Source organism: Chenopodium album, chromosome 21 (genome assembly GCF_948465745.1).
Source record: "Chenopodium album chromosome 21, dcCheAlbu1.1, whole genome shotgun sequence".
NCBI classification, from domain to species: domain Eukaryota; kingdom Viridiplantae; phylum Streptophyta; class Magnoliopsida; order Caryophyllales; family Amaranthaceae; genus Chenopodium; species Chenopodium album.
In genome coordinates, this window is record NC_137854.1 from 5,807,501 (window position 1) to 5,861,993 (window position 54,493).

Consider the following 54,493-nt stretch of genomic DNA (forward strand, 5'->3'; position numbering starts at 1 on the left):
ACCATGGTCCTTAATACCCTCGGGAGTCCAATTGGGTCGGTGGAACCGCCTTATATGCCCTTAAACTGTCATTTTACCCGTTCACAACTTGTAGTGATTTCGTAAATTCAAGCCTACCACAGACGTTGATGACAACATATAATGATCATATATGGTTTTAAACGACATTATATGACCTTGAGATGTATCACTTAGGATGTCAAGTCCTTTCGCCACCGACCCTTAAAATCTCAAAATTTTCCTCAAATTAAAAAGCATAGATTATTGGAGTAATAATGTTTTGATTCCAGATTGAACAGCACCATTCACGTGGATATATATATATATATAGAGAAATTCATGTAATAATCCTTAGTTGTAGTTATTTTTGCAATCGAGTGACAATAGTTGTAGCAACTAGCAAGTGTATGTAAATCATATCGTATAATAAACTACTCAATGTAATTAATTTGTTTGATTCCTTAATTTTCAATCAAATTATAACTACAAAACATGTATCTATTGTTACTACATACCATGCCCATTCCTAAACGTTAAATTCAATTGACTTTTGCCCTATTTTCGTTGTATATCTATCTTTGACCATAATTTCTTTCGTTTATTTAAGTGCAACACTTTAATTAACCTTTTGTATAGTTCATTTAGTGCTTTTGACTTTAATGTCATTCACTTACGTAGTGTACTTTTGGATTAGTTATACAATGTACATTTTTATAATATCAATAGTTTATAATTAATCAACACTAATTGACAACTAAAGATTTTAATAGTCTAGATTGCTTATTATCAAACATACATGTCCAGTCAGAATATTGCAAATAAGAAAATGGAGGGAGTAATATATTTACATTGAAAAGAATCAAACAAGATTATTCTAATTATTCTTACAAAAAAAGATTATTCTAATTATGAAAAATCTTAATTAATTTCTTTTATATGAATCAGAAACTACAGTCGATTTAATTTTAATCTCTTATTACCTTCTCGGTAATGGTATCAGCAAACGGTGCACCACTAGGAATCATAGGTAAGACATGTTCTTGGTGTGCAACACCAACATCAAGCAAATATGGTCCTGGAGTTTTCAGCATTCTTTCGATTGCTTGGCGTAGCTCGCTCTTCTTGCTCACCCTCTCACCCGGAATATCACACGCCTCAGCAAATTTAACCATGTTAGGGAACACATCAACCTTGTTACTCGGGTTCCCTAAAAACGTATGTGTTCGATTCCCTTTGCAATATACATCTTCTTGTTGAACCACCATGCCTAAGTGTTGATTGTTAAGGATCATAATTTTAACCGGTAAATTTTCAGCACGTATTGTGGCTAACTCTTGGATGTTCATTAAGAAACTTCCATCCCCATCGACGTCTATGACTAGGCTCCCCGTTTTTGCAACCGCGACTCCCATTGCTGCTGGAAGGCCGTACCCCATGCTGCCTATCCCTCCTGAGGTTATCCATTGGCGAGGGGACTTAAATTTGTAATATTGCGCGACAAACATTTGGTGTTGTCCGACTCCTGTGGTTATAATCGCGCTACCTTTGGTTAATTCGTCTAAGACCTCGATAACATATCGAGATTGTATCGTGTCATCGTCGACAACATTATTGTTTGTGGGATGGTTAATTAGTTTTAGTTTGTGTAGCTCATTCCTCCACTTTAAGAAATGGTCCTTTTTCGCGGATTATTGTCTTTGTGCCAAGATATAGTTGATTAGTTGTAATGCTACCTTAATGTCGTTGTGCATCGAGACATGGGGGTGCTTGTTCTTTCCTAGCTCACAGCATCGATGTCAATGTGGACAATCTTGGCTCGGTTCGCAAATGCCTCGATTTTTCCTGTCACTCGGTCATCGAACCTTACCCCAAAAGCCAATAACAAATCTGATTTATCAATTGCATAATTAGCATATGTTGTACCATGCATTCCTAGCATTCCTAGTGACATTTCACGTTTGTTGTTATCATTATCATACGACGAAAAAACTCCTAAACCCATCAATGTACTTGCAACGGGTATACCGGTTAATTCAACAAACCTCCTTAGCTCCTCGCTCGCATTTACACAACCCCCTCCTATGTACAACACCGGCTTCTTAGCCTCAAAAATCATTTCCTCCATAAACATTTTATGGACCGCCTCGATTTTTGGCGGTTTTGGTAAGCGAGAAATGTACCCTTGGGGAATAGAATAGTCTAACCATCGAGGGACTATCATCTCTTGTTGAACATCCTTAGGAATGTCGATCAACACGGGTCCAGGGCGGCCCGTGTTTGCAATAATAATGGCTTCATTGACAATCCGAGGCATGTCATTCGAGTCAAAGTACAAGGTAAACATGTTTGGTAATATTTTTTGCAATATGCGTTATTGGAACCTCTTGGAAAGCGTTAGTGCCAATCAATTTACGGGGCACTTGACCCGTGATAGCAACAATGGGGACACTGTCCGCCATTGCATCAGCTAGTCCAGTCACGAGATTAGTTGCTCCGGGGCCAGACGTGGCTATGCACACGCCTGGCATATTCGAGGCGCGTGCATAGCCTATACTAGCTAAGATTTCTCCCTGCTCGTGGCGAGGGAGGATTGTATGGATAGACTTGGATTTAATCAAAGCTTGATGGATTTGTATTGACGCCCCACCTGGGTAGGCAAACACATCGGTCACCCCCTCCCGCTCGAGGGCTTCAATTAGCACGTCGGCCGCCTTACGAGGGTCATTAGGGTCAAATGGAGGAGGAATGGGGTTTTGTGGAGATATGCTAATGAAGAAATTAGAGGTTGTAGTGGCCTTAAATGGATTTGGTTTGGGGTTATTCAAAGAACATGTAGTATAATTATAGTTGTAAAGATAATTATTAATGGTTAATGAGGAATTAGTAGTTAAGAGTGGTTTTGAGAGGAGGAGATTAGAAGCAGCAACTGTCATTTTTAGTGTTGTTTTTTTTTGTGTGGAAGTTCAAGCTTTTATTTATTTTTTTTATTTATTTATTTTTTTTTTTTTTGAGATTTGCCAGTTGATATTATTATATATAGTTGATCATTAAGCATTAATTTAACTTGCTCCTTTTGTTAGAACAATATTGTTAAATTCAAACAAATAAACGTGAATAAAATGCACCCATCGTGCTAATTCCTTATAATAATTTAAACTCATTACTATTAATTTCTTCATTAGGCACACTCAACTCTCATTATGAAAAACACTCAAATTCATTGTATCAAACGTGCAATTCATGCTAACAACCTTAACATGCAATAATGAGTTAATGACCTTATGACCTCCCGAGCTCATATGTGCATGTATAACCCCCTTTTTTTTTTTTTTTTTTGGGTGGGGGGGGGGGGGGGGGGGGGTGCTGCTGCTGCTTAAGTACTCGATTAGTGCTTATTATAGAACGCAAATGTAATAATGTAAAATGCTACAAGATTAATTTCAATTCATATATTTGATACTTAATTTATACTTTAAAAGATTACTAAAAATATAATTAATATTAATAGTATTTGTATCGTTAAAGTCAAAATATTGTGGTTAATTTGACAATAAAGACACCGCAAGCGAGCATAACAACTTTGTGTGTTTCATGAGTATGTTGTAAAAATCTTCAACTACATATTATTATCAATTAGAATTTTGTTGTTTAGAAGTTTCTTTTTTTTTTTTTTTTTTTTTTTTTGAGTTTTTGATATCTTGGAGGTGTAGTTCACTTATGCGTAGTACGTCATATAATCCATATATATACTCATAACGGTATACTAATTAAAGTGCACTTTCTTGATATTGGATCATATAGCTACGACATAGCCTCAAGTATAATATAGGTGACTAGCTTAGAGGTGCATCCCCGCCCCACCTTATAACAATTATGTATAATCTTGGGTTTTTTTTTTTTTTTTTTTTTTTTTTTTTTTTTTTTGAGGCAGTATAATCATGGTTAATTAGGCTGTATTAAACATAAGGTGAAAATCAAGTGTACGAAATAAAATTCAGACAAGTTTAGATGAAGACAATACATACACCCTAGGTGAGCCGTGCAAGTTAGCAATAATATAATTTCATTATTAATTTTGAGAGAGACTATGTGATCATATCTGTGTCGATTTTCCAACAACATTAAAATTATACGAAGTAGTATGAAATGAAGTACAATAAAATACAAATACTACGTAAGAGTTATGACACTAATTTCTTCATCATTACGTACACTCTTCCCACATTATCCAAAATTGTTAGACTCATTATTCCCAACAAGTAAATTCGATCATGTTAACAACCTTAACAATAAATTGTCCGTTAACAACGTAACAATGATAAACTAATTTAAGTCCCTAATGCCTAAATTTTATTCAGCGTGTTTTCTGTGTCGCGGGCTATACCGTGTGGCCAGCTTGACACACACCAAAATACTGACCAGGATAACCCTTGACCGATCGAGTAGCCTTTAAATGATTGAGTAACCCTAACCCCTGACTGAGTATGTAACCTCATCCACATATAAAACTTAGTAAATTTTATTTTATTGTTAATCAAATTTACAACTAAAAAGATTATTTCTAATCTTTGAATTCATGTAGTTTGATTGTTTAGCTTCATTCCCACAAAATGGTGCAATATTAGCCCACAAATAAACGGGCCTTCCTCAAACTACAGTCCCTTAATAAGGGCCACAAAGATAAGGTAACGCTTTCTCTCTCATCATCTGTTCATCTTCTTTGATGAAATTCACTCCAAATTATCTTCAATTTTAGACCTTCAAACACCTCAACAATGGCGGTCACTACTGCAATGAGCTTCAATCTAATTGCTTCTTTCAGAGGAATTTCATTGACTTCAAGCTCTTCATCTTCCTTCCTTAAAGGCGAATTCGGAGCTTCTTCTCTTTCTTTTCCTAAAAAATCTCCTCTCTCAGTTTCGCCATTTCCATTGACGATTGAATCTGCTCACAAAAAAGGAGCTGGAAGTACTAAGAATGGTCGAGATTCTAAAGGCCAGAGGCTTGGTGTTAAGATTTATGGCGACCAGGTTGCTAAACCTGGCGCCATTATTATTCGTCAGCGAGGAACTAAGGTGAATTGTTTTGACCTAATTTCATTGAATTAATTTATAATTGAGGAAGAAATTTGTTGAATTATCATTGATATTGCTCAATTTTGATTCTGCGATTTGTTTTTGTGTAAATTTTGATGCAATATATAGCTAATCAATTTATCTGAGTTCAATTATATTGCAATTTTCATATTTAAACTGAATTGTTAACCTGTTCCTGCTGTTGAATGTTGATAGTACGTAGTAATTGATTTATTGATTTTGGCAATTGAATTGTAATGGAAATTAAAAATAATTAGGTTGTTACTTTGTAGTAACAATAATGGTATAGCTGTGAGATGGAGTTATGATTGTTGTTCTTCTTGCTTACTATAATGCTTAGTATGAAAATTTCTGGAAATAGGATAGCTGTTGATGAGATTGTGAATTTAGTTATTGTATTGTTTGATCTAATTCAAGTTGGTGTTAAAAAGAGAATTTTTAAGTAATTTTCCATCAAATGCATAATATGTGGTTGAATGAGCAAATATTGGATACTGCAGAACTTAGCTGATTTCACTGTAGTTGATTGAGTGGTTTATGATCTTGCCATAGCTTCTATGATGCTAAATTCACAAATCGTCCTGCAGTATAATTTTGTCGTCGTTTCTGCTTCATATTTCTATGAATTGTTGTCTTGAGGAAGATGAGTACTAGTTTATTGTATTTCCATAGGTTCTTATAGTACATATAAATGTATAATGTACTCCATAAAGGCATAACTTATAGCATTTCTGAGTATTGTAATCACTGAGCACAAGGCAGATCTTATGCATAGGAATTTGGAAGGTGGTTCTGCAAGAATTTATGAGAGTGTACTGAGTACACCTCTGAGTTTACAAATTGAGAGAATGAGGGTTTGGTGAATTTCAAGTCATTAGGAGGTTTGGTGCATCTTTTGCTGGTTTGAACTAAGAATGACTATAATTTGGAGTTCATTAGTGATTCGTAATTGTCGGGTAAAGTCTGTTAAGAACCGATGTGTAGGATTTAACTGATTTGCCCATAAAAAAAATTCTGTGTAGGTGGTGTCCTGTCATGAGGTGAAGAAAACTTTCTTATTGTTACTTTGGAGGTTCTTAGTTTGGGAAGCATTGTGAAACTGCATTCACGGTGCTATGTTTATTGCAATGTATCCTAACTGCACATTGTACACCCAGCTAGCATTTTTGAACTCTTTAGCACATCAATTAAACAACAGAAAGATGAATCCTTATGAACAGTTAGCCAGTAACTAATAACTATCATAAAAGAAATACTGTCATTGAGCGCGACTGTAACCCTTTTTATGCTGAATATATAGACTTTTGAATACATATGCCACAATATTGATTTATTTGTTCATTCTAGTTCCATCCGGGGAAGAATGTTGGACTCGGCAAGGACCATACAATCTTTGCTCTAATCGATGGATTAGTGAAGTTTGAGAAGTTTGGTCCTGACAAGAAAAAGGTGAGTTTTTAGCAATTTTCAGTTGATCTGTAACATTCACAGTTCACACAATTGACATCAAGGTTGTGCCAGGTGAGTGTTTACCCACGAGAAGTACAGCCTGAAAACCCCAACAGTTACAGAGCAAGGAAAAGAGAGGCTTTCAGGCTTCAGCGTGAGAAGAAGAAGGCAAGAAGGGAAGGATATTCTATTGAACCACAGCTAATTCTGGCATCTGCTGCTGCTGAAACTGCTGATGAAAATCCAGTTTGCTGATGACCTACTTAGTCGGTTCAAAACTTGGTTTTGCATCCCATTTCCTTCTTTTTGTCATGGTTTTTCAATTAGTTGTTTTAACTAAGTTTGTCACCATATCGAAAGTTTACCCTCCAATGTCTATTGTAGATCATTTTCACAAATGCGGATTTGTTCTACTTTGATTTAAAGCTGTTAGAATGTAGTATTTGCCAATTCTAAATCGAAAGGCAGCTGACAATTAAGAATTTTTTGGAACGTTGGATCTAAATTACTGAAATGTATAGCACTTTTATTGTATCACATTTCTATGATTTCAGTTTTAAGTTTATTATGCTAGTCCTTGAAGAACTCACCTTTCAATGTATGATACATTGATATGGCTCTAATCTCTGTTTCTCCAAATAATTTCAAAGACGAGCATATGTTCTTCAGTTTACCATGCAAATGCGGAGGTGGCAATTTACAACCACGATTTTAATTTAATTTTGAGAATTTAGGATCCCACTAAAAAATTCAGCCGAGTTAATAACATGTCCTTCGTAATTCATAACTTAAGTAAATCACAGGAAACTGGGCATTCCAGGGACACAAAAGTCAGATACTAACAACATAAGAAGTAGGTCATAAAAATTGAACTTGCATTGATGAACTGAATAGCCTGCCAAAAGTACATAATATATCCTGACTGTAAAACGAGTTCTACTTAATGAAATTGTTTAGTCTACATTAACATATACGTCAAAAGAAATCTTGAAGCATTTGATGTCCATTCTCTCTTCATTTGTTGCTCTCTAACAGACAAAATTGCAGCAAGATGACCTGCACAAGAGAAAGGGGTTAATTTACACACACATTATCAACAAAGTATTACGATAACAGTACGGTGCATAGTAAAAATGTTTGGTGCACAAGAGAAAGTACTAGCACACGTAGTCTACAAGACTCTTCATACCAGGTCATAGAATTTACCCAGATGTAACCAGGTCACACCAATGAAAATCTTGAAAGAGGCTTTAGTAAGCTGAGTTGGTATCTTAGGGGAAAGTCGCATCATTCTCCTATGTAATAGGACAGTAAAACTACCAGGGCTCAAAGATCGTTTTCTTATTGGATTTATGAAAAGCAGTACACAAGCATTGCATGGAGTGGGATCATCTGGTGAAGTTGAGTAATATTCTAACATCTTTCAAACACTAACCTCAGCTATTCATAATATAAATTGCTTTCATGAAAAACTGTTAAATGAACCAGGGTCCCTGGAATGCGAATAAAAGAAGATAAAAGAAGCAAAATTGTGAAAGCTCTTTCCTATATATTTCACTTCATTGTAATCAGGCTCAACCTACAAGAGTATGACCTTTACTACATGCAAAAGTTTCAATTTTTATGTCCAAAATGGTAAAACAGTGTATGTTTAAAATCTGGTTTTGCCAAAATCACCAATAGAATAGATAGAAGAGAGTGTATGTTTAACTACCCTAAGATGAATTCATTTCTTAATGTTATATCTCAGAGTCAATGGCCTCCCAATGTCTGTATAAATGAAAAGAAAATAGGGGAGAAAATCATGACCAAATTCAAATAATGTATCAACGAAAACATTTTTATAATGTATCAACAAAAACATTCATATAGAGCATAATGTATCAACAAAAACCTTCATAAAAGATAATATAGCACAAAACAAACAACATTACAGCTTTCTAAAGGATCCATCTCTAAGTTAAACATCAACAAAATCCATTCCGACCCAAATTAGAAGCTAGTCTGCGAGTATTAAAGCAATAACATCCAAGATACCTTGGAAGTTCTAATTCAACTCACAAGCTAAGACACCAATCTTTTAATAGGCAGATGGCATTATTCAACACAATCTCTTTGATGGGGTAGATGCCATAGTTCACCCCACTTTCTTGAATGAGTAGATGAAATAGTGCACCCTAATGGTTTACTTTGCTACCGCTGCATGTTTAGCTAAAGCTTTTTAAAATACAATTCAGCTTTTGAAACCATATTATTCCAACTTCCAAATATCAATCAATAACTTAACCCCAAATCTTATATTCTTGGAAGCTTTTCGGTCAGTAATTTTTTCCTAGAACAGCCTTAATCCGTCTCAAAACCCACGTTAACACGATCAAACAATTCCATAATATACAATAAGTCAATGATTTAACACAAACATCATTATTCGTTACTACTAAATTCCAATTTTCCCAAATCTAATTTAGTTTCTCACAATTAACAACTAGAACACATAATTGAGCCCAAATCCTCTTGCAAAATCCATGCAAATTACAAGATTATATAGAAATCGATCAAATTCAACCACATTTAACAAGAAAATAAAATAAAATTCAATCTAATTTTGACAAAAAAAAAGTAAAATTACCCATCAATCTAAGTAGATCCAACAATAATGTTGTTGATCGGAATAAAGATGAGCTTGACGAAGAATCCCACGAAACCCATTACAACGAATCCAACAGCAGTACGGAAAGCCACCTTCGTAAACTCTACAATTCTCAAAATCAAAAATCAAAAATCAAAATCACAATCACAATCGAAAGATCCAAACCGAAAAACCCTAAAAATCGAAGAAATAGAAAATAAAATAAAATAAAATTACCTTTTTGATCGGGTTTGTGGCAACGCTTAACAAGACGAACGCTGTCCTTAGCGAAATCCCTCAAAGGATCGAAAACTTGATCTAGGGCATCCATTGATGAAGATGAAATTGAAGAGAGAGAAAATTAAAACTCAAAAAAGAGGGTTTTTTTTCGAGAATTGTAGATCTGAAATTAAGCTTCTTGCTTTATAAGGTATTTGTAGTGAAATTATAATGCTCGTAATTCTAAGTCGAGTAGGAAAAGAAGACGTGTGTGAGCCAATTAGTTTGCTCCACGTACACTATAAACTTTCCTTAAATAAACTTTTCCTAATTTCATTTTATATTTAGAAGTTCTATTTTGTTACTTTCATTGATTTTATCCTTACAAAAATGATAAAAGCTGAATTTATGTAGAAAATATAAAATCTTTTAAAAAGAATACAAAATACAATAAGGATAATTAAACATGCAAAAATTGAATTTACCCGATTATGCGATGTCAAACGTGAGCTATACTCCTTCCGTTATTTTTATATGCATCACTTTGACAATTGCATTATTCATATACTATGGTTGACTTAATTTTTTCACCTCTAAATAATAAATAAATATTATTATATTATATATCATTAGATTCGTCATAATGTCTACTTTCATAATATAATTTCGTTACAATTTTTACTAATACACATTAAAGATATTTATGGTCAAAGTAACGTCTCGGCACAGCCGTCCCAATAAATATGGAGGCCTTGTGCAATTTAGAAAAATATAGGCCCTTTAATTTATTTATATTCTATACTAAAGATACACAATATACAAAATTAGACCCATGTCGTGTAGTTACCTTGGTAATCTTAAATAATAACAATTAGTTATTTGATAAGGAGTATGGGAAAAAAGCCAAGAACACAAATTTTTTTTAGTTAATTAAATGTATTTATGACTTTTTATTATGAAAACAAAATTAAAAGAAAAAAAAGGTATATGAATCATCATAGGATTTGAACACTAGACCAAGAAACATATAGTATAGAATTATAGATGTATTGCCACTATGCCAAATTCTATGCAGTTTAATATATTTGCAAAAAAATAGTCAAATTCAAGAGTTTGGGGCCCATCAGATTGTTATCATTATATGTCGTCATAAACGTCCGTGGTAGCCTTGAAGTTACGAAATCACTGCAAGTTGTGAACGGGTAAAATGACCGTTTGAGGACAAATTGGATGGTTCCACCGACCCAATTGGACACCCAGAGGGTATTAGGGACCATGGTAAACATCTCGGCAATTTTTATTCCCAGGCGAAAAAAAGCCAAAAAATTACAAAATTGAAGGCTATATAATCCACACTTTTTATGGAAATTTTGAGGTTTTAGGGCCCGATGGCGAAAAGCCTTGAAATTATAAAGGACACATCTCGGGTTCATATAATGCCGTTTGAAACCATATATGATCATTATATGATGTCATAAACATCCGTGGTAGGCTTGAGTTTACGAAATCAGTGCAAGTTGCGAACGGGCAAAATGACCGTTTCAAGACATATTAGATGGTTCCACCGACCCAATTGGACTCCCGGAGGATATTGGGGACCATGGTAAACATCTCGGCAATTTTATTTTCGGGGGAATAAAAGGTCAAAATTTTAAAAATTGAAGGCTAATCTACGCTTTTTGAGGAAATTTTAAGGTTTCGAGGCCCGGTGACGAAAAGTGTTGAGACCGTAGGGGATATATCTCGGTGTAATATAATGTCATTTGAAACCATATATGATCATTATATATTGTCATAAACGTCGGTGGTAGGCTTGAGTTTATGAAATCACCACAAGTTGTGAATGGGTACAATAGCCATTTCATGGCATATTGGAAGGTTCCACCAACCCAATTGGATTCCCGGAGGATATTAAGGACCATGGTAAACATCTCGGCAATTTTTATTTCCGGGCGAAAAAAGGTCAAAAAATTATAAAATTGAAGGCTATAATAATCCACGTTTTTTATGAAATTTTGAGGTTTCTAGGCCCGGTGGAAAAAAGCCTTGAGACAGTAAGGGATACATCTCAGGGTCATATAATGTCGTTTGAAAGCATATATGATTATAATATGTTGTCATAAACGTCTGCATACGTGGTAGGCTTGAGTTTACGAAATCACTACAAGTTGTAAACGGGTAAGATGGTCGTTTCAGGGCTTATTGGACCGTTCCACCAACCCAATTGGACTCCTGGAGGGTATTACGGACCACGGTAAAAATCTCGGCAATTTTTATTTCCGGACGAAAAAGGTCAAAAAATTACAAAATGAAGGCTATAATAATCCACGCTTTTTAAGGAAATTTTGAGGTTTTAGTTCCCGGTGGCGAAAAGTGTTGAGACCCTAGGGGAATTATCTCGGGGTCAAATAATGCCATTTCAAACCATGTATGATTATTATATGTTGTTGATGTGTGTCATAAATGGCACACATTTGACGAGCATTTAGGTCTTTTCTATTCTCTTTTCATAGCTTTCATGCTTAATAAGTGCTTAGTTTTATGCTTTGTTGCTTAGTTTTACCTTTCTTCTCTTATTTTGTAGCTTTTGTGCTTTTCGTTGGTTTTCTAGCCTTTTCTTCTTTATTTGCTCTATTTTCGTGGTTGTAGGTATTGGACGAGGTTCGGGTCTTGATTTTGGTGATCCACTATGGTGGAAGAAGCTTTTGGATCAAGTTCATGGAGTTTGGGAAGCTCAAGATGCAAAGAAGTGGAAGTTCCAAGTCTTGGCTCTTCTCTTGTGCTCCCTTCAAAGGAAGTGTGTGCCCTCAATATTAAGCCTTAGCTACTGCCTACCTTGTCCTCCATCACCATCATAAATCATGTGTGCACCCCTTGAGCTTGAAAAGTTGAAGATTCGAAGAAACCCAGTTGAGTGCGGCCGCACGCGCAGAAGGTGCGGGCGCACACGAAGGATGTGCGGCCGCACACCATGGTGGTGCGGGCGCACATCATGGTGGTGCGGGCGCACATCCTCTGTTGTGCGGCCGCACCGACGTGGGTCTTTTCCGATCGGATTTCGACGATTTTTTCTCTCTTCTTATACCTATTTGAACCCAATTTTTGTAAGAAGTTTCATAATAGAATTAGATCATATTCTTAGCTTAGTGGAGAGCTTCTCTCTCTAGATTTAGGGGTTAGTTTTAGGAGTAGATTTTAGAAAGAGAAAGTGAAGAATTTCAATGGTGATTGAGAGATTGAAGATCCAATGGTGACAATTGTATTGGAGATCTACTCTATTATCAATGAGCATTTCTAAACTCTATCTCATTTATTGTTTTGTTTAGTATTCATGTTTAGATTGTTGATTTTGATTGGATTTTAATGATTTGATGATTGATGTTTGATTAGAGTAATTGTTCCTCTTTGATTGATTGATTCTTGATTGTTGATTTCTTTAGTTGTTGATTGAATTGATAATGTTGCTAGAGTAGTTGTTTGGTTAGGGATTTGGTGAAGCTTATATTATGTAATGGATTGATGTAGATTGGGGATTTTGATGGAGTTGATGATGTGATTAAATTGGTTAATTGATTATGTGCATGTGTGTGTTTGATTTAGGCTTGATCACCCTAGTTATTCACACTAGATTGCATTGTAAGTTCACAATGATACGGACCATTGATTTGTGGCTTGCATTTACACGATTGAGGTGTCTTGTGATGTTTCCTAGCTAGAGTTTATCGTAGTTGACGCTAGTTAGACCTCTAGGAGAATAGCTTGATATGCTCTTTTGGTTGCATAATTAATCTTCCCTCACATTGCTTGACTTAGTCAACTTCCTAAACCAATTTGCTTTGTTCATTGCTAATATAAGTGTATCCTAATCCCTAGCATTTTATTTGTTTGATTTCTTTGTCTTAGTAGTTGTTAGTGTCCTCTTTTACCCTTCGTCTTCGACCTACCTTAGGCACATAATTGAAAGCACTTAGATATTACCGTTCCTTTGGGTTCGACCCTTGACTTACCTCTATACTTGTATTAAGGTTTGTTGAGTGTTTATAAATTTTGTTTGGCTTAGGAGGATTAGTTCAACGACCTAATTTTCCCACGTTAGTTGTCATAAACATACGTAGTAGGCTTGAGTTTACGAAATCTCTATAAGTTGTTAACGGGTAAAATGACCGTTTAAGGGCATAATGGATGGTTCTACCCAATTATACTCCCAGAGGGTATTAGTGACCATATTAAACATCTCGGAAATTTTTATTTTCGGGCAAAAAAGGTCAAAAAATTACAATAATGAAGGCTATAATCCTCGCTTTTTGAGGAAATTTTGAGGTTTTGGGGCCCGATGGCGAAAAGTCTTGAGACCTTAAGGGATGCATCTCGACGCAATATAATGTCGTTTGAAACCACATATGATCATTTTATGTTGTCATAAACGTGCGTGGTAGGCTTAAGCTTATGAAATCGCTGCAAGTAGTGAACGGGTAAAATGACCGTTTAAGGGCATATTGGATGGTTCCACCGACCCAATTGGAATCCAGGAGGGTATTAGGGACCATGATAAACATCTCGGCAATTTTTATTTCTGGGCGAAAAAAGGTCTAAAAATTACAAAATTTAAGGCTATCATCCATGATTTTAAAAGAACTTTTAAGGTTTCAGGGCCCGGTGATCTGACGAACATCCTTGAGACGCTAATGGATACATCTCGGTGTCATATAATGCCGTTTGAAACCATATACAATTATTATATGTTGTCATAAAGGTCTGTGGTAGTCTTGACTTTACGAAATCACTACAAGTTGTGAACGAGTAAAATGACCGTTTAAGGGCTTATTAGATGGTTCCACCGACGCAATTGGACTCCCGGAGGTTATTAGGGATCATGGTAAAAATCTCAGCAAATTTTATTTCCGGGCGAAAAAGTCAAAGAATTACAAAATTAAAGGCTAAAAATCAATGCTTTTTGAGGAAATTTAGAGGTTTAAGGGCCCGGTGGCGAAAATCCTTAAGAGCCTTAGGGATACATCTCGAGGTCATATAATACCGTTTGAAACCATATACGATCATTATATGTTGTCATAAACGTCCATGGTGGGCTTGCGTTTACAAAATCAATGCAAGTTGCGAACGGTAAAATGGTTGTTTAAGGGCATATTGGATAGATCCACCGACCCTATTGGGCTCTTGGAGGGTGTTAGGGACCATGGTAAATATCTCGGCAATTTTTATTTCCGGGCGAAAAAAGATCAAAAAATTTCAAAATTGAAGGCTATGATCCACGTTTTTTTAGGAAATTTTTTGAGGTTTTGGGGCCCGGTGGGGAAAAGTGTTGAGACATTAGGGAATATATCTCGGTGTCGTATAATGCCGTTTGAAACCATATATGATGTCATAAACGTCCGTGGTATGCTAGAGTTTATGAAATAGTTACAAGTTGCGAAAGGGTAAAATGGCCGTTTAAGGGCATATTGGACGGTTTCACCGACCTAATTTGACTTCCGGAGGATATTAGGGACAATGGTAAACATTTCGACAATTTTTATTTCTGGGTGAAAAGAAGTTAAAAAATTACAAAATTGAAAGCTATAATCCATGTTTTTTGAGGAAATTTTGGGATTTAGGGGCCTGGTGGAGAAAACCCCTGAGACCCTAGGGGATACATCTCAGGGTCATATAATGCCGTTTCAAACCATATATGATCATTATATGATGTCATAAACGTCCGTGGTAGGCTTGAGTTTACGAAATCGGTGTAAGATGCGATAGGTAAAATGACGTTTCAGGACATATTGGATGGTTCCACCGACCCAATTGGACTCCCGGAGGGTATTGTGGACCATGGTAAACATCTCGGTAATTTTTATTTCGAAGGAAAAAAAGGTCAAAATTACAAAATTGAAAGTTAATCCACGGTTTTTGAGGATATTTTGAGGTTTAAGGGCCCGGTGGTGAAAAGTGTTGAGACCGTAGGGGATTTATCTCGGTGTCATATAATATAATGCCGTTTGAAACCGTATATGATCATTACATGTTTTCATAAACGTCCGTGGTAGGCTTGATTTTATGAAATCGCTGCAAGTAGTGAACGGATAAAATGATCGTTTAAGGGCATATTGAATGGTTCCACCGACCCAATTGGACTCCAAGAGGGTATTAGGGACCATGGTAAAAATCTCGGAAAATTTTATTTCTGGGCGAAGAAAGGTCTAAAAATTACAAAATTTAACACTATAATCTACGCTTTTTAAGGAAATTTTGAGGTTTTAGTGGCCGATGACGAATGGCCATGAGACACTAATGAATACATCTCGGTGTCATATAATGCCGTTTGAAACCATATATAATCATTATATGTTTTCATAAACGTCCGTGGTAGTCTTGAGTTTACGAAATCACTGCAAGTTGCGAATGGGTAAAATAACCGTTTAAGGGCATGTTGGATGGTTCCACCGACGGAATTGGACTCCCGTAGGATATTAGGGACCATGGTAAAAGTCTCAGCAAATTTTATTTCCAGGCGAAAAAAGGTCAATAAATTACAAAATTGAAGGCTATAATCAACGCTTTTTGAGGAAATTTAGAGGTTTAGGGGCCCGGTGGTGAAAAGTCTAGAGACCCTAAGGAATACATCTCGGGGTCATATAATGTTGTTTGAAACCATATATGATCATTATATGTTGTCAAAAACGTTCGTGGTAGGCTTGCATTTACAAAATCGGTTCAAGTTGCGAACGGGTAAAATGGTCGTTTAAGGGCATATTGGATGGTTCCACCGATCCAATTGGACTCTTGGAGGGTGTTAGGGAACATGGTAAATATTTCGGCAATTTTATTTCTGGGCAAAAAAAGATCAAAAAATTACAATATTGAAGGCTATAATCCACGCTTTTTTAGGAAATTTTGAGGTTTTGGGGCTCAGTGGCGAAAAGTGTTGAGACCCTAGGGAATACATCTCGGTGTCATATATTGTCGTTTGAAACCATATATGAGCATAATATGATGTCATAAACGTTCGTGGTAGGCTTGAGTTTACGGAATCACTACAATTTGCGAACGGGTAAAATGACCGTTTAAGGGCATATTGGACTGTTCCACCAACCTAATTTGACTCTCGAAGGATATTAGGAACTATTGTAAACATTTCGACAATTTATATTTTTGGGCGAAAAAAGGTTAAAAAATTACAAAATTGAAGGCTATAATCCACGTTTTTTGATGAAATTTTGAGGTTTCGGGGTCCAGTGGCGAAAAGTATTAAGACCCTAGGGGATATATATAGGGGTCATATAATGTCATTTGAAACCATATATGATAATTATATGTTGTCATAAATGTACGCAGTAGGCTTGAGTTTACGAAATCGCTACAAGTTGTGAACGGGTAAAATAACCATCTAAGGCCGTATTGGATGATTCCACTGACCGAATTTCACTCTCGGAGGGTATTAGGAACCATTGTAAACATATCGGCAATTTTTATTTCTGGGCGGAAAAAGGTTAAAAAAATTACAAAAAGAAAGCTATAATCCACGCTTTTTGAGGAATTTTCGAGCTTTTGGGCCGGTGGTAAAAGTGTTAAGACCATAGGGCATATATCTTGATGCAATGTCATATAATGCCGTTTGAAACCTTATATGATCATTTTTTGTTGTCATAAACGTACGTGTTAGGTTTGAGCTTACGAAATCACTGCAAGTTGTGCACGGGTAAAATAACGGTTTAAGGGCATATTGGATGGTTCCACCGACCCAATTGGACTCCCGGAGGTTATTAGGGACCATGGTAAATATCTCGGAAATTTTTATTTCCGAGCGAAAAAAAGTCAAAAAATTACAAAATTGAAGACTTTGGGGCCCGATGGCGAAATGTGTTGAGATCCTAGGGTAGGGATGTTAGTGGGGCGGGTCAAGTAGGATCCCCGCCCCAGTGGGGCGGGGATGGGTCTCGGTTTGGCGGGTGGTGGGGCGGGGATGGGGATAAAAACCATACCCGCCATGGGTGATGGGGCGGGGGTGGATTTTAAGTTGTACCCGCCCCATCCCCGCCCCGCCCCACTTGCCCCACTTCATACCCACCCCATCCCCACTTCATACCCACATCTATATATCTTTTAAAGTAAAATTACATACTTTTATACTATTTATAAATAATTACGTGAAATACAATATTAATTATAATACTTTGTATGACACTTATATTATAACACAAAAATGTGTGTAGAATGTTTTATTTTATAATTCGTATTAATTATGTAAGATTGTTTATTTGAGATACGGAGATTAGGTGGATCTTGGGTGGGGATTAGGCGGGTCTTTGGTGGGGATAAGGTGGGGATGGATATCCAAGTGGGGGTGGGGCGGGGATGGTTTTGGAGTTGTACCCGGTGGGGCGGGGATGGGGATGAAAATTGGACCCGCCGCGGGGATGGGGATGAAAATATTAGGTGGGGATGGGGATGGGAAGGCCAACATCCGCCCCGCCCCGCCCCGCCCCATTGACATCCCTATCCTAGGGGATATATCTCGAGGTTGTATAATGCCGTTTGAAACCATGTATAATCATTATATGTTGTCATAAATGTCTGTGGTAGTCTTGAATTTACGAAATGATTGCAAGTTGTGAATGGGTAAAATGACCGTTTAAGGGCATATTGGATGGTTCCACCGACCCAATTGGACTCCCGGAGGATATTAAGGACCATGGTAAAAATCTTGGCAATTTTTATTTCTGGGCGAAAAAAGGTCAAAAATTACAAAATTGAAGGTTATAATCAACGCTTTTTGAGGAAATTTAGAGGTTTAGGGTCCTGGTGGCGAAATGCGTTGAGACCATAAGGGATACATCTCGGGGTTATATAATACCGTTTGAAACCATATATGAACATTATATGTTGTCATAAAAGTCCGTGGTAGGCTTGAGTTTATAAAATCGATGCAAGTTGCGAACGGGTAAAATGACCGTTTAAGGGCGTATTGGATGGTTTCACCAACAAAATTGGACTCCCGGAGGGTGTTAAAGACCATGGTAAACATCTTGGCAATTTTTTTTCCGGGCGAAAAGTGGTTAAAAAATTACTTCGTACAAAATTGAAGGCTATAATCCATGTTTACTGAGGAAAATTTGAAGTTTAGGGGCCCCGTGGAGAAAAGCTTTGAGGTTTAGGAACAAAGGAAGTAATATCGCAAATTTTACTTCATATATCACACCCATTTTCCACGTTGGATGAACTTATACTTCTAGGGACTACCCCCATGTAGAAGTAGAAGGTATATATGGTCAGAAAATCAGGAGCCAGAAAGAGAGGGACAAATAAAGATCTAGTCATCTCTAGATGCCTTAAAGTGGGCCATTAGAAGCCAACGTGGAACCAATAGAGTCCTCAACAACCTTATCTATCCCTCATAATCTGATCTTTACATCATCCAAATTCTGATATCTTAACCATTTCCTCCAAATTTCTTCATCACATAACAACCTTATACTTTCTTTCACACCCACAAATAATCACAAGAGCAACAAAAACAAAGAGAGAGAAAGAGAGGGGTGAAGGCAAGGTGGTTGTAATTGTCTAATTGAATCATGACTCCGTGTGCGATTACTTGGAAGAAAATGGCAACTACTGGATGCTTCTTACACCACCATGCAGCCAGCACTAGCCAAGCTGCTGGCAGAGCCATGCAGCAATACCAGGTCGCAAGCAATAAGCCTAACCAGATCGTCTGCAAGGCTCAGAAGCAGGAAGACGAGGTTAATGCCATCAACGATGGTGTGTCGAGGCGGTTGGCCCTCACTGCTCTTATTGGTGCTGCTGCTGTTGGCTCTAAGGTTTCCCCTGCTGATGCAGCCTATGGTGAAGCTGGTAATTACTATACTTAACAGTGTTCTTCAAAAGACTAATTATATTTTAGCTCGTTTGGTATCGTTTTCAGTTTTCAACTCTACTATAGTTTACATCAATGATGAATTGAGGTACTACCTCTTCTACATATTAGTTGCAACTTTGGGGATTATTTGTGAGAGATAAAATATTCCAAAGTTGCAACTAATATGTAACGGAGGTAGTACTTTATAATGGTATAATTGACACATAAAAGAATGATGATTTATGATGAAAAGTTCCCTGATTGTATTACAGTTACAGATCAATGGTGTTTATATCGTCATATGGAGATGTATCCTTCTTACATAGATCCACCCATGTTAATCATGAAGGTGTTCATAAAGAAGATTTATACGAAGTATATGCTAAACAAAAATACAATTGAAGTTTTCAAAAAGGCTGGATTAAACAACTCAAGTTGATACCAGACAAGAATTATCAACTTAAAAAATTAGCTTAATCTTCATTGTCACAATCAACTAATCTAGTATTTAGTCTGCTGAAGCATCTAGAGCATTCAGATGTACAACCTTACCCCTTTTAGTCTGCTCAGTGTAAAACTGCAAGCAGCTTGTTTCAGATTTCTGATTTACTAGTCAACAATATTGGATTGCAGCCAATGTATTCGGGAAGCCAAAGACTAACACCGAATTCATGCCCTACAACGGTGATGGATTCAAGTTGTTGGTTCCTTCAAAATGGAACCCGAGCAGAGAGGTAGAGTACCCAGGTCAAGTTTTGAGGTTCGAGGACAACTTCGATGCCACCAGCAATTTATCTGTCATGGTCACCCCCACTGACAAGAAATCTATCACTGACTATGGTTCCCCTGAGCAATTCCTTGCCCAAGTAATTTCTTTTTTTTTTGCAACATTACATTAGCCTCCTAGAATTATTGCTCCATTTCTGTATCTGATTCTAAAAGGAAACTTAATGTATGTTTTTGTTACTGCAGGTGGACTACTTGTTGGGCAAACAAGCCTATTTCGGACAGACTGATTCTGAGGTAATCCTTCATCATTGCAGACTACTGCCTTGTTAACATATTTTCTTTTCTACAAATCTTAATGGCATGTTCTCAGTGGTACACAGTAATCAAACCCTAAGTTTTATGAAGTATTCTCCATGCATGCAAAAATTTGAGTGCTTAAACATGTTATTTTCCAGATAACAAGAGCTAAGAACAAGTTTTCAAACTGAAAAAAATTCTTTCCTAACACATTAATCTCAGAGAAAAATGTGGCTTTTTTTTTTAGTTCTAATCTAGTTTTTGGAGGGACCATATTTCTAATTAAAATTTGGTAATTTTTTTGTGGGCAGGGTGGTTTCGACTCAGGTGTTGTTGCAAGTGCAAACGTCCTTGAAAGCAGCACCCCAGTGATTGATGGGAAACCATACTACAGCATCACTGTGTTGACAAGAACAGCCGATGGTGATGAGGGTGGCAAACACCAAGTAATTACAGCCACTGTCAAGGATGGTAAGCTTTACATCTGCAAGGCTCAAGCTGGAGACAAGAGATGGTTCAAGGGTGCTAAAAAGTTTGTCGAGAATGCTGTCAGTTCTTTCAGTGTTGCTTAAATAATGTAACTGATTCAGAGATTTCTATTGTAAATCAACTTCTCTACTTATTTTGGGCTATCTAGTTTTTTCTTGCTGATGTTGCCTAGGGAGAAGGTACTACATAAAAACACTGGGTTTTCAAATTGCAAATAGCATATAATGTTAAGATACGTCTCTCAGTCGTCTCCTCTCTTAGACCACCCACATTCAGTCACCACAACTTTCTGAAATCATGCTCTTACAGGCACATAGGCATAGAATTCTAAAACTTAAGGTTGGAAGCGAGGAAGGATGCAAGCACCCATTTCAGTCATCTCGGCCCCTCAGCAATGCAGCAATAGGGCATGTGAACCAAAAACCTATTAATAGATACGAGTATTGAAAAACCTCATGCGCAAAAGATCTCAAATATCCTTGATCATGAGACATACAATTATCACTACAATTAAGAACCAGAATTGCAATTGATTCAACTTGACCCAAAAATTAATGAGAGGATTGTGACCAATACTGAATTATCATATTAAGCTACATAGACTCCAATCAACCTGAACTCAATTTAAGCGACACATCACTCAAATGTGATCCAAAACAAACTAACCTATACCAAACCAGATTTAAACAACCAATTTGTTGACTAATGTTTTTTTACTGCTGTGCCTGTCAGCCATGGCACTTTAGACATTTGTCACAACTCGTGTGAGTAACAAAGTGGAGAGGTGTTGTATAATGCTGCGTAACCCAGAACAGCAATGAGTCCTACAAATTCAGATTGGCCAATCGTAAAACTGGAACATATCTAGACTTCATGAGGGCCAAGCCTATGACTTTGGCAGGGATTAGACTCAGTTTTTGTTAGCACAATATTGAATTTCATGAAAACCAAGAAGTTACAGCTGTAATGACTATTATTTTAACATCATCATCACCATCTCATGCAATTGCCCCCAACGCAGATTGTGCATTCTGTGGGCAAGAAACAGAGTTCCTACACATCTACATAGACTAAATCTACAAATACCAGCTGCAGTACTAATATTCTAACAGAGAAACAGAATTCCTGCAAATCGGTGCAGTCTCCCATTAGAGAATGCTAAAAAAAATCCTATGGATCAATCCATCTGAAAGACCACTAATATAAAGAAGAGATACTGAATACGTCTGATCCTAGACCCAATTTAGCTACAAGTGTGTCCTTTTCAGTTCTAAATTCCTTTTAACTCTCTTAACTTTTTAAATTATATTTTTTCTTTAAAAAAAAAATAAAAATAAAAATAAAATAAAATAAAATAAAATAAAAAATCAGTTCAGAGGTTATAAAATTAATATTTGATAATGACGTCTAGCAGACATTGTGTTATATATTATTTCCATTTGTTCAATTGAAAGAATTATGAGCACATTAAGGGAAAAAAGGATTTTAGAATCCAAAATGAACCAGACATCAAAACAATTGTCATTAAAACAACATAATCCTCATTTTATCACCATGAATATTCACTTGAGACAAGTAAAAGGAAAATTTACAAGAAAGCAATAATGTAGAAATAAATTCAAAGTTAACGTGCCTCGTTTTTCCATTGGCTCTATGTAGGAAAGCTTTCATAATTTTCCATTGCATTGATGGTTGCCATTGCTCTGACAAACACTACGCCTCATATTTGCTCCATTCAATCCCCATATCCGTATTGTACGGTCATCACTGGCTGTAGCTAACATGTGGTGGTCCACTGGATTCCAGCTAACACAGTTGACAACTCCAGAGTGACCAGGCAATATATCTACAAGTTGTCCTGAACTTCGATGCCATATAAAAACCTACAGATATATTTAAGAATATTAAAATCGTCTTATATCAGATCAAGCAGTAAATAGAAGTTCAAAATACAGCAGCTACTAAGTATATAATAACCCACTAGAACAGTTTCCTCTGATATTATCAATAATCATCCTCATTATTGTAAATTATACAGAGGTCAGAATAGGGACAGAAACCATCTATGGAGGAGCTATTAGAAACAAATTTAACAAAAGCATGGATGGAAATACTATGAAAATTAGCAAATCCAATATATTCCATCAGCCAAAAACACAAGCTGGAGAAACAACAAAAGCACATAACTACGAAGAGTATGAGATATTGCAGCCTGACTTGATGAAGAAACACAACCTTATAAAGCAAACAATGATGCTTATAATCTTCGCAAACACATCATGGAGCCACTACAAATCTGCACTTTCTTGCTAAATTGTGATATTTCAACAAGTACAAAAATAACACAATGCTAGTTATGCAAGACACATTATCCAGAATAAGAATCAGCATCACTTCACAACCTTTTGAATGCATCAGCAGCACGCTTGGAGTACTAGTATAGGAAAAGGTAAGGGTTATAATAAAGAGGCTCAATCAAAAATAAAATTAACCGATCTCTTAATTAATCAGGATTCAGTAGCCCTTTTGTGGATAACCAATAGTAGAGATACTACAGAGAGGGCAATCATAAGTAGACCTTCAATAACTAAATTAAAATAGAGTAAAAACAGCAGAAAAGAGAGCACACCTGTGAATCTTCGCTCCCACTAGCTATGAAAGATTGTTCTAGCCCACCAAAGCAAGACCTTACCAGAAACCTGGACCTTTTATGGCCTTTGTACTTGGCTACAAGCTTAATATCACCATCTATGGTCCAGAGATGAATTTCTTGGTCTAGAAGATTAACCAATATAAATTTCCCATCATTTGAGAGGGAAAATGAAGTTATAACTTGGTCCTCCTCAATCAACCTCTCTAATTGTGTTTCTCTGTCCAAGAGTAGAATTGCTGCTTCTCTGCATATACTTATGATTTGTTTTCCGTCATGAGTTACTTCCAGATCTGAAATTTTAACTGTTCGATGTCCCTTCCAACACTCCAGTTCTTTCCCATTCAGATCCCACATGCCTATACTTTTATCCGTAAAGCCAGCAAAGACAGACTCCCCATCAGGAGACCATGCACAAGAGACAACAGGAATCCCAGCCTTCTCATAGACTTGAAGACATTCACCAGATAATACATCCCACCGCCGCACCGTCTCCTCTGCCCCACAGGTGAGAAGCTGCTGATCATCTGGGCTCCATGAAACTTGAGAAACTGGTCTTTGGTGGCCACATAATCGATGCTTAAGCGCAACTTCACCATTTACGCCGACCTACATCAATTAATAATACTTACCTATGTTACACAGACAAGACTCACAGAAATATGCATTTTAAACATAGGTGTAAGTGTCAGACATGCCAAGGTACAGAATATCAGAAACAAAGAGCCTGTCCTAACATTGGATACTGATATGGGATTGTGGGGTTACACATTCATAAAACAAGTTCCTGATTCTAAAAGATATTAGTTTCGCATGTTTTCACACTATACATACACAACCACTTAGGCTTCACTTGTTTGCTAATTTTGGTAACACCCCCTTTTGAATTCATTTTGATAACTCACAGGATAAAGCCCACATCTTACACATAAGAAAATCGGGGGAAAGGGGTGGCAGCTTACCTCCCATATTATAGCTGATCGATCATTAGATGCTGATGCTAAATATTTCCCTTTATGAGAAAATTGCAAGTACCATACTTCATCTCGATGTCCTTCTAAAATCTGCTTATATAACAGTAAAACAGAACCATAAATTTCAGATCACGACATTAGATAAAGAAGGCTATCAGTCACATCTAAATGAGCAATCACAAAAGCGCCCAAATGCCATTCTCTCAAACTATATTAAGAGATGAACACACCCCAGGCAGGGGAGAAGATTGGGATCCAAAACCACAAGCAGACAAGTGATATATTCAGGAACTAAGAGACCGCACTTAGTATAAAGTATGATCAGCTGATCACATAAGATGACATATATGCAAAAAATCCAATTCTCTATCTAAAAATAATAATAATAATAATAATAAAATAAATAAATAAATAAATCAAACTTTACATTTTTACCTGAGCCATTTGTATGTTGGACATTAACATGTAGCTTTCTTTAACAAATGAGAATTAACCAAAATTATATATGTCAACCAGATATGTAGATCTGCATTTGGGTTGGAGCAACATGGGAAGGGGAGAACATAAAGTGACAAGTACTATATGTCAAAACAATAATATCTCAAGCTTGAGAAAAAGAAGGTAAACCTTTAATCTAAGAAATTCGACAGGCACCTTCTATAAGATGCATAACATGCATTACACTTCATCTATGATTAGATGCAAGAAAATTAGTTGAATTTGTGTCCCAATCTTTACATAAACTTCAACAACCCATTGTTCAATATGATCATCTTCAATCTAATCCCTCATTTTCAAACAAAGAGTTGCTGAATCTCCGAGACAGAAGTCACAGAACTTACGCAGGAGCTCTAACCTCTACAACTAGGTAACAACCCAAAATTTTCACTTAAGTTCACACCCAGATAAACAGCAGTACCAAGATATGACTAGCACCACAGCAGGAATATAACTTAATATGTCTTGATCTTGATACCAGATTGCCGGCAAAAAAAAATTACAAAAAGAAAAGAAAATTGGAAGAAATTTACCAGTGGATGGAAGAGAGGTAACACAGCACCTGGCTACGGCTAGGTTAGAAGGGAATAGGAGGAAAAAAAATTGAATGAAAGCTAACACATCGCAGATGGAGAAGGCAATTAAAGAGATTTTAACCGTCAACTGGTTAAGAAAGATTGGCAAGTCCATTGATTTTTAGTTCATAAAAAGATCAATAATACTCAATGATATCAGGCTCATAACCTGATAAATAAACCCAAGCAACCGCCAGAATAATTAGAAATAAATTCCTCTTTTCCGTTAGATTACTTGGGAGATAAAGGAAGTGAAAAGGCTTATGAAAGTTAATGTATGAGACTTCATGACAGGGGTGATGAGGGCAAAGTAAACATGACAGCTTGATAAGTAAATCAAACAAACCATTGATAATCTTATTAGGTGAAGCCTCATTAATAGGATTTGGGATTCCAGTTTGTTATTAGTAACTTAGTAAGCATATCAAAGCTGAATCGCTGGTATAATAATTTAATGGTAATGGCAATTGAAGAAAGAGAGAAGATGAAAGTCCTCCGCGCTAAAAAAAAAAGTTCAAAATAAATAAACCAATATTGCACACAAAATATAGTTTTACTTCAAAAAAAAAGAGGGGGGCGGGGGTATTTTGAACTAGACCCACTCTAACGCCTTGAAATAAGAGATGGCAATGATGCTGAGTTGCTGACATATAAAAACTATATCTTTAAAAGTAGGCTAATTTGAGGTAAAATACCAATTTACTATCTCAACAAAGAGAAACAAAACACAAGCAATGACTATATAGTATGTAGAGAGCCCATTTCACAGAGAAAAAGGAGGACAGGAAAAGGGGGAGCTAAGCGAAAAGGAGGAATTTAGAAATAGATATGAACCTGCAAAGTACGACTAGGAATATTGTCTCTTCCACAGTGATGGTCAGCATACAATGACATCTCCCTGTCAGAAGAGTTGTGATATATGCAGGTCCCACGCTGCAAATTCAAGGCTTGTTCTACTAGATATTCCAACCTTCTGGAAGGAACCATTATTGTGGGAGGAAGTAATTTCTGCAGTTCATTAAGAACTTCTGAGCGAGATTTTCCTTTAAGCGAATCCTTGCGAACACATCCATTCTCACTCTGCGGAAGATACAGAATACAAGAAGAAAGTTCATGTAGTCTGCTTGTCTTGATATGTAGAGGTGAAATCTCCGACCTCAATGTCTTTAGAGCATCCATTGTCTTTCCATCATCTAAAAGCTCGAAAAATTTCTGCTCCAAGATTAGAAATTTGGCTGATTTAATTATAGTTTCATCCTCTAAACCAATGCTTTGCAATATCGAGGCACTTTCATCCCACCTCCCATCAAGAACATGCTGCATAAGCAAGCTTACTGCAGCAGAGTGCAATGGTATACCAGATTCTTCCTCAAGGCACGCACCAGTACGTTCATAACCAAGAGCATACAAAGCACCAGCTATAAGTCTTACAAATTCTAGCCTTTTGATCACCCCTCTTGAACCAATCACTTCTTCTTCCCCTTGGCATTGTATAGGTCGGGCCATCAAATCCCTCAAAGAGCCAGTAGCTACGGTTTCTTCAGCTCTTAAGCCACTTGAAAGACTGCTTGATCCTGCACAAGATAATCTCAGCCGCTTTGAGGGTGGTTGGCCATCCTCTACACCTCCCATGAAAAGTACAAGTCAGCCCATACATATACCTAAAGAGCAACCTAAATTGACCAAAAGTTGTTGTAGCCCCTGCATAACATCATCTTTGGACTGTTACCAAAAGAATCAGAAACCATTGGCTTATCTTCCCCCCTTTCCACATAATTAAAGAAGATAAGAGTAAAGTTAGGGGCAAACACAAAAGAGAACAATCGAACATGATATACATCATTTCTGTATGGCCGATCAATGCTATTATAATACACAACAGCATCAAAAACAGCCATAAGTCACAGTCATCACTGATATGTCCATACTCCACAGGACCAAAGGCGGATTAAACCAATGGACACCATCACCAACCATGTGGAGCTGAGCACATGAATCTTCCTATTATAACAGCAACAAGTACACAAATCTTCCTTGAAGGAAAAGTAATACGTAGTATAATCAAGATATTGAATTGTAGAAGCTAAACTACATTATTTCTCGATAGCAAAGAGGAGATAAAGGCATAAAAAAAACATGGTCTTCATGGCACATTTCATTAAATTCTCCACAAAGTTCAGCGCTTACACATTGCGACTTGAGGTTTGTTCCGCAAAACAATCAACTTAATAAAAACAAGAATGAATAGCAACAATACATGTCATACTTCAACAAATAATAAAAACAAAATTATAAACAAACCAATCCCCCCGTCTAACTAAGATTATGGGATTAATAGAAAGCATATACTCTTATTAACTCAAATTAAAATAATAAACAATATACTGTAAGCAAAATGGCATACTAATTTCTCATTAAATGCTTTCATCTCCTTCCATTCCTCAATGAAACTGGATTCGAGGGACTAACCGGGCTGATCAAACCCGACTTCACAAACTCGATTCGAGTAAATAAGTTCGGAATCGATAGGATGATCAATTAAGGCTCCCTTGAGTTATTGTACTTTTTTTCTTAATTCTTAATCATAATCACATGAACTCCTAAAATTTCCCAAATGATTGCTTTTTACACAATCAACAACTAAGAACAAAGTATTAAAATGAAAGCAATTGCTACAAACAAATCAAATTCCATATTCCAATCAAACAACCTGATCAATCAATTATCTTTTTTCTACAAAAATCTGTCAAAAATCATACAAAAAAGCAGAAATTAAAGTTCTTTTACAAGTCAAGAACCCTAATTTGGGGATTACTTTATACAATCAAAATCAAAAATTGAAAACACTAACCGCAAAAAATCAATCGATGTCGGCCAAATTAAGTCAGAAATTGTCCCCAATTAATCACGAAAATCAATCCAGCAATCACCTAATCATCGAATTAATAAATTGAGAGATCAATTGAAATGGGAAATTGAAGAAACAATCGGCAAGTGAAAAATATCAAATTGTTTGAGGTATAAAAAGTGATTAGATAGTACTGGAAAAATCAACAAACCTTGGAAGAAGAGAGAGAGAGGAGAGAGGAGAGAGAAAGAGAGACACGACAGTAGAGAAGATGAGGGTTAGTTTTGCATTGTAAATGCTACTACTATTTTCTGGGCTACAACTCCTAAACAAATATGCATTTCATTCTTTTCTTTTTTTTTTTTTTTTGTAAAAAAAAAATTATAAATAAAAAAAATTACTTTAAATAATGTGGAATAAACTTTAAATAATACGGAGTAATTAACAATGTCAGAACACTCGTAACTTTGTAAGCACCCAATCAAGAATCGACTTAAACATAAACTAAATTGAGATTTGATGCAAACTTATACTAGCTTACATCTGATTGGATCAATTAAAAATAAGATTAATTCGAGTCATGATTCTTGTAAAGGGATCCTTATCTACTAATTACCATAAGGAGTAGTATGCCATAATGAGTTAATGTTTTTAACTTATAAGCTAACTTACAATGTAGTACAAATTATTGAGGCAAATTAAGGTTGGTCATAAGTTAGACTAATCTAGCAAAAAAATACTCCTGGTTGAACAAACGCTTGAAAACACCATAATAATTTTGTAGAAAATTGTTTGATGATAATAATAAAACACACTTTATGTATAACAACTAACAAGTCTACATGTCAAGTTTCCCATCAATTTAGTGAAATTGATATGAGTTTCCTCAAATCAAGCAACTTATAGTGGAAAGTTCTAAACTATAAAATGATTTAAGAATAAAAAATTAAGTGAGTTTACTATGGTATGCGAGACAGAATGTTTGTTCAACAAAAAAAATGTGTGGCAAAGCTGGTAAATGGTAAGTTGGTAACTACTCGATTAAAGAGAAAAGACTAGATTGTTTAGACTAGTCGATGGGGATTTGGAGAATCATCGACGGCATTGGTAAAGGATAAGACTTGAATACGTAGTCCAACTTAAAATGTGGAATAAGCATGGATTGAGCTCCTCCCAGGTTGACATTCTTGGGCAGCAAGAATGACATATTTGGGGCGATAATGACAAGTTGACAACAACAGTACTCCGTTGTAATTACGTTTAAACCACAATAATTAATTAAAATGTAATTAATGTTGCACTAAACTTATCCGCTTCCGTTTCGTTTGTCGCAAGTAAGTTTGTTCAATTGTTTGTGTGGTTTAAATTTTTTTTTTACTATTTTCCTTTTCTTTTTCGACTTTTAGATGGGCCTATGCTTCCTTCCTGACGTTTGCTGTGATGTGTTTAGAAACTACTCGTAGTCTCGTACATTCGTCCTAAATTGTCATACGTATTATCTTTTGTTACTCCTTATTTTATATCTATATCTATATTCTATATTAAAATACGTTCCTTTTAAAGGAACAATGTTACTAACACTCTTATTTGATCTAGATACACTTATCATCTTAACTAACTTTTATTAATGTTTTAAATTTCACATAATTAATATTATAATTAACATTATATATTCCTAGGTAAAAAAAACTGTAACATCCAAGGCAATACCCATATCATACATTAGCTATACAAACAGTTGAAAGTAATTATCAAATTAAAGATGTACAAAGTACTAACTAGCAATTCGGGGCATCGTTCGAGACACACACTACTTTTATAATTAAAACAATGTTGCAAAAATTCAATAATTAAAATATCCTTATTATGCACCATTTTTATTAAATACATTTCTCATACACTATTTAACTATTTTGACTATTAATAACTTAACTATGCTAATAAGAAAAAATTAAAATTGTGGTAAATAATGATATTAAATTTTATACATCACTAAATATATGTGGTCAAAGTTAATATATTTTTTTTTGTTTTACAATGGTAAGAAAAAAGAAAACCATTGTAAAAAAGCCCGTTTGTTACTCCGTATTTTCGGGTATGAAGAAGAATTCTCAAACTTGATAAACATGATTATTAATTCCAGATAGATAATATTTTAAGTTTGTTTGGGCAGAAAGAAACCACCGTTTTATTCTCACTCCTTTATAAACCTTAACCTCTAAATCAATTAAAACCTGACTTTGTGTTTGTTCACACCGACTTTGAGAGACGACATTTCTTCTTCATCATTCTGTTTCTCTGTTACTTTACGCCAAGGCTTGTTCAACACGCCTCTGTTTTACATTCCTCCAAACTTAAAGGTAACCTTTTTCACCTCTTTTACAACACTAATGTTTCATTATTCAAGCTTCGTCATTTCTCTGCTACTGTACTACCAATTTTATATTAAGGTAATTAATTAATTAATCATCATAGTTTTGATTATGATTATCTGCAATTAAATTGTTTGATGGTGACTGATGTTTGAGGTGATTATTTCTGGAAAGATTTGAGGTGATTAAAATTTGAAATTATTGGTTAATCTATGAATCTTTCGTTCATTGTGAATTTGTGGAGTGATTATTTTGCTTAATTTGAGCTTATTATGGATTATTACTGAGGATTAAAATTGACTTGGTATTTAATTATAGTAGAATATTTTCTGGTTTTGTTGAGCAATTTGATGGATAAATTATTAAATTTTGATAATCGAGTGTCCATTCCATGTGCACGGTGTATCAATTTCCCATGTAGTGTAGGTGTTTATGAACCAAAGAATATTTTTATGGAGTTTTTGCTTACTAGAACCTTCAAATAAGCAATTTTAACCGACACTTGGGGAGTATTTATTTATTTACCTTTTTTTTTTTGCTAAATTTTGTTCAGAAATGATTTGTTTATTAAATTTGCTTTGAAAATTCATTTGCTATTATGGTACAGATATATTGATTATGATTTTCTATGTAATTCTTTATGAAATTATTTCTTGTTCAAGTTATGATAATTCTAATATTCTATACTTACCCAAAAAAAAAAAAAAAAAATCATGTGACCCCAATAGAATGAGAGGGAGTGTAATTTTACACGATTTTTTAACTGTGTTTGCACACCTAAGCTAAGTACAGGAAGTAGGATAGCAGTTGCAAATTTTTATTTTTATGTTACGACGCTACGTAGGCTGTCTAGGCACTACATTCGATTAATATAATTTAATGCTCGTAAGTTGTAACTTGTACGGAGTACTTTTATTAAAATTATGTCTTTGATGGTTTAACTATTGGTCTAATGTAACGTCATTTTTTATGAAGGCTTTGTTCACTTCACCTTATCCAAGATTTGATATGAATTTTAAAGTCCAATTTGGTTTGGTGTGAAATTTTCTGTTTGAATATATTGTACTTGTCACCTTATCGAGTAGATTTGGTCTAGCTAGTCTAATGATTTTTTTTAAAATTTTAATGAGATTATGAAAATAAATACTCCAAAATATGAAGTAATTAATAAAAACAAAGGGAAGAAAATAACGCTTAAGTTAAATTCGCTACTATGGAGCATTTGAAATGTTAAGGTGCAAAAATCTACACATAACGATAACGCTATATAAAAAGAGCACCCCATGTAGCATCTCAAATTTTTATTGTATTTTTTTTTGGGTGGTGTTGGTTGTTGCTCTTGTTTGCTTGATGTAGGTTTTTTGGGGGATAGTGTAGCTCAATTATTACGAAGAATCATACCAATTCATGACTACCAACAAGTGGGGACTGAGCAAAGTCATTTTATTTTTGTAAAGTTGATTTTCATTCACTAGAACTTTAGCTTTGTATGCTTTTCCTGGGCCAGATTTCCACTGGCAGTATTCACATTAATTTAACAAACTCTGACGAAATCCGTATGTCTTGTACTGTGCTGTACACTTTAGTTGTGCTTCTATAAAAATCCTTAATTTTATGGCTGATAAACATCTCTAAATTCTAACAGATTCTTGAAGGGAGATACTGCTAACATGGAGACATGGTTTTTGGTCATTGTAACAGCATGCATTGCAGCTCTTCTTAAGGCTTTGGTTTCATTGGTGGTGTCTAAATCCAAACCAAATATTCCTCCGGGACCTCGTGGTTTTCCCATCATTAGCCGTATCCAATGGCTAGGGAAATCATCCACAGATATGGAAGCAGCCCTCAGGAGACTTTGCTCCAAATTTGGGCCAATTGTCTCCCTGCCTATTGGTCGATATCCTGTCATCTTTATTTCCAGCCGTACTTTGGCTCACCAGGCCTTGGTTCATGATGGGGCTGTGTTTGCTGACCGTCCTAAGCCTCTGCCTACTAGTGAGATTATTACCAGTAACCAGCATAATGTCAGTTCAGCTAGTTATGGTCCGAATTGGAGACTATTCAGGAGAAATCTGACTGCTCAGATCCTTCATCCTTCCAAGGCTAAAGAATTTGGTCATGCCAGGAGTTGGACTCTTGAAATCCTGCTTAATAGTCTCAGGGCTTCCAGTGGCCAAGATCATGCTGATGCTGTCAATGTGATGGATCATTTTCGCTTTGCTATGTTCTGCCTGCTTGTGTTCATGTGTTTTGGGGATAAGTTGGATGAATCCCAGATCAAAGAGATTGAAGAAATTCAGCACCGGTTATTGACATCCTTCAATCGCTTTGCAGTACTCAATTTTTGGCCTTCATTAACTCGGATTTTGCTACGCAGTCGTTGGAATGAGCTGATCAACATGAGGAAGAAACAGGAGGAGATTTTATTTCCTAAAATTAGAGCAAGGAAAAGTCTGTTAGAAGAGGCAAAAATTCCTGATGATCAGACCAAAAGATTGGTCACTTGTTATGTGGATAGCTTGTTGACACTGGAAATCCCAGAGGGTGACACCAAGAGAAAGCTGACTGAGGAGCAACTGGTGAGTTTTTGTTCTGAGTTCCTCAATGCCGGAACTGATACTACCTCAACAGCCTTGCAGTGGATTATGGCCAATCTTGTCAAATACCCGAAAATTCAGGCCAAGCTTTTTGAGGAATTCAAAGCAGTTGTTGGAGAAGAAGCTGCAGAAATTGGAGAAGATGAACTGTCAAAGATGCCTTATCTTAAGGCTATAGTGTTAGAGGGACTGCGAAGGCACCCCCCAGGACACTTTGTTCTGCCACACACTGTCACCCAAGATGCAGAGTTGGGTGGATACACAGTACCTAAAAACGCAGTCATAAATTTTATGGTTGCTGATATTAATTTGGATCCTGAGGTCTGGGAGGATCCGATGCAATTCAAGCCCGAGAGATTCCTGACAGCAGAAGGGAGCTGCGAAGAATTTGATATTACAGGAAGTCGTGAAATAAAGATGATGCCTTTTGGTGCAGGCAGGCGGATTTGTCCAGGACTCGGCTTGGCTATGCTTCATTTGGAGTATTATGTGGCCAACTTAGTTTGGAACTTTGAATGGAACGCTGTAGACGGTGATGAGGTAGATTTATCTGAGAAGCAAGAGTTTACTACTGTGATGAAGCATCCACTCCAAGTCCATCTGTCTCCTAGAATAAAGTAAATAGGCAGCCCTTCCTTTTATTTTTTTTATCTTGCTTGAACCCCATTTATATATTGCACTTGCAGTTTTGCAGCATTGTAATTTTTCTTTATCTCATCCGTCTTTGTATTTGAATATTGACATGTCTATGGAATATAAATAAGTCACATTAATCTCTCAGATCATAGAATTTGCTGCTGGATCAAAGATTGTCTGCAACTGTCAGTCATAGCAGCATTATCCTGGAAATTGGTAAGCTTCTAATGGCAGTTGAACCCATGTTTGAAATAATTAATTGACCTTATCACCAGATGATTTGATTGCTGAAGGTCTTATGCTTATTACTAATAATCCGTAGATATTTGTTAATATAGTGTAATACTACTTAATGAAAGATTATGCTAGTAAATTTACTCCGTTTATTTTTACAATCTTCCTTCAAAAGCTTGACTGTGCCCTTATGTATATTCTATTGTTTGACAAGGTGTTTACAACAATAAAGCGACAAATTGTTATGTTATAATGTTGTTCCAAGCAAAATTAATACGTACTCTGTATTCATTATAAGACTGACCTGTACCAATAGACCTTTTTATATAGTTATCCTAGGGGAAATGTGGGCATGTAGAGGATGCTTCATTACAATGCTAAATTCTTGTTTCTCAGACAAATCAATCTCATCTCCCTCTATAGCTTCCCATTTAAAGTTCCAAACCAGATTAGCCACAAAGTATTGCAGGTGAAGAATAGCCAAGCCAATGGCTGGACACATCCTTCGTCCAGCACCAAATGGCATCATCTTTATTTCGCGCCTTCCTGTCAGATCAAATTCTTCTGTCCCCTGAATTGACAGAAATCTCTCAGGATTAAATTGCATTGGACTCTACCATACTGCAGGATCCAGGCCCATCTCTGCAACCATGAAATTTATGGTTGCATTCTTAGGCAGAGTATACCCACCCAACTCTACCTCTTCGGTCACAGCATGAGGCAAAACAAAGTGACTTGGGGGGTGCCGTCTTAGTCCCTCTAGTACTACGGCCTTAAGGTAAGGCATCTTTGATAGTTCATCTTCTTTAACTTCTGTACAATTTTCTCCAACGACTCCCTTGATTTCTTCAAAAAGCTTAGCTTGGATATGTGGGTATTTAATAAGGTTGGCCATAATCCATTGCATCGCTGTTGTTGTAGTGTCGGTTCCTGCATTAAGAAATTCAGAACAAAGATTCACCAGTTTTTCTTCTGTTAGCCTTCTCTTTGCCGCGGTTCCATTCCCTTCCGCAGGTACCTCTAGTGTTAATAAAGTGTCCACATAAGAAGTAGCCAACTGGCTCATTCCATCAGTAAGAGTTTTGGCTTGCTCCTGCCATGGCGGATTAACATCAAATTGACATTTGCATTGGTATTGCAAGCTTAAATCTAATGTAAGAAAACACTAGTACTTTGTACTAAAATGCAGATAAAGGCGATGCTTACCTTAGGGATATGTCGGTCTGCCAATGGCTCCAGCATATTCTTTCGCGCTCTAATGTGAGGAAGTAGTAACTCTTCCCGTTTTTTCTTTAAGTCAAAAAATTCATTCCATCTACTGCAGAACACAATTCTAGACAGTGGAAGCCTGCAGATATCGAGTATAAGGAAGCGATTGAATGATGTTAGTAATCGGCGTTGAACTGCCTCAGCCTCACTGATTTGTGACTCATTAAGTTTATCTCCAAAACACATAAACATAAGCAAGCTAAACATAGCAAAGCGGAAGTGATCCAACACCCTGACAACACCCTTATTTGTTACAGCAGAAACCTTTAGTCGATTTAGTAGCATGTCTAGGACCCACTTCCGGGTGTGAGAGAACTCATTGGTTCTTGAAGGGTGGAGGATTTGAGCAGTCAGATTTTTACGAAGTAGGCGCCAAGTAGAGCCATAACCAGCTGAGCTGATGTTATGTTGGTTGCAGGTGAGGATCTTTGCTGTAAGAAACGGCTTAGGACGGTCTGCAAAGACAGTCCCGTTCTGAACTAAGGCCTGGTGGGCTAAAGAACAACTAGTGACAAATATGACAGGATGTGAAGCTATATTTACAGTAATGACTTTCCCATACTTAGAACAAAGTAATCGAACTGATGTTTCGATTTCTAAGGTTGATTTTAGAAGCCATAAGATGTTACTAAAAAAGGGCATGCTTTTCGGTCCAGGAGGACATTTGGACTTGGATTTGGAGTAATTTAGAGAAAGTATAAACATAAACAGAAGTGAGACACATGCTATTACCATAATTGCAGGGAATGTCTCCATGTTTGTGTATAACAAGAGGGTTCCATACTACGGTTTTATAGAGCTGACAATCTTTGACACCGATGTTATAGCCTATACCACGGAAAGGGTGCTGTACACCAATGATGGGTCTCATTTTTCATTATACGTGTAGCGTCTATTTGAATATGGGTTCAGAGGTACTCAAGGAAATTAAAGTCTTGAATAGGATTGAATTGCACGTATCATTAATCTATTTTTACCATTGCTGCATTCGTCGTCTCTGTGTTAGTAACTACTCTGATTAGCTGCATTTCTGGTCAGAAATTATGATTTTCATACTAAGTATTTGTAATAAATACTTCAAGAAAGGTAGGGTCTTTCAATCTTTCATGTCCATGTTAGCACCATTATTGCTGCATTGTGCATTGTCTACCAAAATAGTCCACGTTCTTAAACAGTGGCCGTAAAATTTAGAGTGTCAACCAATTCCAAAGACGTACAATTAACTGATAAGGGTGGTTCTAATGAAGTTAAAAAATTGCAGTTTACAATTGACAATATCACACCATCCTTCTATGGATTTTATTCTCTCTGATTGTAGCGTAAGTATCGGTACCACTGTGATATTATGAGGCAGATATCTTGTACAACTGAAAGAGTTGTATACTAGATATAGCGTAACGCCTGTATGGCTGTAAATGCTAGTCTGTACTACTATAGATTGCTAAGAATAAAATCCCTAGTATCATGGGCTTGTCAATTGTAAACGTAAGTATTATTATGTAAATTGTATTGTAATAAAATCCAAAGTAGACATTATATAAATCTAATAAGTAATAAGAGTCCATTTGATAATTTTTTTAAATAGATTAAGTTACATTTAACTACTTAAGGTCAAATAAAATCAAATCAAATAAGTTCAGGTCACATGGATTACAGATAAAGAAAAAATAAGATAAACTAAACATAGCCTAATTCAAACCTTATTACTTACTAAAGCTTGGGCGATTCGATCAAGTAGTGGAAACTTGATGAAATTTACAACTTCGAATCTTATTTTTACAATGTCGTATAACCTTAACCCTAATAGGGTATGTTGCAAAAAAGTAAAAATAAAAAATGGAGGGAGTAATATTCAGAACACTGAAGTATATTATGATGGAGTAACTACTAATTAACAACCAAGTAGGTTCACAATCTTCAAATTGAACTAGAATGAACAAAAGGGCTGCTTTACTTAATTTTCCTAGAAGAAATTTGAGCATGAAGTGAATTCTTCATTACAATGGTAAACTCTTGCTTCTCAGACAAATCCATTTCATTTCCATCTACAGCAGTCCATTCAAATTTCCATATCAGATTAGCTACAAAGTACTCCAAATGTAGCAGGGCTAAGCCGCGGCCAGGACAAATCCTTCTTCCTGCACCAAAGGGCATCATCTTTATTTCGCGGCTTCCAAACCCTGTGATATCAAACTCTTCATGATCTATATCGCGGTCCATGACCATCCCCATGAATCTCTCAGGCTTAAACTGTAAGGGATCATCCCACACATCAGAATCCTTACCTATCTCAGCAACAGCAAAGTTTAAGGATGCATTTTTCGGTATTGTGTAACCACCTAATTCCACCTCTTGTGTCACCCCATGAGGCAATACAAAGTGACCTGGGGGATGCCGTCTTAGTCCCTCTAATACTACAGCCTTGAGATAAGGTATCTTTGAAAGTGCAACTTCCGGAACTTCCTCTGCTTCTTCTCCTATGACTCCTCTAATTTCCTCAAAGAGCTTAGATTGGATGTTTGGATGCCTTACAAGGTTTGCCATTATCCATTCCAAAGTCGTCGAGGTTGTATCAGTTCCTGCATTAAGGAATTCAAAACATAAAGACACTAATTCTTCTTCTGACAGCCTTCTTGTTCCTGATGTAGAGTTCTCATTACTAGATGGGATTTCTAGTTTCAGCAAAGTATCCACATAACAAGTACTTAGCGTTGTACTTTCGCCTTTATCATCTGCTGTTTCGGCACTCTGATGCTGTTGCTGCTGCTGCTGCTGCTGCTGCTGCTGCTGCTGTCGGGCTCTGATGTAAGGGATAAGCACCTGTTCCTGTTTATACTTCAAGTTAAAGAACTCATTCCAGCGTTTTCGAAACAAAATCCTTGTCAACCAAGCTTGCCTGATATTAAGTACTCGAAAGCGAGAAAGCAAGGAAGTCAGTAACTCCTGAAGTACAGCTTCAATCTCTTTGATCTGAGATTCTTCCATCTTATCCCCAAAACACATGACTACAAGTAAATGGAACATAGAAAACCGAAAGTGATCCATCACTTTCACCACACCCGAATCTGAGCCTGAGCTTGAGTCTGAGCTAGCACTAGCAACCCTGAGACGATCAAGGAGGATGTCAAGGATCCACTTACGAGCCAAGCAGAAGTCCTTGACTCGAGAAGGGTGGAGGATATGGGAGGTAAGGTTGTGACGAAGGATGCGCCACAAAGGCCCATAACCTGCTAAGGTGATGGTGTGCTGGTTACTGCTAAGTATCTTAGGAATAAGTAGTGGCTCAGGTCGATCAGCAAATAAGGCCCCCTTCTGAATTAGAGCCTGGTATGCTATAGCGCGATTGAATATGAATATCACAGGGCGTGAAGGATTTGATGAGAGCGTGACAATTGGACCGAACTTTGAGGTAAGTGCTCTAAGTGCTGTTTGTGATTCTGTAAATGATCTTCTTAGCCATATAATCATGGTAATAACTGGGACATATTGCGGTCCTGGAGGCCATTTTTTCGATTTCAGTTTCGGGTTTAAGGATAGGTAAGTGATTATTAAGGCTGTAATGCATGTTGTTACAGCAATCACAAACCATAGTTCCATGTTTGTTCTCTAATTGTTTAAAATTCTTGCATATTTGGTAGCAAGCATCTTGTCCAAAAGTATATTTTCTGATAAAAAGAAGAGAGAAACACATTAGTCTATGTTTTGTGTGCTGATATATCGATAAAGTCATTGCTGAAAAGTAAACCTTTCAGATATTTGATTGTGTGGCTCTCTTTTCATAATATTTCTATCACATAATTTAACTGCACTAAACTTTTTGCTAAGCTTACTTTTTTTTAAAAATGACTTGGGCAATGCATGCTACATGAGTTTATTTGTTAAAACTTATTTGAGGTTTGTTTGAAATTTACGCATTCAACTTTATTAAACAACATTCCTGATCAAAATAGTAGAGATTGTTTCTAATTGACCTTTGGTCCGATGTATTACAACTATTTGCATATTTACAGTGGATAACTAGACAGCTAGTGCTATGATCTATGAAGTATAACCTTTTTAATTCAGTCTATTTTACTTTAACAGTTGAGGGAAGATGTAACTTTGACTCCATTGGAAATAGACATTGAAAATGCTGATTGCAACATTACAAAACCTATCTATGATAATCTTATGTAGTTCCATAGTTTAAGATAAGAGCAATTATGAGTACAGTTAGTATACATACAAATATAATAAAAAGTTTGTCAGCCAGCATGTTGCTTATAACTAAAGCATAAGCAACTAGTTACTCTGTTTGTTGTTACATAGTTACATCCATTGCACATTTTCATCATCCTTAGTTACTACAAACTAAAAAATACTATCAACAATTACTTTACATATGTAAATTTTTATTTCAAATGCTTGCGTTTTCGGAGGTTATACTTTCGTTCATCACAACTCACAACAGAGTTTTCTGACTTTCTTTCCTCTTCAACTGGTGGCATATAGTTTGGATCTTCATGAATGCTTAAATCTTCGGGCAATTCGGTCTCCACCCATGAAATCCAATCAACTTCACTATCCACTTCCTCATTATCTGAAGGATAATCTCTTACTTTTTGAATGTTGTTTACCTTTTCTATCAAAGTTGCTAACATATTGTGATTTAATGCTTCATAGTCCCTGCAATAACCCAAATTAGTTTGTACATATACATAGACATCTGACTTAAGTACTTATAGTGATTCAAAAAGAAAATATTCTAAGTTTGTTGTTTGAAAATATGTCTTCTGTATACCTGTATGTAACGAAAGCAAACAAAAGCTGTATAACAGCATAAGCGCCAAGAAGTGATTTCACTATTGTTCTGAGTCGAGTTTTCTGTTCAATTTCGATAGATGTAAACTGCAGTATAATGCACTCTATTGTAAATGCAGTGCATAGACCTGCACAATTAGTGAAATATTGTTTCATAAAAATTAGCTTCTGCATATATACTTTGAAAAATCACTTAGTTTTCTGCAGGTAAGAAATACATACCTAGGTAGAGACTGCATCTGACAGAGTAAGTCTGCTTTGTGCTAGTAAACATGTAGAAAACGACGATTAGGAGGGAGTAGATGAAGAAAGCTTTAATAAGCCTTGACTCAAGCAACATGGCATTGTGCAGGGCAAAGAGCTTATCAATGGCAGTAAACATATTTGCTTGTTTCGACTCAAAAGTTTCCTAGAAAATTTAAAACATACATATAAATTATAGTCAGTCCATGAGTTTATATTACATGTTTTTCTTCTTCAAATTAACTTAAGGTTTTGAGGTACAGTAAGTAATAACCTGAGCTTCCAACATTGATTTTGAATTACTGGCCAAAAGATTGTGAGCCTGTAGTAACTGTTCCTGTTGCTCCTTTAGTTCTCGGTGTTGCCCCTGTGCAAATCCTACCATCTGCTGTAAAGTAGCCCTGTAAGAAAAATCACAAGTCTTAAATTTCAGCAAAGAAAAACAAATCAGAATTCTTTTTTGGAGGAGCATTTTACCAAGGAAGCATAAACCTTACAAGATGTATGAATCGGTAAATCTATGCTCACACACGATAAAACAGTACATGCTTCGCATATGTTACTAATGTTAGACCACATGCACCCAATTTGAAGTGCAACTTTGTAACATAATTACATAACTAGTGTTTCTATATATGATGCTATCAGGTAAAATTATAGTACACAAATTTACTTTTGTCTATCTGTATGTGTATGTGTGTGTTGAATTAGTCTACACGCGGTGTAGTGTACGTACCAATTCTCACAAAAAAAAATCAAAAAAATTACCTGCTCTCTTGAAGAGCTTTAGACTGAAAATCAGTAAGAGACTGAAGACCCTGAAGAGCCTCTGATTGACTTGCAAGAAGTAGTTGCTGTTTCTCTATCGAAAGTCCGGCCATATCAGCAATATCATCAGTTTTTCCCTGAAGGTTATGCAGCTTTAAAGACAACGCCGCTCCAAGACTAGTAACCTCCTTTTCAACTTCAGATGCCTTCTTCTGCAAAACTTCAATGTCCTGTCTAAGATGACTATAAGATTCTTCTACTCTTGCAATACTTTCTTCCATTTTCTCCTTCATTAGTCCTTGTCCTACTAGTAACTCTACTTGAGACAAGGCAATACCTCTCGCTTCCTCGTTCAGCTCCTTTGTGTGCTTCATGACAATGCCTAAGTCACCTAGCATGTTCTTAAGGTTGTCTCCCACCTTTTGTGCTTGTTCATCAATCGATGTTATTGAGTCTTGGATTTGGTTCGAGTTATAGAGCAGAGTATCTGATTTTTCTTCAATAGTTTCTAGTTTTTCTTCTGTTGATAATGCTGAATTCTTCAAGTCATTTACCAAACTTTCAACTTGAAGCTTAAAAGCCTTAGACCTGCCAAAAACTGTAATTAGAAAAAATAAACACCACCACTACTATGTAATAATTCGAGTATAATAACTTAACTGTAACTGATGGCAAATTGAGTTGGTCTCAAGGTAAAATTCCAAATAAGTCTTGTGATCATCATTGTTCAGCTTTCGAAGACAATCAACCATGAAACTATCCGCGTTACATGAAGGGAAAGGATCCCTCCCAGAATCTCTTTGGAAACAATCACTAAGAAGCCAAGCAAGCCTACTTCTCTTTTCCTCTGCTGCAAAAATCTCTGAACACGAAGAAAACAAATTCTTGTATGCGTAAAACCAACAAGGATTCGATCCTCCTAACTTCATCCTTGCATTTTCAATTAGTTCAACTGCTTTAGGATTATCCAAGGCTTCCAAAGAAAACTCAGCAACCATACCATTTATATTATTCGCGTTCTTTGAATATTGGTGATTATTACTGGAAGATGAGGAGGTTTTAGAAGAAGAAAACCAGCCCCATGAAAAAGCATGGCCTTTCAACAAAAGTGTAAGAAATATTAGCAAGATGTATACACAAATACGACCATTTCCCATCTTCGACTTCATCGATATATCAAGATCACTGACAACAACCTTATGATACAAATTTAATCCTGCATATGCAATAATAAGTATCATAATTACAATTTTATATATGCTGCATTTATATTTCATATGAAAGAAATCATGCATTAGTGTACTTGCCAAACGTTACAAGATATGCATTATATTTTGCTTCATGTATCAAAGTTTTCTTAACCAAGCAAGTACTAATTATCTTAAGGAAGCAATTTTTTGCACGATTACTTTTTTGTAAAAAAAAAAATGTACTTCCTATACAAAAACACAATAGATAAAAATATACAAGTATCCAAGACATAAATTCAAATATCGTCTACATAATTTGTTCCTTAGGGCTCTTATATATCAAAACATATGCAAATACTACGTGTATATTACATATGAATATAATTGTAACTCATAGTACATTCCCCCAGTTCTCAGAATTTCAAACTATATCAATGACTAAAAACTGTGTGTTCGTTCATACAAGTTCGGTAACTTTGTTACAATATACTAATTCATGAATTTTCTTTTTGATGAACATACAATGGACAGCAGGTTTGTAAAGTACACAAAAGTTTTGAGTCACAAAAATACAGAGTTTGCAAATAATCTTTAAACAGGTTAAAAACTCGTGATTAAAAAAAACTAAGCAATCAAATTTGATAACAAATATTCATATGTATAATTTACCAAGAAAATGAATAAATAAAACAAAGAGTGAATACCTGACAAAAGAAATTGCAGGGGAATATGAAAGAAATTCGGAAAGTATACTTAACAAGTAACAATTTTGTCAAAAAAAAAAAACAAATAACAACGGCTTTTAATGGAGAGACTTTTGAAGAGGCACGAGGATGTTTGGCGCGCGGGGTAGAAAGACACACAAGAGTCGTCAGTTATTTTGTAAGGGCATTATTGTCACATTTTGTAGTTTTCTAATATGTCAAGGTAAAAATCGGTCATTTTCAAGGTCAAGGTCATATCTGTTCTTTAATCGCAACTTATCTCTTTAGTTACAATTTAATTGCAACATTGTTTTCTTTTGACGGATTTTCTCAGTCTCTCTCTTCATCATATGTATTTGTGTGCCTCTTTTTTCTCTTTCTATATCCCTCCTCTCTTAAAGTACTCTGCGACTGTAAAAACATTAAGGAAATATTTTATGCCTTATATGTACGTGATGCTATGAAAGTGTTTGGAAACTATAATTACTTCCTTTGCTTTTTTTAAAAGCTTCAATTGGACTTTTTGCACGCATCATCCATCTTAACCAATTTTGACTAATGTTAGTAATTTATACGGAGTAGATAAGAAAAACATATAGTATTGTAGGTTTTTGTTAAAATCGTCTTAATGAATAGTTAATTGTTATATCTATTAAATAATTCAATATATTGCTGGTAAAATTTTTACATCAACATATAAGCCCAATCAAAATAAACACTTAATAAAAACAAAGAGAGTGATACACTAACCTATTTTACATATCTATAAAAAATTAACATGTACGATCGTGCAATGCCTTTTTAGACATTGCAATAGAATGTGGTGGGCTGGGGTGTGCAAAGGGTCTTTATTTCTAGATGGTCCAATAATTTGGCCCAATCATTTAATTATTTTAAGTTATATTCTTAGGTGCACACTTATGCACCTAAAAATAGGTGTAACAGCAGCACCATCTTACAATTGAAGGACCAATTATTAAAGGCAAACATATTCAGCAGGCAATGGGATAAATTGAATATGACAAGAGAGAAGTACATGTTAACTTGGTTTGAAGCCTTGAACAATATAACAAGTATGAGAATGTTGATGCCAATTTTCTGATTTGGGGAGAGTAAAATTATTCAAGGTTTCACAATTCCTTATTATTTTAATTTAAATGGCACACAAAGAAGTTGAGATGTATAAGTTAGAATTGCTACACATACCTTTTTTTTTTTTCAATAAAAAGAGATAGATGTTATAGAGATGAATAAGTGTCAGTATAGGCTAAGATTTTAGCAATTTCTTTTACATTGTAAAATATTTGGATCTCCTATTAAAATAATATTTATATAGGATATCTATTTGCTACCATATCCATATGTATTAGAATTTTTTTTATAAGTTTCTATTGAGTCCTCACATTATGCTTATATTGGATTATTGGAGTTTATGATTTGGTGAAACATATTTGTCACTTCCTTTATTCAAATTAAGTTTGTAAAAATATGTAATTAGTTGGAGAGTATAAATAGGTTGTATATTGTATTAGTTCATTTTTAACAGACATAATAGAAATATACATTTACTCCTTGATAAATTAGAGAGAAGTAGAAAATAATTAGAGTAGAATTGCTTGCCTTCTCATTGAAAATAATTGGGAATATATAGAGTTACAAAGATATCAGGAATTAACTAAAATATAAAAGATAAATATAAGGAAATATTCTATCAAATCTCCTAATATACGATAATATCTCAATACCCCCCTCAAGTTGGAGCATGGGGATCAAAAATGCCCAACTTGGAGAGAAGATAATCAAATTGTGCTTTCCCAAGTGCCTTTGTAAAAATGTCAGCAAGCTGTGAAGATGTCGAAACATGAGAATTCGGCTTGCCAAAGAAATAATATAGTCCATCTCGCCTAATTCCCGTTCCAATCAGCTGCTTCAGTCGGTCCTGTATAGCACACATATATGAGTTAAATTGAACAACAACATTTAATTGATCACTGAGTTGTGTAACGGAAAGTAAATTGCAATTAAGATGTGGCACAAAAAGGACTCCAGAGATAGTTATTTGATCGGATAATTTGACCGATCCTTCCAAAGTAGCAAAAACACTTTCACCATTCGGCAATCCAACGAGACATTCAATATAACGAGTGTCAAATAACCAAGATTTATTGCCGGTAACATGATGAGTAGCTCCGGTATCTATAATCCAACAAGTATCATCAAATTGACGATATAGATGATTTTCATGAATTTTTGCATTACCCACAATTATAGGTAAAGGGGACGAAGGTGGTGTCTCACCACCGGCCATGGTTGTGATTTTGAAGGAAAAAAAAAAATTTAACCTGCTCTTGATACCATGATAAATTAGAGAGAAGTAGAAAATAATTAGAGTAGAATTGCTTGCTTTCTCATTGAAAATAATTGGGAATATATAGAGTTACAAAGATATCAGAAATTAACGAAACTAAAATATAAAAGATAAATATAAGGAAATATTCTATCAAATCTCCTAATATACGATAATATCTCAATACTCCTCCTTCTTCATCTTACTCTACTGACCAAAACTCAAGCTCTACTTTAATGGCTTCCTTCTCTCTCTTCTCTTTTCTTCCTCCTTAGATTAACAACCTTTAACAGCTTAATTTTATTCCACTAGTGAGATAATCTTATAAGGACTAATCTTACAAATGAACCGTCCTTAAGAAAAAAAATACAGAGTAGTAAATAATTTAACCCGTGCATTACACGTGTTGAAACCAAATTCCCAATTGAGAATGTCAAAATAAAAGAATAAAATCCACATCTGTATAACCGTATGGCATTAAAATATAAGCTGCGTGCCGTCTAACAAATAATACTTTGTACTTTATAATATTAAGTTGCATACTTGCATGAACTAAAAACTTACTATAAATAGGGTTCGGGTTGTAGGGTAAGAGGCATCCTCATTAATTAGTAATACTTAGAGCTATTCAAAAAAATCAATCAATTTAATTTGTTGATCTTCTAAATACTACTATATTATTATTATTCCAAAAATGGAGGGCAAGTTAATTATTTCCAACAAGAAGAATGTATTAACAATATTCCTTGTTCTTGCATTAGGTAATACCGTTATACTGTATAATATGTAACTATACTTCGTAATTTTATTAGTCTGGATCCTGCATGCGCGGATTATTTGTATATTTTCTAAATTGGTATTGATTTGAAAAATTTATGTTACGATGATTTGGTGTAATTAAATGTTTGTTATTAATTGTCTATTTTTATTTTCATTTTGGTACGTACTTTGTGTTTAATTTTAAACATTTAATTTGCAGTGCAATTGATGTTGGGTGGAAAAGTACTAGGATGTGCTGATGTTGGAGAAGGTTGTGGGGCTTTTAATTGGTGTTGTGAGGGAGGTTTATGCTCAAATACCTTGGGTGGAGGTGTATGTCAATATGGTAAGCCTTAAACAAATCCCCTATTAATTATATACTCGGATTGTATCACATATAGATCATATACAACATTAATTACATAATATGAATTATAAGGTACTCCGTACAAGATAAATTGGTATCGCACTTCTCATTAGTCCCATACTCCCATGTTGTATGTTATATTCACAAGTCACAACCCTTTAAAATTCAAGTATATATATAATCAACCTAGAAAGTGAGGCCGATAAAAAATTGAGTTTTACTCATTGTATTTTTTTACGCCGTATATATATAATTTCGTTGATGAGATTAATTTGTTACACCACGTACGTACCAATTACTTGTATCACATGCGGATGTGTATATAATACTATAAGATCGATATTGAAACAAGTTTATTTTTGCAGAGCCTCTCTCAGGTTGCAAGGGAACTGGGGAAAGTTGTGGGTTTTTTGATGCTCCATGCTGTGGGAAAAGGGTTTGTTCAGCCAGGTACTTGCTCAGCCCCATGAAAATCTTCAACAATATCTTAATTAATTAATCATCATGGGATCATATATCTACTGTTAATAAGTATTATTTCAGCATTATATATATGTGTGTTTGATTCCGAATTTAACTTGATTTGCCATGTTCATTTTGTTGCATGTATTTCACTTTTATTTCCATTTTGATCCCAGCTATGACTGGTCAAATTGTAATTCTTCCAATGGATTTTGGGAGTTCATGATAATAAATTTATTTACGATCATTCAGTATTATCATTGTCGCTACTACTATTATTATTATGATCTTGCTAACAAAAAAAGTACTCAACGAAAGAAGTACTCGATCTTTTTTATTCCCCTCCCCAGTCCCCACTATCCCACACTTCCAAGGGTTGTTTAGTCAAGTTTTTGAAATGGATTAAAATGGAGTCAAAGTCTATTCTATCTATTTTAGTGTTTAATAAGTATTTTAGATATGATATTTTATACCAAATTAAAAGAGCTTTAATTCCATCCCTTCCCCCTTGAATCATATAACCTCGCCAGCTCACCTTATTCTTAAAGACTCATAATCTATTTATCTAATGAAATGTAAAAATTATTTCAAACTAAACAAGTTTAAACAAGCAAGGGATTTAGAATTCATACCTCCTTCACCTCCCTGGCTCTTTAGTTAGTATGAAATTTCATACCAATAAATTCCATTTTTTTTTTTATGCAAACCAATACATTCCAATATAATGAATCAAACGTCGTTCTCGTTAAAAAAAATAAAATAAAATAAAATAAAATAATAATAATAATAATAATAATAATAATAATAGTAATGAATCAATCAGCCCCTTCATATGTTAATAGGTTTAGCCAGCTAATCAAGTCGACTTGGGACTTGAAAGTTCCAGATCAATAAGGCTTTAATCTGTAAATATAAATCCATAGGTTAAGGTAAGCCCAAAATATGTAAGTAGTACATAATTTGGTTGTTTAGTGTTTTAATGTTTACACTTTATAAGCCATTCTGCCCATTCACAATTGATCCATTGGCCCAATTCATCCTTTTTTTTTTCAAACAAACATGTGCCACCCTCTTCTTAGCTCTCATTCCCTTTTCAATTTTTCATTTTGTTTTAATAAATACTAGTATTAAAATTTCAACCCTGTATTTTTTTGTTTTAATTATTATAAAAAAATAATAATAAAATAACACGGCGTGTAGAGAAATTGCTGACAAGGAAATGTACGTAATTTACATACACTTGTAGCTCAAATTGCTGACATTCCAACATCTCATACTACGCATTACTACTGCTAATACAACAAAAAATTGAACAGTATCGATATCATAGCGTGTAATGCTTATACTAATTTTCATTTATTCTATAACAATTGCGTAAAATGGACCCAAATTGAAACAGAATTTAATTACATGAATAGTAACATAATGTACAGTAGTTAATTACATGATTAGTAACATAATTATTTAAGTAGCTATTGTTCCTCAAAAAAATAAAATAAAATAAATAAATAAATAAAATACCAAATATATATACTCCTATATATATATACACTTGGGCAATAATGGAGCCAGGTAAAAAGATTAATCTTGGTGAAGATGTTAAGCTGTCAATCAAAATGATAAAACTAGGGTGCGGCCCTACCTTAATGATTTTTTATATCAACTTTTTACTCTTTTATAGATTTATTTTGACCCTTTGGCTCTCCACGCTTTCAACCCATTATGTTTCACTAATCACTATCACTATCACTATCACTATTCTCTCTATCAATTTAAAGTGCCTTTAAACATTATTAACTTGGCTCAAATGTACTTCTAGTTTCAATTCTTTCCATGGAACCTCCAAATGTATTAGCGCGTAAAATTCTAGGAAATTCTTATGGATAACACTATTATAAGGGATGCAGATGTTGTACCTTTTTTAACAAAATAGGAAGTATTGTGGAATCAGACGGTCTAATAATCTTTCCTACCTATGAATTTACTTGAGCTTTTCCATGATGATGTTTTGGAAAGTCCGTCTAATTTGAAAACCAATAACAGCAATGTGTGCCTAGCAGCCTAACCCAAGACAAATCATTATCTCAAATAAAACTACACCATGCCTCCTTTGCACGCCAATGTTTTCTGCACCAACGTTATTTTTTTTGTTAATCCCAGTTCGTGGAGGGGAGCACTACACAGCAGCCAAACACCTTCATATTAGTGTTGCATATTACTTACTCCTATTTGTGAATGTTAGTCTTGTTACATGATAACAATGGACCTCAAAGTAAAAATAACATATTCTTCTATAATTACTGCTTAATGGAGCAAAAAGAGTTAAAATTAATCAAGTAATTGACATTCTTTATACAACATCATCTGTTGATCTTACATTATATGTACATACATTGTCAGATTTCGCACCATGCATGATTTACAGACTTATATCATCTAAGTCTAGCAATCCAAACACATTTCATACTTTAACTTCTGATCATCAAGCAGTAGGAGATAAAATCTTAGAGAGAATTTTGCAAGCTTATACAAGTATATGAATACAAAAAACACTCTTCATAACAAACAGAAGAATATTTATGCTGAAATCTGAAAAAATTTATTAGCTACTATTGCTGGAACTAGATGAACCAGGCACCAGTTCCCTCAACAAGGCGACGACCTGCAACATATTAGGCCTTCTGGAAGGGAAATCATCGACACATCTCATCGTGATGTCGAGGTATCTCACCATCTCCTTCATTTCCTCTGCATCTGCCTCAATTGATTTCTTAGTAACTGACAGCAATTCTGAATCAATTACTTCAGGTCCTTTGCCTTCTCTGACTTTCATCTTAACCCATCCTACCAAGTTGGTGTCTCCGAAATCCTCCTTATCGGTTGGCCTCTTCCCTGTTAGGAGTTCTAGCAAGACAACCCCAAATGAGTAGACATCACCTTTTGCAGTGCATCGGAAACTCTGATAGTACTCGGGTGGAACATACCCTGGAGTCCCGGCCAATGAACTAACACTCAAGTGAGTATCCAGGGCACTTATGAGCCTTGCCATCCCAAAATCAGACACTCTAGACTCCATTTCATGGTCTAGCAGGACATTGCTAGACTTCATATCACGGTGTATAATATGTGGAATGCAGTTATGGTGAAGGAAGCAAAGTCCCTTAGCTGCTCCTCGCGCTATCTTCTTCCTCTCTTCCCATGTAAGAATCCTCCGATCTTTACCTCTTTCTCTCCCATGAAGCATGTCTTCCAAACTACCATACTCCATAAATTCATACACAAGAAGTCTCTCTTCTCCTACCTTACAGTATCCTAAGAGTGGGACTAGATTCTTATGCTTGATCTTCCCTAGAGTTTCCATCTCGGCCATAAACTCCCTGTCACCTTGATGACTAAGCCTTATTAACTTCTTGATTGCAACACTTGATCCATCCTTCAACGTCGCCTTAAAGACCTCCCCAAATCCTCCATGCCCTATCATACTCGCGGCTGAAAACCCATTAGTAGCCTCAATAAGCTGAGAGAACTTGAGCTTCCTTAGCTGCCTCTGAAAAGTAGCCACATTGATGCTCAATGGTTCCCTCTCTTTTTCTATCTTCCATGTTGTCGCGGCATGTGCAGCCTGTAAACTATGCAGCATCTTAGCATCCTCTTTTTCTTTCTTCTTCACTCGTATTGCAATAGCTGACACAATCAAAATGCACACAGTTGCAATCGCAACCAACAATCCTATAACAATGCTGTTAGTCAACGACGATTTAGATGACCGCCCTTTATCTCTTCCTGTATCATCCTCCACCGGCGTACTCCCTGCATTTACATCCTTGCATTCAGGCAAAGGCACCCCACAAAGGCCAGGATTATTTGCATACTGAGTAGCTGGAAGTGTACTAAGCTGCCCTCTCTGCGGAATTTGTCCTGTCAACTGATTATTCGACAAATCGATTTGCACCAAAAATGACAGATTGGAAAATGAATCAGGAATTTCACCCTGCAGCCTGTTATAAGATGCATCAAAAACACCCATATTCTTCAGATTCCCAAGACTTGCAGGAATTTCACCAGACAACTGATTGTGGGAAATCTCAAGCACTTGTAATGCCACCATATCACCCAACTCATCAGGAATTTTCCCATGAAGTTGGTTATAAGAAAGATCAAGATACTCCAAAGTTTGATACTGAGTAAACAAACTCAGGATCGCCCCCGAGTACAATCTAGTAAAATCACAGTTCTTCAGGGAAGGTACTTGAAGCAGCCTCTCAGGTCGAATCCCCGCAAACTCGAGCAACCCACCAACACCTTTGCAAGTATTGCCAACATTCCTCACAAACACCAAAGTATTTCCTGATAAAATCCCATATAATTTGGGACTTCCTGGCTGTCTTCCTAGCCTAGGTGGGATTTCACCAGTGAGATTATTGCTATTCAAATCAAGCCAAACTAAAGTCCTACAGTTTGCCAATTCTGTAGGAATTTCTCCTGTAAAGAAATTATTTCCAAGCTGCAAAACAGCAAGCCTCTGCAACAGCCCAAATTCTTTAGGAATATGCCCTGTAAGCTGATTTGAAGTCAGAGAAATCCACTCCAAGTTAGTGATATTGAACAACTCCTTTGGAATCTCTCCGCTTAGACGATTATTATTCAATATAAGATCCTTCAGCTTACTACATTGCCCGATTTCTGGTGGGATTTCGCCTTCCAACCCATTATACCACGCAAAAAACTGTTCAAGATTTCCCATCTTACTAATCTCAGCAGGAATAGTCCCATTCAGATAGTTCAAGCTAAAATCCACCGTCTTCAAACTCGAGCATTTAGCCAACTCAGGCGGTATTCTGCCTGCTATAAGATTATCAGGCAGCCTAAGCTCCTCCAGAGAAGAATTTCCTGCACACAAGTCAGGCGGAATCGGTCCTGACAGTCTGTTAGAACTGAAGTCCACCACCCTCAGCGTAGCACACGACGATATAGTCCCCGGAAAAGAACCTGTAATCACGTTGTTGCTCATCACCAGCGAGTCCAGAGACTGCAGGCCTGACAACGCCTGTCCCGGGAACGGCCCTGACAGGTTGTTGTTTGACAGGTCCAGAATCTGAAGCCACTTACAGGATGACAGAGAACCAGCAGGAACAGCACCTGATAGATTGTTGTAAGCAATATGAAGCTCTGTGAGGGACCCACAGGCCTGCCATACTTCTGCAGGAATTGAGTCTGCAAGATAGTTATGAGACAGGTCGATTATCTGTATACTTGGCAGACTACCTAAATAGGGAGGAATTTTTCCACTGAACTGATTCATGGACAGATTCAGAGTCTGAAGATTGGTGCAGGAATTAGCAGAAATGGCCTCGAAAAACGGAAGTGGCCCTGAAATTCTGTTAGCAGACAGGTCAAGAACCTGCAGTTTACTAATACTACTACTGCTAGAGGTAGAACTCAGAAAATCTTTTGACAGTAAACCAGTCAGATTATTACCCGAAAGATCAACCGTATTTAGATTTGTGTACAGCGTGAGTAAATTGACAGGAAGAGCTCCCTGCAGGCCACACGACGACAGCAGGAGCTGCTCAATCGAAGGCGGAAGATGAAGGAGGGAAGAAGAGTTAATAACAAAAGAATTCCCAGACAAGTCTAAAGACACCAACATGTCTAAAGATGTTAAAGCATCAAATGTGATATTCCCTTCAAGGAAACGCCAACTGAGGTCGAGTTGCGAAACTCGACCATCAGATGAGCAGTTAACACCTTGCCAAGTACAAAGAGGAGTTTTCTTGGTCATTTGCCAAGTTTCAAAGACTTTACTAGGATCATTGTCTATGGATTTCTTAAAGGCTAACAACGATTCGGCATCGGTTAATGGAGTAGTTGCAAGAGATGATCGACAAGTATATGTAAATGATAATGTAATACAAAAAACATAGATATTGAAAAAGTATAAGGAGGGTATTTTCATGTTTGAAAGAAGAATTCAGAATATTTAGTTTAGGAATTTTGGTAGAGTGAAGAAGAAGATTAATATGAGTAGAAAAATGGTAAGTGAGAATAATATTTAGTTGTGGGCGTGATTGAAAGAGGGGCCTTGAGCGTGGGAGGAGAGAGAAAGAGAGAGTGGTTAATATGATGACAATTCCATATGTTATTATGCCAAAGCAAAAGGAGCATTTTGGTGGTGAATTTGAAAGGCTTTTTCAATAAAGCTGCCTTCTTTTTCTCTGCAACTACATTCTTTTTACAATTTGTATCTGATTTTTAGTGAATAAATTGATAATTATAAATTCACTAAAACAAGAAAATTACAGTTCTTGAATCTATCAGAATATATATCAGATGTATAACAAGTTTTTTTTTTTTTTTTTTTTTTTTTTTTTTTTTTTTTTTAAGGTAAGGAGAAGAGGCTTATCGGGTCGGAACCTCTCACAAGTCCAACCCGACCGGGATTAGCAGGCAAGACAATTTGGGTGCGTGTGTGTGTTGGGGGGGCGGGAGGGTAAGGGAATCCCCACCCCAAATTGCTTAAGTGAGGTTTAATCCCACAACCTTTTGGTTGTGAGATGATAAACCTTACCACTAGACCAACCGTAGCTTGATAGATGTATAACAAGTATGGAGTATAACAATATAACATGTTTAACAATTGCTTATTTTAAGTAGAAATGTATACAATTATATCATTGTAAAATTAAGGATGCACAAACGTGTATGGAATTCTTAAAAATGTTCATTAATAATCTTTATTACAAAGTATGAACTTCGCGTAATTTTAAAATTTTGTATCCATAACCGTATTACTAATCCTCACAACATCAAATACTTCTCGTAGTTCGTTTACTACAAAAGGTATAAATCTTGCAAGAAATCTTACACACTAGTGAAGGATTAGGTAAGGAAATTCACCTTCAAATTGAAATAGATAATTATCATAAAATTGAGGTTTTTTTTTTTTTGAATTATTTAAATCATCCAAAAAGTAGCTTCATGCCTTCATCTGATTTTTCATACTAATCAAACAAAAACAAAAACAAAAATAAAAAACATAAAGTAAACCAAAAAGGGAGTAACGTGAAGAGGAATAAGAAAAAGCAGAGTCTAAGCAAAAGCTAATTGAAGCATAGTGACATGCTATAATATGATTAGTAAATTTAATAGTAAGCCGACTATAGAGTAGACTTACTTTACACCATGATTTCAAGATTAAGTATATTAGATTTATATTATACCAAAAATACAAAGTGCCAAATTTTGAGGGAAATTAGGAAACTAAGCACTATTTCAAAGTTGTGAAAGATCAATTTCTGGGGAGATCTTTGGTGGGTCAAAAAGCTTCACCGAGGACCCTCCGACAAAGTCTATCCAAAAACGGCGCCTTTTTGTATTTCTAATTTCATCAAAATATGTCATTTTTATAAGTAACACATTTTTCCTTTTTCCCTACTTGG

General features: G+C 35.8%; 4 protein-coding genes and 5 pseudogenes across 7 annotated transcripts; 3 read left to right on the top strand and 6 right to left on the bottom strand.

The window, feature by feature from the left end:
* Positions 1-965: 965 nt before the first annotated feature.
* Positions 966-2,936, bottom strand: LOC145602765 (acetolactate synthase 1, chloroplastic-like; annotated as a pseudogene).
* A 1,725-nt stretch (positions 2,937-4,661) lies between these two features.
* LOC145600207 (large ribosomal subunit protein bL27c-like) lies at positions 4,662-7,082 on the top strand. Its single transcript, XM_081656111.1, has 3 exons — positions 4,662-5,075; positions 6,444-6,545; positions 6,618-7,082. The coding sequence occupies exons 1-3, from the start codon at positions 4,776-4,778 to the stop codon at positions 6,798-6,800; spliced, it is 585 nt and encodes a 194-aa protein (XP_081512237.1). The 5' UTR covers positions 4,662-4,775; the 3' UTR covers positions 6,801-7,082.
* An 11,751-nt stretch (positions 7,083-18,833) lies between these two features.
* Positions 18,834-20,996, top strand: LOC145603017 (oxygen-evolving enhancer protein 2, chloroplastic). The gene is made up of 4 exons (XM_081659151.1): positions 18,834-19,242; positions 19,880-20,112; positions 20,219-20,269; positions 20,584-20,996. Exons 1-4 carry the CDS (start codon positions 18,963-18,965, stop codon positions 20,842-20,844), a joined length of 825 nt encoding a protein of 274 aa, XP_081515277.1. The 5' UTR covers positions 18,834-18,962; the 3' UTR covers positions 20,845-20,996.
* Positions 20,997-22,259: 1,263 nt separating this feature from the next.
* LOC145601261 (WD repeat-containing protein 26 homolog) lies at positions 22,260-28,652 on the bottom strand. 3 transcript variants are annotated; one of them, XM_081657239.1, is made up of 6 exons: positions 28,518-28,652; positions 28,310-28,388; positions 26,293-27,077; positions 24,374-24,475; positions 23,391-24,020; positions 22,260-22,644 (listed from the first exon to the last, which is right to left on the bottom strand). In XM_081657239.1, the coding sequence occupies exons 3-6, from the start codon at positions 26,962-26,964 to the stop codon at positions 22,429-22,431; spliced, it is 1,620 nt and encodes a 539-aa protein (XP_081513365.1). In that variant the 5' UTR covers positions 26,965-27,077; positions 28,310-28,388; positions 28,518-28,652; the 3' UTR covers positions 22,260-22,428. The 3 variants fall into 3 exon arrangements, with proteins under 3 accessions (XP_081513365.1, XP_081513363.1, XP_081513364.1); XM_081657237.1 differs by having other exon boundaries at positions 26,293-27,159; XM_081657238.1 differs by having other exon boundaries at positions 26,293-27,222.
* Positions 28,653-30,482: 1,830 nt separating this feature from the next.
* LOC145601449 (cytochrome P450 89A2 pseudogene) lies at positions 30,483-34,055 on the top strand (annotated as a pseudogene). The gene is made up of 2 exons (XR_014104393.1): positions 30,483-30,666; positions 32,324-34,055. The product of XR_014104393.1 is annotated as a cytochrome P450 89A2 pseudogene (transcript).
* A 412-nt stretch (positions 34,056-34,467) lies between these two features.
* On the bottom strand, positions 34,468-36,170 carry LOC145602882 (cytochrome P450 89A2-like; annotated as a pseudogene).
* Positions 36,171-37,347: 1,177 nt separating this feature from the next.
* On the bottom strand, positions 37,348-39,075 carry LOC145601684 (cytochrome P450 89A2 pseudogene; annotated as a pseudogene).
* A 730-nt stretch (positions 39,076-39,805) lies between these two features.
* On the bottom strand, positions 39,806-42,466 carry LOC145602766 (protein GAMETE EXPRESSED 1-like). The gene is made up of 6 exons (XM_081658923.1): positions 41,886-42,466; positions 41,226-41,813; positions 40,732-40,858; positions 40,437-40,623; positions 40,195-40,342; positions 39,806-40,079 (listed from the first exon to the last, which is right to left on the bottom strand). Exons 1-6 carry the CDS (start codon positions 42,464-42,466, stop codon positions 39,806-39,808), a joined length of 1,905 nt encoding a protein of 634 aa, XP_081515049.1.
* Positions 42,467-49,403: 6,937 nt separating this feature from the next.
* Positions 49,404-53,091, bottom strand: LOC145602281 (serine/threonine-protein kinase BRI1-like 2 pseudogene; annotated as a pseudogene).
* Positions 53,092-54,493: the final 1,402 nt, after the last annotated feature.

Excerpts from the sequence above, each read along its gene's own strand:
- LOC145602766 (XM_081658923.1), bottom strand. The coding sequence starts at position 42,466 with ATGATACTTATTATTGCATATGCAGGATTAAATTTGTATCATAAGGTT. Across the intron at positions 40,859-41,225 it reads AAAGCTCTTCAAGAGAGCAG|GGCTACTTTACAGCAGATGG; the intron begins GTAATTTTTTTG and ends TTTTTCTTACAG. Across the intron at positions 40,624-40,731 it reads AATCAATGTTGGAAGCTCAG|GAAACTTTTGAGTCGAAACA; the intron begins GTTATTACTTAC and ends TAAATTTTCTAG.
- LOC145601261 (XM_081657237.1), bottom strand. The coding sequence starts at position 27,090 with ATGGGAGGTGTAGAGGATGGCCAACCACCCTCAAAGCGGCTGAGATTA. Across the intron at positions 24,476-26,292 it reads TTCCTAGTCGTACTTTGCAG|ATTTTAGAAGGACATCGAGA; the intron begins GTTCATATCTAT and ends TTATATAAGCAG. Across the intron at positions 24,021-24,373 it reads GATCAGCTATAATATGGGAG|GTCGGCGTAAATGGTGAAGT; the intron begins GTAAGCTGCCAC and ends TAATTGATGTAG.
- LOC145600207 (XM_081656111.1), top strand. The coding sequence starts at position 4,776 with ATGGCGGTCACTACTGCAATGAGCTTCAATCTAATTGCTTCTTTCAGA. Across the intron at positions 5,076-6,443 it reads TTCGTCAGCGAGGAACTAAG|TTCCATCCGGGGAAGAATGT; the intron begins GTGAATTGTTTT and ends TGTTCATTCTAG. Across the intron at positions 6,546-6,617 it reads TTGGTCCTGACAAGAAAAAG|GTGAGTGTTTACCCACGAGA; the intron begins GTGAGTTTTTAG and ends AGGTTGTGCCAG.
- LOC145603017 (XM_081659151.1), top strand. The coding sequence starts at position 18,963 with ATGACTCCGTGTGCGATTACTTGGAAGAAAATGGCAACTACTGGATGC. Across the intron at positions 19,243-19,879 it reads TGCAGCCTATGGTGAAGCTG|CCAATGTATTCGGGAAGCCA; the intron begins GTAATTACTATA and ends ATTGGATTGCAG. Across the intron at positions 20,113-20,218 it reads CTGAGCAATTCCTTGCCCAA|GTGGACTACTTGTTGGGCAA; the intron begins GTAATTTCTTTT and ends TTGTTACTGCAG.